The 61,954-nt window shown below is 41.0% G+C and overlaps 2 protein-coding genes and 1 long non-coding RNA gene across 3 annotated transcripts; 2 read left to right on the forward strand and 1 right to left on the reverse strand.

Moving 5' to 3' along the window:
* Nucleotides 1–13,282: 13,282 nt before the first annotated feature.
* On the forward strand, nt 13,283–22,652 carry DCX-EMAP (Doublecortin-domain-containing echinoderm-microtubule-associated protein). Its single transcript, XM_089595823.1, has 13 exons — nt 13,283–13,330; nt 15,792–16,079; nt 16,713–16,829; nt 19,184–19,412; nt 19,483–19,778; nt 19,848–20,012; nt 20,084–20,179; nt 20,277–20,414; nt 20,517–20,777; nt 20,858–21,278; nt 21,363–21,545; nt 21,656–21,751; nt 22,275–22,652. The coding sequence occupies exons 1-13, from the start codon at nt 13,283–13,285 to the stop codon at nt 22,541–22,543; spliced, it is 2,607 nt and encodes an 868-aa protein (XP_089451949.1). The 3' UTR covers nt 22,544–22,652.
* Nucleotides 22,653–23,644: 992 nt separating this feature from the next.
* Nucleotides 23,645–29,881, reverse strand: LOC106641798 (7SK snRNA methylphosphate capping enzyme). The gene is made up of 5 exons (XM_014356322.3): nt 29,605–29,881; nt 27,589–28,930; nt 27,245–27,463; nt 26,864–27,174; nt 23,645–26,776 (listed from the first exon to the last, which is right to left on the reverse strand). The coding sequence occupies exons 2-5, from the start codon at nt 28,927–28,929 to the stop codon at nt 26,263–26,265; spliced, it is 2,385 nt and encodes a 794-aa protein (XP_014211808.2). The 5' UTR covers nt 28,930; nt 29,605–29,881; the 3' UTR covers nt 23,645–26,262.
* A 6,978-nt stretch (nt 29,882–36,859) lies between these two features.
* Nucleotides 36,860–43,440, forward strand: LOC149373707 (uncharacterized). Its single transcript, XR_016293316.1, has 3 exons — nt 36,860–37,023; nt 37,813–38,101; nt 43,319–43,440. It is a non-coding gene; the product is annotated as an uncharacterized LOC149373707 (long non-coding RNA).
* Nucleotides 43,441–61,954: the final 18,514 nt, after the last annotated feature.

A 61,954-nucleotide genomic window follows, 5' to 3' on the forward strand; every position in this document is an offset into this window, starting at 1 on the left:
TTGCGCCCAACCTACCCCCTCCTGCCGCACAACCTTCCCTATGCGGCGATGGCTACTTTGCATAAATGCACACGCGTTCGTATACCTATGTATGTACACGTGTGGTATATAATATGGGGTGCTCCCGCATGCCATAACCTCCGCTTCTGGCGTGCGGCTGGGCCATCGCCATCCGGTTGAATGCACTTTTAATTTCAACCCTCGAACCGATGGTATTGTTGTCGATTACGTTCAGCTGCCGGAAAATGCAATTATTTATTTTTCCAAGTACCAACACAAATTAAGTCGTTAAGTCATTGCAGATCAACACGGACTTTTTCAACGGATTTTCTTTTTTTACATTTTTCTTTTTGTTTCGTCAGAGCTTACATTCTCAATCAAAGTCGATATGTTGTGCACTCGGCGTATGCAAATCGCGCGGTCGTTATCGTGGCGACGTCCATCGCACGGCGTCTTTTTGAAAAATCGATGATGGCTACCGTAACACACGACATTTCTTCAGGAATGATCCTGTGGATTTTGAAACGCGATCGCTTAAATTCCCCGCATATTTATAATTGTGGCACGGCAAATAGTGAAGAATTTGATGTTACGTGGAAAAATGAAAAAATAAAATTTGTAACGAAAATGCAGATTCAAGCCGGGACGGGATATCGGCTCGTTGGAGGCGCTGCTCGACCGGCTTTCCCTGCGGTTGGATCTGCCACGGGGCGCTCGGCACATATTCTCGATGGACGGCGACCGGAAGATCAGCCTCGACGAGCTCGAGGACGGCGCCTCCTATGTCGTCTCCAGCTACAAGACATTCAAGGTACGCCAAATCCTTCGTTTACGCGTACAATTGTAACCACACACATAATATATATATATGGTATAGCTTCGAGCAAAGTCCCGAAAAACCCGTCTGTTGTGTTATGATTGCCGGTCGAGGTGGGTGCGGCACGGCCAAGTGGGTCACTGGGGGATTGTTATCTGAATGATGTGCGCGTATTGTGTGCATTGATTTAGAACCAAGGCCTGCTTTGCTGCATTTTTGCGGGATTTTTTCTGGCTTCCTGTTGTTTATTTATTCGCTCCAAGGTGCGATTCGATCGCCTCTGTGCGGCTCATTAATTCCCCTCGTTGGCCCAACTTTTTTTTCCCCCCTAAATAGCTTTGTATATTTTTTCACCGTTTCCGTATTCCTTGTAAGCTCGACGCTTTTTCAACACATTCGTAATGTTTTTTTTATGTCAAATTTTTAAGTACTTTTGATGTTCAGTAGTACATACCGAAAATGGTCAGACATGGCTGAAAAGGTCAAGTCTACAGTTGGCAATTAATAAAAATATTAGTTTGTTTTTCGAGTCTGAAGGCTCTTTTGATTTCCCGTTGTACGTCCCAAAAGTATAGTCAGACATTGCTGAAAACGCAACATTTTACAAACGTTAGTGTGCCGAATCTGAAAGCACTATCGGTTTTCAGTAGTAGAGTCCGAAAATAGTCAGACATTGCTAAAAACGTGAACCCTATGTATGTTGACAATTAACAAGTACCAGTGTTACGGATGTTTGTTTGTTGCATCTCAAGGTACTTTCCATTTTCAGTAGTAAATCCCAAAAGTAGTCAGACATTGCTGAAAATGTGATATTTGTACGTTGACGATTCATACAAATATTACTAGTGCTCGTTGATCGAGACTGCAGGCACTTTTTATTTCCAGTAGTACACCCTGAAAACAGTCAGACATGACTGAAAATGAATTTATTAACGTTACATTGTGAAATCCAAAAGCACGATAATTTTCAGTAGTAGAGCTCGAAAATAGTCAGACGTGGCTAAACACGTGATCTGTACGTTGATATAATAGTTTTTGTTGCTATCGAGCACTCAAAAACCGAAAAAACTAAGAAATCTTAAGCAGAGAGAAAGAGCGAGCGAGCTCTTGGGGTCAACAAACGAGAATCTCGGCAAACATTTAACAGCCGTATGGAAGCCACAGTGGGCCGTACTCTTATCCAACTTAAATTATCTAATAACCACTGACGTGTGGAAACTTTTCGCCCTGAAATCCCATTAGCGTAACCGATGAGACCCAACTCGCTTACCTATACAAATAAATATACATTCAATATTCTCCAATCCTCTCAAATGTGACTTTGCTTTTAAGAAATTACATTACCTTGTGTCGAGTGATTGATTGGAAAAAAAAAAAAAAAAAAAAAAATTTGAAGGAAGATCGGAAGGAATCGATTATACTTCATACGGGCAGCTCCACTGTGAATCTCCATTTATGAGTCTCACCCTTGGGAGGGCTCGGCCAGCTATACCTACAGTAGACAGTTTGAGTCAACTCACAATGATGATTTATAGACGCGAACACCGTAGATACACTATGCGAAAATAGGGAGCGAAAAACACTTAAAAAAAAAAAGAAATGGAGAAGTATGAGCTACTTTGCCTGACAACAAAAGCTTGGCTGAAAATTGGCCGTGACGTATGAAACGAAAAAAAATAAGCCTTTATGGTGATTGAAAAGAAAGCAAGTAAGTACACACGACAAAAGGGAGGAGGGTAGTAGAGATTATACATTTGCGAGGGAGTTATTTACATACGTAAAAAAAAAAAAAAAAAAAAACAACACAGTCGAGAGCGAAGAAAGTAAGTCAGTGGAAAGAAGGGACCGGATCTTGGGTAGGAAAGGGGAGCCGAGAGTTGCCGCATACGCGTGATACACACACGCGCGCCCGCGCGACCTTATAAGAAGCTCTACCACCAGAGGTATATACGTATATACCATGTGTACACCAAAGAGTGTATGGCCGGCTTGCGTGTATATGGCCCAGATCGTTGGCTGTGTATACATGTATAAAGTGTAAGCACTGACCAGGTCCGTTGGTGCTGGCCGCACGCAATGTACGCGCGCCAAGGAGGGTCTTGGATGAGTGTGCACGTGTTGTGTGTATACCTGTGCTTGTATCAACAGCTATCGTGCAAGAAGTGACGGATCGTAAAATCACGGCGCGAGGAATCGTAAAGTGATGATGTTTTTTTTTTTTCTCTCTTTTTCTATTTCTTCTATCTTTGCTTGCGCCACACGGAGAAAGGGAAATATGGTGTGGACGTGCTGATTGATGCAGTGAGAGTTTAGCATATATTATCACTAGCGTATATTGTGTTTATTTTTTTACGGAAAAAAAAAAAAAAAATCAATGATTATTTGCTATGTCTATGTATTTTGTTCAAAACAACATATCATATAAGCTTTCAAGGCTACGTGAAACACTTATTTTTAATGCAATTCACTTTGCAAGTAAACTCATATTTACTGAGTATCGAGTGAGTAATTTTAACCGTCCCGTGAATTTGCCAAATCAAGCTAGCTTGGGTTATAAACTTTAAAAGTTTTAAATTCAACTGCGAATCAGTTTAATTTTTTTGTTTGAGATTCCTCTTAAGAACTAATTTTCAAAGACATGTATCATGCAGAAAAAAAAAAAAAAGGAACGATGTATCCGTAAAGACGTGGAAACAACTAGCGATTAAATTTCCATTCTTCAAATCAGATATCTCAACCCATCCACAACTCCGGCATTCCTTTTTCATTATCTGAGCAACAAATGTTATCAAAGACGTACACGCAGTCCAGTAGTACACCACTGACCCTTGGCCCCCGGAAACCCTATACCCAGCAATATTCATAACGTTCACACCCTAAACGCACCGCTCGCGGGACGAAGCACGTGGTCGCCCCCGAAGCGGGGGCTTGCAAGCTCTGGACAAGGGGGCGTGGCGCCCCGAGCCCTCTTGCTCCGATTTGCCAAGGGAGCAGAGCTTGCGCGCGCAGCCTCCGCCCTCTTTCGGCGGCTCGGGGGGGGGGAGGGACGAGCCTCGGCGGGTCTCTAACCCCGCACCCTCTCCCGGTGCGAGCGAGTACTTGTGATTCCGGAAGGAGGGCTCGAAGCTTCCTTGGGACGAAGGGGGCGGACGGAAATTTACATTCGAACGGCGACAACTGCTACGACAATTGATGGATCATTTGCTGTATACAACGTTGTTTCCCTATATGAAATTGTCTTTTCGAAGGTACGAATGGTGGATTTTGGAAACACGGGTTTCCAAAGCTTTCCTGGCTTTGCTCGAATCCTGGGAATGATTTATCCTCGAGCACACCCGAGGCGTTCGCCTTCTCGAGCTAAATGTTCAAGAGATTGCTAACTGGGCACATACGTTATACGTGAACAACGAAGAACCTCAATCATCCCAGGAGTACACTGTGGCTACACAACTAACGCTTCTAACGCAAAGTACGACCGCAACGTTATTAAATTACCATAAAAAAAAAAAAAAAAAAAAAAAAAAAAAAAAAAAAAAAAAATAGGAAAAAAAGAAAAGGTACATCCATTCCACTGTGTGCGTGTGTAAATCTCTCTTCTTCTCGACTGGGCGCGGAAACGCTGCTCTCATTATTTCCACGCGCGATATTACCAACACGCAATTGAGGCTGGAATGCATTGCGCGAAAAAAGAACGAGATGGACATCGCGTGCCTCCTTGGCATGATATTAAAGTAAAATGGTTGTACGCATAATTTCGTATTTATCCAGGTGTGTGTGTGTGTGTGTACGTGTACCTTACATATCGAGGGTCAGACAGAGAGAGAAAGGAATGCGGTCGACGGTCCTTATATGCGGCAGGCTTGGCTTGCCCCTTTCCTATATGCAGCTATCCCGATGTACGAGATTTTCTCGTGTTACCTCGAAAAAAGTTGTTTTTCCCTTATTCAACGAGGGGCTGAATTTCTCTTTACCTCGGCGAGGGAAAGTAGGTCGCGTGCCTTGTACGTTTCAACGATACAATTTTTGATTGATCGAGGGACTGGAATTTCCTTCGCTTCCGTGTGCCCTGGGAATCCCGAGATATTCCGCTCTACTTGGTTTTCAGGCCGGTATTAAATGCGTATACCACGTATACGGATTTCGCATCGAGTACCGGCTACCGTATAATTTTGAGTAACGAGGCAGGATTTTTTTAACGAACTGTATAATAAGACGGATATGGTAATGTATACAAACGAACGCGCGCAAAAAAAAAAGTCTCGGTGCGATTCAAACCGAGGAGGAGCCAAATTACGATGACGAGCATTATATTGTATACCTCTGTACTTGTACCGAAATAAAATTAATTACTCAATAAACGACACGATCATACGATTTTGCTACTATGCGATCTTAAATGCACGGATGCGTACTAAGTAACTCGCGCGGGCGTGCAGTAGGGAGTCAAGTATGACCGGACAGTCATTGTTAAACGGAGCGTACGTGTATAAGCATCGAGTGTATGAATCACGGCAGCGTTAAGCTGGGGGATGCAGGACATAGTGTTGGTGGTAGCAGGGGGTGGCGGGGGGTGACTTCCGTGTACCACGAGGGTAGCTTAGGCGAGGAGCCCCCCTTTTGAGCCTTTCCTTGCTGACTTTCTCGCGAGACTCGCTTTGTGTCTAGTGGCGGGGAAGGGAAGGACCGTATCTCATTGACCGCCGGTCAGCGCCGGCTCACCCCTCCTCGAGATCGATACTCCACCCCGGCGATTTCTCTCCCTCTTTTCCCTCCCCCCCCCCGCGTGTTATTCTCCGTCTCGGTTTTCTTACTCGCGCTTCTTTCCTCCGTGCCTTCTTTTATTTTTTTTGTTTTTTTTCCATCGCATCTCTTTGTCCGTGGGCTCTGGATTGTACGTGATTTTTATCTTCCCTGGCATTTCGTCGATAAAACGATAAAAATCAGGCCGTTTCCTTCGCCATCCCAGAGATGTGGAAAATACGAGAGCAGTTAACCGGTTCTCGGGTAATGTTGCTCGGAAGCCGAAAACGATCAATTATCGGGACAGGATGAGGGCGGGAGGGGGGGAGGGCCTCTGCGCGGATTTCTTCGAGCGCCCCTCCTTTGGAGAATCGATCGGTATGCACACGTTGCTTGGGATTTGCTTGGGCGTGCGGACACACGGTCAACTGCAAGAGACATCAAAGTTGCCGCGACAATTTGCTCGTAGAATGCGTCGGTGCGATACATCGACGATGGCTTTTTTTTTTTTTTTTTTTTTTTTTTTTTTTCATCGTCAAACACTTTCAACAAGTACTTAATGAGTTCATTGTTATTCGTGTTTCTGGAAATTATGCTGATACTCGATAGTACTTGTTTACAATACGCGTGACGGAGACGATCACGCGATCACTATCGCATAATCTTGTTGATCGAGATGGTATTTTTTTTTTAATAATAATTACAGCTCTAGTTTACGTAATTCTTACTCTCAAAACAGTGAACAATCATTGCCTAAAGAAGTAAATTGGTTTATAAAATCCGTAGCTGACAAGTTGACGAAACAAGTTTAAGTAGTACGAGTCAGTTTTTGGGAAGGCGAACCTTGATTTTTTCCCCTTCTTGAATCTGATTACCTCCGACCGTTTGTTACTTGGAAAATATGTTGTCCTGAAACATTTACGTCCAATTGTTTTTCATTACAAAGGCTTTAAATCGATTGTATTAATTATGAGAAACTCTAAATGAACGCAGCACATTATACACCTATTATTTTCCACGAACAGTTTTTCTGTCAACCCTAGTAATAATAAGCACCTCAAGCACTGTAATCGAGATGATGGATCGGCAGCTCTTTCTCATCGACATAAAGAACCCAAACTCTGGTCTCTCGTTGTACTGCGCGCCGCTGATGAGTATAGTCATTGGGGTCGAAGAGATTGCACGGCACCACCTAATCATTTTCCCAAGCTACTCGCGCAGATGTTACACGAGCTTAAGGTCCTCGTGGGTGGTAACGATGTCAATTTGCGGGTGAATTATGGCCGAGCATGCACAAACAATTTTCCATTTTTCCCGCCGTCGTTGTTGAGCAGGGTTTTTACGAGCGTGAGCGCTTTTTCCCTCGTACCGTACTCCAGTAAACTTCTTTCGAGACCCCGCCATTTATTTTATTTCGTGTAATTATCGGGAAAACATGGATGGCGCGATTTCTTGGCTCTTTCTTTTCAAAATCACTGGGTAGGTTTACTTTCTTTGAAAAAAAAGTTTGGAAGCTTAAATTGCGTGCACGGCTGTACAGTTGCACTTCCTTTACCGATATTTTTGTTTACGTGCAGTACGAACTGATGGGAAAAAGTTGAAAAATCCTTGAACCAGGTATTGGTGCTTACAAATTTTATAGCTACGAATCAACTTCAGCTGTTATCTTGTATTACACAAACGTATTCTTTTTATTTTTATAGCAAAAGACAGCAAAGTTTAGTACTTGCTGCAAATAAATATAATCATTAGAAATATTTTTTAGTATGTATTGAAAAAACAAACGAGAGAGAATAAAACAATTTATTACACTTTGTGCGTAAACGTCAACGTAGACTCGCACCTTCGACCCTATACCTATACAATTAAAAAACTGACGAAAAAAAAAAATAAAAAATCGTTAAGAAACCGCGTGAAATCTCATACACACTTGTCCCTGTAGTAACGAGTGCTGGTACTCGTAAGTCCAAGACGGTCGCTGTTTGTTTCCCGTGCGTAATTAAGGTCCCTCGGTCTCGACTAATTTCAACCCACACGCGATTGCGTGCGTGATTTACGTGTTTCCCGCTCGCCATTTTTTCCGCCCCTGCTTAGAATAAACACAAGAAAAGACTCCCTTTCGATCTCCACTTGCGCGAAAGTAAGCCACTTTTATCGTAAAACCACGACCATTAGATTGTTTTTTTTTTTTTTTTTTTTTTCCAAACGCGCGTCAATCGACGTGAAAAGTTGGACCACGAGAGAGCACAACATCTCGATACGAAGTAAATCAGAGGGCCGGAGAGCCAAAACGTCCCCTTGCACCACTTCCCAAAGTAGGCCGGCTCCCAGCTCGTACCCACCGCAAGAAATGTCCACACAATTTTCTTTTCTCTCGCAATAAACGCGTCACGCAGGTAAGGAGTGGGGGGGGAAGGGCTGCTAGTGGCAATTACCACGTCGTCGATGCCAGGCGACGATATGCAAATCAGCTCAACTCGTACACGTTCTCCCTCGCAGGTGAGTTTTTTTTTTTTTTTTTTTTTATTATCACAAATGCAGTTCGCGAAAACGTGCGGGGCGGGAGATAGGAGAAGCGAGATACCGTTCGTTGGTAGCCCTTGGTTTTTTGCTCTTTTGTGAAATTTTCCGTTTTCCCGTGATTTATGCGTCAGGCAGTTGGAGCGCTTTTCCCTTTCGTCCAAGCAGCTGGAAACGTGCGAGTATATACATTCATGATTGCATTTGTATGATTTCGAGGGGGTCGTGGATTCTCAGTGGTAATAACGCGATGTGGCCCGATTTTTTTTCTCGTGGATAGTACTATCGATTCGAGACTGCATACATTGGAAATGATTAACCATCTAAAAACAACGAATCACATTATTTATATATTATTTATTACACAACAGAGCACACGGTGAACGCGATGAACTGAGATGTCACGCATCCGGAGCCTGATAAAACGATATGCATCGTAGAAAGAAAGAAAGAGTGACACACTTTCCAAAACGTCGAGTCGGCTTCCGGGGTATTTTTTTTTTTTTTTTCCAAGTCGATGCACCAATTACTCTCTCTCCACTGTATAATCCAGCGAAAGCGATATTTATGCGCCACTGCGGAAGAGGAAAAGAAACACGAATCTCCTCCAACCCTATTTTTCGTATGGAGCGCGTGAGAAAAAAAGTGGAACACTCGCACAGAGCCCTACTTTTCGACCAGTGTATACACACTCCCGAGACAGATTTATCGAGAAGGGGTTGGACGAAAGAAAAAAAAAAAAAAAAAAAAAAAAAAAAAGTAACAACAATAAAGGGGGACGGGCACACTCGAGAAGTATGTATTATGAGTTGTTACACGGTCGAGGTGGTTGTACATGCAGGTGTATAGCGTACACACGTAACCCGAGAGCCTCAATTTTGTCGTCCCTACTTTTTTGTTTCTGGAGCGCACGATCTCGCGGGCTCGCGTGCCGATTTTCCATCACGTGAGCTAACGCGCGCGTGTGTATACACTTACGTTCGATCGGCCACGATAAGAAGAGAAGAAAAGGAAAGGAGAAGAGGAAAAGGAGGTGAAAGGACACTCTCGCTGGGTAACGTATATGTATACGTACCGGCTAGTTTGGGAACCGATTTTTTACTTTCCTCGGACCAAAGGGAACAGATTTCTCGCTTACCAGCGTTACTTTGATACATTTCATGGACAATAGTTTTCTTTAAGCTATTACCCGTGATCCTCCCCATGAGATTGGGTTACATATTTCATTGGTGACCTTGAAGACGAAAAAAAAGAATAATAAATAAATGCAGCATCGATGAGAAATGAGGGACGGCTGTTACATAGAGATAATCTATAGCCTAACAAAGAAGAAGAGTAACGGCACAGGGCGCAAGAGGGTGGGAGAAAGTCAAAGAGAAAGACAGGCAGGCTGAGCAGAAAGGCTCGCCCGCGCGGTGCAACAAGACAGCGAAGGGGGTGTGATCGGGCAGCCAAGCCCCTATTCACCTGCCCCCTACCCTACTCCTTAGCTCAATGGACCTTGACCCTGGATGGGTGTACCGGTGTGTGCGTGGGTTGATTCACGACTGAAACGCGCCCATTTGAGCGTTCGTGTACGCGAGTATGTGGGTGTGTTGTCGTTGTCATACATGCAGCGTCCGCAATACACTCCCCCTTGGTTTAGGGGTCGGCGTGTATTTCAAGGTCAAAGGCTCGACGACAGACAAAGAGCCTCTCTCCTTCTTCGATATGTGCAATTGTTGGGGCTAAAGGGAAAGAGAGTTACGCTCGAGGTATTCCTTTCGATTGTTCGGGCCATGTGGTGCTCTTATTGAACTAGGAGTTATTATTCCTATGGAGGCAATGCTTCATTTGTGCATTTATCGTCCTTTACAGTATTTCGATCAACACTCTCGTGACAAGATGGGGAAGTCCCGTGAAAGAACTTCACGAAACAATCATACTTTTACACTTTTACTTAAACATTATAACGCCACGCACAAGCGCTCTCGTTGCAACGAAGAGCAGGTGACAACTATTAGTGAAATTGGGACAAGTTGCGCAATCGAACAACGATGAGACACCTCGTGCCCTTCGATCGAGACCCTTTTGTAACCTGTGGCTCTGACGTCAAGGCGCACAATAACACACGTCTACCACTCCGCAATGGCACAAATTGTGTTACAACATCGCTTAGGAACCAACGTCGACGATGACGGACAGATGCAGTTACGCAATCCCCCACCACAAAACAGCTTTGACTTTTAAATGACGAGCCATAATTTGGCACTCCGATGCTTCAATGAATCTGTTTGTTATTGAATTTGGACCTTTTTTTTCAGTCGACTGGATCTTTTTCTTTTTTTTTTTTTTCTACCTGCCAAGTAAGTACCCAAGGTTCGCTAATCAACACTAATCGACGACTCGATCGTCCATTATTCTCTCGCGAGTGCACACCCATTTTATTTCATCTGCAGATCGATCGGCGCACCCGCGCCGTGCACGAAAATTCCAGAGGTGCGGTACTTTGAACGACTCCTCGTGCGCTCGATGGAAAGCCTTGAAATTCGCTCCAGGTGCCAGGGAGATCGGTCACTTTGACCGGTATAGCAATGCAGGCGCGTCTAATGGTCCGACGCGTGATTAGGCCACGGGAAATGGATGTGCTCGTTTGGTGGATTTTTGCGCGCACGAGGTTCATTCGATTAGGCAAATTGACTGCGTTATTGGAGTGGCCGATCCCATCGAGCTCTATACCTATGGGTATTATCAGTGCTTGGAGGATTTCGATTTTTCACAGCCAGGATATTAGTCGCAGGTGCACTTTGGGGGATATCAAGATAAACTATCGGCTCGGAGTTATGCGTGTATAAAATGCATTTTCAAAAAAAGCTAAAGAAATTGTCGATTTCGAGATTCAAGTTCCCGAAAATTCGACCTGCACGCATACGCGTGGATATACAATCCGGAGCCCGGAGTCGTTCTAGAACCAAAAATCGAAGTCTCGAGCCGATCTGCAGTGTAGTGACGTGCCAAAGAGAAAGAGAGAGAGAGACAGAGAGAGAGAGAGCGAGGAAGTAGAGTAGGAGAGCTCGATTAGCATGCATAATCGGCTGTTGGTGCTCTATAAACCATCACCCTCCACACATGCATCTCACGAGTGTATTATGTACTACTCACTCGTGTCGCAACTCAAGAGGACACTGAGTGTGTGTATCTGATGCCAACGTGTACGAGCGTGTGCGTATTGGTGTTTTATGAGTTTATTGTGGTATATTGGCCGTGTTGGGTGTCGTTGCGATACTACGGCGTAAATAACAGCTGAGCTTCTTTATCATTCGTCCAAAGAAACAATTTTAGTTTCATCGAGACGCAAAACTCGGTGACGTCATTAGGCTGTGTCATATGTTTTTAAACGATAGTTAATAACAATAGTGCACTCGAGGAGGTGTGTGTGAATCATCAGTAATTATCGGTAAGTAGAGTAAGTCAAACTTTGGTCAGACGCAGTTGTTAATGCTCGAAATCACCATTTTGATGATCAGCTTGGCAAAAAATTAATCATAGAAAGTAAGAGATCTTTTGCACTGGTGGTGTGGTTCAATAATTTTTAGGATATCGATAACTCATACAAATTATTTAATTGGGAGAATTTTACCATCTCACTCTTGATACGAATACGAGGCAAAAAATCGATTTCCCGATCGCACGGCATTCATTAGTATAGCAAATTGACGAAAAAAAGGAGAAAAAAAACCTAGTGTCGGCCCAGCAAAAATCGCGCAAAGAACCCAATATCCTTACCCCAAGCGAGAGAAAAATCTTTCCTCTTAAGCGCAAAGAATCGGCATCGTACGTGTCCGGGCCCCGTGGGGGTGAAAGCTCGTGGCCCCTTTTTTCCGGATCTGTAGAGAGGGTGGATGTGGAAGGGGGGGTCAGGTTGATTAGCTGACCAGCTAACGGACACACGGGCTCCCACTTTCTCCGCCCATCATTCGCGCGACCCCCTTTTGCCGTTGAGGCACCCCACCTCCCGCAAGCCAGACGCGCGACGCTGACTAGCGCGATGCTCGACTTTGGTCAGCAGTCGATCGAGGACCACCGCAGCGTCATAACGCGAATTTTTACCCTCTTACTTGCTCGCTTTTTTGGACGGCTGGCTCGTCCTACTCCTTTTTCCACCTGATTTTTCGGGATTTTTCGATACCCGAGCGACAACCCGTGTTTTTCGTTCGTTTGCACACCAAAGGTGCGGCTGGCCGTACCGATTTTTCTCCGATTCGTGTGCAAAATAACAACCGCACAATAAACTGTTCTCGATAAATCGTAAAAATAACACACCCGATGAACGGCAACAAGCCGATCGATCGGCCAATCGAAAAAAAAATCGGCAAGTGAAATCGAAGCAGCAGTGCAATCCGGAGAATGAGCAGCGCCGATGTTGCCGAGATAAGCTTCGAGCCACGGCACCCTGACGCTTAGCATCGGAGTACGAGTACACACCAACTCGCGCGATATAAAACGATCGAGCGATCACGATACAATCGTAGATGCGAGGAAGCAAAGGAGGAAATTTCGCATTAGCGCTCGGGAGGACCTTGCCTCGGCGATGTTAGCACCTTAGCCCCGGAAGGAAATAGCTTGTCGGGAGAGCGGACTGGATAAGGTATGGTCCATTTGTTTTCTCATTAAAAACAGCTTCCCGACAGTAGACCTGTCGAGCCGATTTTTTCGGAACCGCTCGCTCCATCTCGAAAGAGGTACTACAGTTAGTTCGTTCTGCTGTAACTAGCTAAGTGAAAAGCCCGAGCATCGCGATCCCTCGAGCACGAAAAAAGCCCGGCCGGAGGAGCGCGGCACGGTAGCGAGCAAGCTCCAACCATTGAGTCGCCGGCGGGCTCGTCCAGCCGCTCGGACTCAGGTCCCGAGGCCTCGCTCGATCTCCCGGGGCGGTTTCTGCGACGCCGATCGTCCTCCTCGTCGTTCCTGACGAGCCACCCGCTCCGAAGGCGGCCCCTGAGACGTCGCAGCTCTGGCCTGCCGACGATACGGAGCTACTCGCCGGACGACAACGACGACGAAGAGGAGGAGGAGGATTCCGAGGACGACGAAGACCAAGAGGCGGTGCCGGTGCCTACGAGGCTGTACTACGGTGCCGATCGCAGTGACGACGACGCCGACGAAGAGGACGAAGACGAGGATTACGACGACGGAGAGACGGCACGCGAGGCCTTCGTCGTGTTGATGAGCGACTCCTTCGAGGTCATATCCTTGCCCGCCGACATGATGCAGGTACATACGGCGCTGCGGCAGCCTACCGATCTCCTTTTTCTTTGTTTCCTCGACGCCCTTCTGATGGATGACTCGTGCGGATGCGACTTTTCACTTGATTCGCAGCACTTCCGGGAACTGCACTTTGCACACTTTTGTTTGGGAAACAAAAAAGCTTCACGGCCTCGTGTTTATCGTGAGCTATCTGTATTGGCTGGAGAAATGTTTAAAAATTGTGTATGCATCCATTATTCATCGAGCCTAAGGCGATGGATCGATCGTAAAGGGAGAGGAAGCAAAAAAAAAAATTCTAATTCCGCTTCCGCATTGGGTAAATAAGTCTCTGGGGCAGAGACTGGTGTAAGCCGTGCACGAAGGGGGTAAAGTAGAGCGAAGGAAGGGGGAGAACCCCGTAGCTGCAATCTAGGCTAGACTCTGCATCCGAAATCACCTCGGCACTTTGCTGTTACACGTACACTTGGGTAACTTACACACTCACACGGAAGAGATCATCGACGCACTCGACCTCGAAGCCCCGAGTCGTCGCTCTCCCTTTTTCTCTCTCTCTCTCTCTCTCTCTCTCTGCTATGTCTTTTTTCTTCTCTATGTAGACCAGATATGCAGGGTCCTTGAAGAAAATTGTTACTTTCTCGAATTTGCATGCCAATGGGCCTCCGTGTGTTATGATTGGCCGAGTTTTGCGCTCTTGCCTTGGATTATTACCGTACGCTTTGCCACAGAAGTAGGTTCCTAATCATACGCTCCGTACAGTCGAGGGCTGTCATTACTACGCGCAGTTGTGTGTATAACGCTTAGAGTAACGCTGGTTCATACGTACTGCTAATTGGCGGGCAAATCCCCTTTTTTTTATACAGATAGGGGTGCGTTTCGGGTTGTTACTGTGTTTTATGAATTATCTCGTAAAGCTGAAAAAAAAAAAAAAAAAAAAAAAACTCATTAACCCCTCGATTTTTCACCAAACAATTATTGTGGTGACGAAATTTCATTTGTTTATTCGGTGATTCAAGCGAACATGTTTTTTCTTTTCAAGTTTCAAGCCAGAAAGTGACGATTAAATCGGTAATCTCTTCAGATTCGTGAAACGCAATGTTAAGTATGTCGCACGAATTTTTTTCCTTCGTCAAGTAGAACAAACCGATTATGGTCAGACACACGATTTGAGTTTCTGTTAGCCAATAGTTCAGTATTATTGTAGCCCTCACTACCTATATATCTATATGTATATATATATGAGCGCGCGGTGGCTCAGTCAACCAGGTCGTGGATTGGGACGCGGGAGACCGTGGTTCGATTCCCGGCCAGTGCGACTTTTTCGGGCAAGTACCTCTGTGTATTTTCACGTGTGCTTTTTCACCACGCAATGCTCCTCGAGGAGGGCTTAGGCGACCTCCTCGCAGCAAAATTGCCTAATTTCCCCCTACCCCCCTCCCAGTAATGTGAGGCCTCCCATCCCTCTTTCCCTTTCTTCTCCCAAGTGCTAAGTGCCCTGTGTAGTGCCCTTTACAGGAGCCGGACGTAATGCACTATAATATAAATATATATATATATATATGTATGATACATAACGTAATATACTAATTATCCAAAACACTTTCCTCCCACCAAGTAGAACAAGCCGAGTATGATCAGACATACGATCTTACTTTCTATAAGCCAACTAGTAGACAAATAATATTGTAACTATTACTACCTATACGTGATAAATAACGTGAAATTTCATCCAACAACTCTTTCCTCTTACCAAGTAGAGCAAGTCAATTATGGTCAGCCATACGATCTAAGTTCCTGTTAGCCATTTAATAGTCCAGTGTTATTGTAACTAATACTACCTATATGCACGATAAATAATGTAAAATATTATTATCCAACACACTTTCCTCCCATTAAGTAGAACAAGTCGATTACGATCAGACATGCGATCTTAATTTCTATAAGCCAACTAATAGGCCAATACTATCGTATTTATTATTACCTATACGTGATAAATAACGTGAAATTTCATCCAACAACTCTTTCCTCTTACCAAGTAGAACAAGTCGATTATGGCCAGACACACAATCTAAGTTTCTGTTAGCCAATTAATATACCATGCAGTGGTATTGTACATACATGATAAATAACGTAAAATCTACTCTACAAGTTATTTTCCGCGTTAAGTAGAACAAGCCAATTATTGTCAGACCTACGATCGAAAACTGTGTAGCCCAATAGGCTTATTGTGTCATAACTATTACTGGATGTAACAAAAAAATCTAGACTAAAAAACCAACCAACAACGATTTTACATTCCAATAACTCATTTTATCCCCACAAAGTAGAACAAATCAATTATAGCCACACCGTAAATTTAAACAAGCCTCCTTTATATATTAATGGACTCATAAATGTATAAATAATTCGACGTTCTCGTTTGTTTTTGTTTTCATTCGTTTGACGAACCAACGCATCCCGTTTCCACCAGCCGGCGAGTTACGGCAAGAAGAGCAATACGTGGTACGTGTCGACAGCAGCGGGGGGCGGTGGAAGCCGGGGCGGAGGCGGCGCGATGCCCGGGATCGGCGGGGGTGGCGGCGGGGCCGGGGGTGTCGGTGGTGGTGGCCTGGGGGGGTGGCAGAGCCGCAGCACCCCGGCCGTCGCCAGCCTCAGCAGGAAGGCTTCCATCACCGACGAGGCACCGCCACCCGGTGGCGGTAAGCCCTCTTCCGGCCGCGTTATTCGCATTGTCAACAACCTCGACCACACCGTGCAGGTAAACCATGTACACATGTGTGTATATTTTGGCGTGTGTGTATGGGAAGTACGTTTGTTGGCCTTTTTTGTGCCATTTAGGGAGCATTTTTTCTTTTAGTATTACTGGTGCTGGGAATTGCCAAGAGTTTTTAGATTTGCGTGTTTTTGCTGATGTAATTGGCCCTTTAACGCTCTCGCGTTGGCTTTATCGTCGACACTACTGTTCTTTTGCAGTTGGCGCTTTTTTCTTATTTTCTTGAGTTTCAGAATTTTTTGGGCTATTACGTTGAGTATAAAAAATAATTTTTTTTTTCCAAACGATAATTTTATGAAAAAGCTAATACGATATAAAAATTTTCCTTGCCGTGATTGCATTATTTTTTTTATAATTTATCATGCTAGCTTATAAAACGTTTTACAACTACTTTTGCCAATTTGCATATTTAGCGATGCGATGCGATCGTTTTTCATTATTTTTAATTGCACAGCCGTGCCCTTTAGCGATAAATAATCTCACGTCTGTATAGCTATAGGATCATTGAGAAAAATTATTTTCGTACTTGCACGCGCGTCCATTCGATTTTCATGCATACCCACTTATAATGAAACTTTTTCTTAAAAAAAAAAAAAAAAAAAAAAAAAAAAAATGCAGTGTCGAGTGCTGTTGAATTTACGCACGTCACAGCCATTCGAGGAAGTCCTCGAAGACTTGGGCCAGGTGCTTAAGATGAACGGAGCCAAGAGGATGTTTACAGTGTCAGGACAGGAGGTGAGAGACATCATATAACATTATTTTTTTTCAATTCCCAAGCATTTTCGTACTCTTAGAGTGGCCATTAGAATTTCAAATTACTCTTATGGATCGTTTGAAAATTTATGCGTGTACGTGTAATACCAGCCTTCCGCAAACACTTGCTTACAAAGGAATATGTTTTTCATTTTTTTTTTTTTTTTTTTTCCTTTTACCTCACTCTTACGTTTATCATGAATTTTAATTGTGTGCCAAGTAATCCTGTACCTACACGTACGTACACCAACACACGTTGTCTTGACGTTTCTTTTCAGCTATACGCAATAAAGTGCTCAGGGCTATTGTTTTGCATACTGCGGTGCACGAAACCACTGCGCTACTATTGACTTTGCGAGCGACGTAGTATCCCGTACCGAGAATCTGTCGATTCCTTTCTTTTTTCAACATTCAATTTTTCATTTCCTCTCATACAGTAAAAAAAAAAAAAAATTGTAGTTTACAACAAATAGATTTAAAAAAAAAAAAGGATTTATGACGTGATGAAACGAGTTGAAATATTTTAAAGATGAACAAAACGACCTATATTTCAGAGCCGCAGTTAATTTTTCTAAATTTAATACTCAGCAAAAAACGTATACGTGCACATGCGCGGGCCTTGAAAATAATTCGTACGTGATGAAAAATATATAATACCCGCGGGTAATAACGAATTCCCCGAGTGTCCTTCGCGAATAATTTGAACGCTTTATTATCCCTCGTTAGACGATCAAAGTAATATCCATTAATACCTCCCCTCGCGAACAAGGAAAAAAAAAAAAAAAAAGCATCACCCACCATGTACGCACTTTCCAAACGACAGCGAATCACGGCAGAACAGTAAATATCCCGCAAGTGCAAGTCGGAGGTCGGGAGGCGACTAACCCCGCGTTGCAATTAGCGGTGCTTTCGTTATTTTATATTCCAAGCTATCGGAAAAGGTCGCGCGTGTCGGGGATTTATCGCGGCTTTTGAATTACGGCCCATCGCGCGGCGTGTAAGTAATGGGCCACTTTTCCCTACTCTCGCGCTACACCATTCAGACAACGAGGTGTTGTTCCGAGGAAGGAAGGAGAGCAACGTGTCTGATTATGCGGTGATAATAATAATAATAATAATAATAATCATTTCTGCCGGGGCTCTCGAGTGGGGATGATCGCACCTCGCGGAGGTTCTCTACCTTTCGGACAAAAAAGCTCTCGCTGCCGAGCAAAAAAAAAAGACGCAACGCAAAGCCCCGTTTGGCCGTGCTTGTATCCGCCTAATATTTTTTTCCCCGCGACTCGTGAGGGTCGCGAGGGAGTCGGGAAAGAAAAATAAGCCCGTATTTTAATTTCAAAAGAAAGTGTTATATACGTGTACGTACGCCCGTACACGTGGTGTATATACATATGTACATGTAGAATCTCGGTGTTGGCAATCAAAATAATCAATCTCCGCGAAAATCAGCATAAATACAGGAAGAGGCCCTTTCGACGACTCACAGCCTTCGAGCACGTGCTGCGCCGTGCACCCGCTATATATACCGTTACAACCCTCCGTATACTCGTTTCGCATCGGTATATCACGCGATATCGCGCGAATTTTCGCACTCTGCCCGCATACATATATGTACATATATATACGGGCTTATATGGATGTACATGACAACACCGCTGTACACGTTACCGATCAGTGACGTAAAAGTGACGCGGACGTTTTTTCCCGACCTCGTTAACTCCTCTCTTATACCCATACGAGAGGGTATACATTCGTCACCTGTAACCCGCCGTAGAGAAAGTTTGGGAGTGGATTTTCTATCGGCGCCGCGATATTTTTTTTCAGGTCACGACCGCATATGAATTTCAAATTGATGCCGATCGATCTATATACATGCACGGGCACTTTCGCGCGGTGAACGGTGTTGGCGTCCAACTCCCGCTTTCGAGGGTTTGCCCTTCGTTTTTTTTTTTTTTTTTTTTTTTTTTTTTTCAACGGTACAGCTGTACGTACGTACGACCGAACGACTAGTCTTTGTTTGTTTTTTGTTGGGTCTCTGTGCAGCTGCGCGTCATCGCTGCACGTGTACTTACCTAAGGGTTTTTCATCCGATCGAATGACGTTTTCACTGTAATGTCGGTACCATCAAAACGTCAGCTAATCGAAAAAAAAAAAAAAAAAATTAAAGGGATTGTAAGGCAGGAAGCTTGGAGTTACGTAACCGAGTTGCAATATTCGATTTTTCTCGTGAACGGCAGACTGGTCAATAACGACAAGGGGGTATTGATGGGTAAACTGTACCGTAGTTTTAATATAAAGAAAAAAACCACATTAACTCGGGCAAACTTGGAAAACAGGTGCGTAGCTTCTCGCAGCTGCGCAACGAGTTCGCCGACGTGGACACGTTCTACCTGGGCACGGGTACCGGTGGCATAGCCACGGCCATCGGCTCGCCAGCGCGCAGGTCGCGCTCCCGAGGCCCGGCCGCGGTGGTCGAGGAAGTCCCGGGCCGTCAGCGAAGGGCTCGCAGCAAAAGTCGACCCCGTGCCCTCTACGCCCCCGAGTCCGAAGTAGTACGAGTCAACGGTTAGTCGAACGAGTACCTTTTTTTTTTTTTTTTGTATATTATGTTTTCCCACCAACTGTTGGCGGACAGATTACAGCGTGGTCGAGGTGTTGCGCGAGGAACCGGCCCGCGTGACCATCCGCGGCCTGAGACGCTCGTTCTACCCACCGTCGCACCTACCGCCTGTCGACAACTCGCCCCCGGAAAAGAAGCTCACCCTCGAGTGGGTCTACGGCTACCGGGGCACCGACACGAGGCGCAACCTCTGGGTGCTGCCCAGCGGCGAGCTGCTCTACTACGTTGCGGCCGTCGCGGTGCTCTACGACCGCGAGGAGAACTCACAGCGACACTACGTCGGACACACCGAGGACATCACCTGTATGGAGGTGAGTGGTTTTTTTTTTTTTTTTTTTTTTTCCCTCATCGATTTGGCTAAACCGACCCCACCTTTCAAGGTCCACCCGAGCAGGGAACTAGTTGCCTCGGGCCAGAGGGCGGGTAGGCACAGAAAGGCCCAGCCGCACGTGAGGATATGGTCGACCGAGACCCTCCTCACGCTCTACGTCTTCGGCATGACCGAGTTCCAGATGGGCGTCTCCGCCCTGGCCTTCTCCCAACTGGTAAATAAATATAAACCTGGGGGGGGGGGGAAACCGAGTCCTTTAAATACTCTCATTCCTTCCCTCGACAGAACGGGGGTAGCTACGTGCTCGTCGTCGACTCGGGCAGAGAAGCCATCCTGTCGGTCTGGCAGTGGCAGTGGGGCCACCTCCTCGGCAAAGTCGCTGTAAGACACTCGTGCAATTAATCCCTACGGCTTAGCGTAGACTAGCGTTTATCATGCGGAAAGCATATTTGTTGAAAATAAGTTGTTCTTACGCCAGACCCTGCAAGAGGACCTCACCGGGGCGGCCTTCCACCCGTTGGACGACAACCTCCTGATAACGCACGGCAAGGGCCACCTGACCTTCTGGAACCGGAGGAAGGACGGCTTTTTCGAGAGGACGGACATCATCAAGCCCGTACGTGTTTTCTTTTTCTCTCTATACTTATCGATCATCAATTGGATGGAGAGAGAGAGAAAAAAAAAAAAAAAAAAAAAAAACCAATGTTCCTCCCACCAGCCGTCAAGGACGCACGTGACGAGCATCCAGTTCGAGCAAGACGGGGACGTGGTGACGGCAGACAGCGACGGCTTCATAACCGTGTACTCGGTGGACGCTGACGGCGCGTACTTCATAAGGATGGAGTTCGAGGCGCACAACAAGGGCATCAGCTCGCTCGTGATGCTCTCCGAGGGCACGCTGCTGTCCGGAGGGGAGAAGGACCGGAAGATCGCCGCGTGGGACTCGCTGCAAAACTACAAGCGCATTACCGACACCAAGGTAAAATACTTGTTAGTGGAATGAAAAAAAAAAAAAAAAAAAAAGGAGCGAATCGTTAACCGCGATAAACGAACGTGTAGCTGCCAGAGTCGGCGGGTGGGGTGCGGAGTATCTACCCGCAGCGGCCGGGGCGCAACGACGGCAACATCTACGTGGGGACGACGCGCAACAACATACTCGAGGGCTCGCTGCAGCGGCGCTTCAACCAGGTGGTGTTTGGACACGGGCGGCAGCTATGGGGCTTGGCCGTGCACCCGGACGACGAGGTCTTCGCCACGGCCGGCCACGACAAGAACATTGCCCTGTGGAGGCGGCACAAGCTACTCTGGACGACCCAAGTGGGCTTCGAGTGCATATGCATCGCCTTTCATCCGTTCGGCGTGGCGTTGGCCGCTGGTTCCTCGGAGGGACACTTGCTCGTCCTCGCGGCCGACACCGGAGCCGCCGTGGCGACGCTCAGAGTCTGCGGCTCGCCGCTCTCCTGCATCGGCTACAATCCGAGTGAGTTTGTTTTTTTTTTTGCCTCGTGTTTTTCATTGGTTTTGCGCGATTCATACAATGCCAACGTTGTGCACGCACCATCAGCTGGAGAAATGGTGGCGATGGGCTCGCAGAACGGCAGTGTTTACCTGTTCCGGGTGTCGAGGGACGGGTTCTCGTACAAGAAGAGCAACAAGATACGGGGCACCCAGCCGTTGGCCCAGATAGACTGGAGCTCGGACAGCCGCTTCCTGCAGACGGTCACTCAGGACTACGATCTTGTTTTCTGTGAGTCTTTTACAGCTTTTTGTTTCTCTCTCTCTCTCTCTCTCTCTCTCTCTCTCTCTCTCTCTCGTTCGCTCGTTCATCTCCATGTGTTTCTTTTGTTCATGACACAGGGGACGTGAAAGCTCTGTCCTCCGAAAAGAGCCCGCTCATAATGAAGGACGTCAAATGGTACACGCACAACTGTACCGTGGGATACTTGGTGTCTGGTAAGTGACACACACACACATATATGTATATATATACCTGGCAATGGTAAATAACACACGAAAGACATTTTTCTTTTTAACCATCATCTCGGTTATTTATTAACAAATCTTTATTACATCTTCGTGGCGCGTGTATACACTATGTACAACGGTATCACCATCATCACCATAACTGTAATATTATTATTGTTGTCGTGTGCATGTACAAATTTCTTGATCGCACTGGACGCACCCGGACTGTATTATGCAGCAGGAATAAAAAAAATTCTGATCCAGAGCCTCGCCACAGTCCCAATGCGTGTACATAATCACTGTTTTTTTTGTTTTTTTTTTTTTATTTCTACAAAAATAAGCACCAAAATCGTACAACGCGCTTTTTCCTTATGTAAAAATAACTCAATCGATCGCTACAAGTTCATTCGAATCGCACTTTGCACCTAAAGCAAAAGAACCCCCCCCCCCTTGCCTAGCCATTCCTCTGCAACAATGACAAAAAAAAATAATAATAATAATTAACGCCCAGGTATGTGGAACAACCGTTACTACCCGCTGACCACTGTGGTGACGACCTCGAGCCGCTCGGCGGCCCACGACATGCTCGTGAGCGGCGACGCCGAGGGCTACCTGCGGCTATTCCGTTACCCGTGCACCAGCGCCAAGGCCGAGTACGTCGAGGAGAAGGTTTACAGTTCGCTCGTCGCTTGTGCCCGTTTCCTCTACAACGACCAAAACGTCGTCACCGTAGGCGGCACCGACGCGGCCCTCATGCTCTGGGAACTCGTCGACGAATAGTTGGACGCCAGCCCGCCCGCTTCGCCCGTTTACATACGCGCGCAGTAGCGCCTACACGCGGTAAACGTTTTTTCGCGCCCTCCGACATAACTCCCTCTTTAGATTTGTTTTTTTTCCCCTTTATAAAGACATGATAGATGATTCAGTGCCGCGCGCACCCGCGTTTCGTTCACTTTGGGTACCTACAGCAGATGCTTTTGGTGGACAGTTCGCGAAGATGACACGACTTTCGACAAGTGGGTTGGGTTGGTTTTCAAAAGAAATCGATTGCTATTATTATGATTCGAACCGAGTCTTGAGAATAATAATGCCATAGGACGTATATTTTTTTAATAACAAGGGCAGCTTTACTTCATTTGCGTCTACGTCAATATAATTGCTTCGATTTCCAAGTGACAGCTTTCCTTCTTTTCTTTTAGCAGAGAGTTGTTATTATTATATACATCTATTGACCTTTTTACCACTGTATTATACACTTATTAATGACAAATTACATCATCATCATCATCATAATCATTGTTAAGTATGATGTGAAGATGACAAAAAACAATAATAGTCATTTTTGGAACATAATTTGATTAAAATAATCCAATCAGTAGTTTTTGAGATTTATCTGAGTAAATATGACATAGAGAAGCACTGAATCTGTCTATACGCGACGTGACGAAATGCTCCACTACTTTTTGCAGTTAAATTTTATGTCACGACGGTAAAATCTGACGTCGTGAGGACATATTGTTCGAACGTAAAATTCGATCCGAAAAAAAGCGTTTGCTGCGCGCAATATTTACTCGCAGAGGAATAATTAATCCCCGATTTTCCACTTAAAAAAGATGATACTCCTGCCATCCTTTGAACGTCTGCCAGACAGGTATAATTATATATTGTTGTAGAAAATGTTTAAGAAAAAAAAAAAAGAAGAAAGAAAATCTCCGAACGACATCGCGCCGATGCGAGAAAAGAGGTATTAAACAATGTGTTGTTTATCCGTCACACACAAAATTTTGCCGAAACGAAAAAAAAAAAAAATGGCAATAACCAAAATTTATTTGTAAGCGACTCTGATTGCATAGAGAGCGCAAATTGAAAAAAAAAAAAAAAAAAAAAAAAAAACCACCCATTTTATTTGTAAAACCGCACTCGCTGTTGTTCGGAAGTTTCGAGATGCGAAAGGCACAAGGTCACCCTGATGTTTTCAATGGATCAAGCGACTTGGCAATTGTTAAGTGTAACTTTGTACGAGGCAATACTCACGCCTCGATGATATTTGTCTTTTAAAAACATGCTTTTTTTCAAGCATCTAACGTAACAAAAGTACTCTGAAAGAATGTGATTTTAAAAAATATCAAAGTAACTTGGCAATCTTATATCGACTTGAATTTTTGCTAAATTTATAACGTAAGATTTATTTATGGAAATTATGCAGCTAATAATCAAAAGGGTTGGATTACGCGATGATTCAAACATGTAAATGGTTTGAAGAGAATTTTTTTAAACATTGTAATTTAGCACTTGGAGAAATACATGTATCTTCGAGTATTTATTATCAAGTGTAATTATAAGGCACTAATTCTCATTGAAAAGTAAATGCATTGCTCAAATAAATAATTTTTATGACGGAAGATTTTGAGGAATATTTTATTGTGACGATTTTTGCACTGAATTGAGTGTCTTACAACAATAAAAAGAAGAAATTGTTTTATAAAAATCTGAAAATAAAAATTTTGATGAACTTACGGTAAACTGCATAAAAATTTATTAATCAACTGGTATATATATATACATAAATAATCAACTTAAAATTTTCTGAAAATCACAAGTTTAGAAGTTAAAACTCACAAGCTCAACTCATACAATAATTAAATAAAAATAAATTAATTACATCTTAAAAATAATGTTCATTGGATTTTGACAATTTTTTTAACAAATTCAAATATTTAAGAAATTTGTTTACTGGGATTTAAATGTTATTGTAAAAAGAGTGCCCCAATTTGAGTACTATTTTAGGTTTCTCAACAAAAATTAAATAAAAAGCAATATAATACGAATAAAATGAAATAACAGTTATAAGTGGTAATGATATAAATCGACTCTATTATTGTTTCGTGATAGGTTTATAATTAACAAAAAACAAAAAAAACTTGATCATTATTTTTCACGCATACTATAAATAATATCAATAAATTCGATGCAATTACCGAAAAAAAGAAATAAAGCTGATATATCATTATATGTCTGTGTTATATAATATCACGTATGATGTTATTCATTCTATTTTGTAATTATACATATATAAATAAGAATTAAACACCAGTAAGGTAGTATTACGAATTGTTGCAACTATTGTGAATATATTTACAACGAAGTAGTTAATATACAACTGCTTGAAACATGCCTGACGAGAAGTATGGGACTTAGGATTATTAGTACTATACCAATTGTGCACGTGTATACATACCCCTTTTTATAATACCGCAATAAAAAAAAGGTCTTTTTCAAAAGACATTAGGGTGACTTTGCCTCTTGAGAAATAATTGAAAAAAAATAAAATAAAACAAAATATCATATTTGAAACGCAAGGTGCTGGCGCCTTGCTTTATTAGGATGTAAGCATATTAATACTAGCCTTGGAAAAAAAAAATTAGGATAAGACTCTCGCTAGTCGAAATAGACTACCAGCAGTACAACAATTTCGCTCGCGCTCTTCATCACTCATATTTTTAAAATGATAAAGAACAGGAATGAGTTTGGAAAAATATACGTTGATTGCATCTTCATTTTTTTTATGTATTACATATTATTTTCATCGAGATTGTCGTTACAGTTTATTAAATTTTATGTATTACGTATTGCTTGAATAAAATAATCAAATTAATTAAAACAATACTTAAAAGTATGTAATACATTGTGAAACATATAATACATATAAAAGAAAACTCATTCCTGTTCTTTTCCCAATGCACATATTCTTCAGTTGTAGAAGTGTAATAAGCTGTTGCAGGTCAACACAAGTAACTCGTAGGAAAAGAAAAAAAAACACCGTCACATTGACGCATAAGTTTTCTCACACATACATACGAAACTCAACGATGCACCTCAATGATGCACCTCATAAAATTATGATAAGAAAAATAATATCAAGAGATAAGGATTAGAGAGTAAGTAGCTGTCAGCCAGACTTTGTTCACAAGGAATGTTTTAATTCTTGCAAATAAAGAACATACCATGGATACGATCAAGTTTAATGTTAATAACAAAAATGTAGTAAAAAAAGCCCATTTCCTAAATCGAATTACTCCTTGTTTCGTTGTAAAATTAATTTTCATTTCCTTTTTATACACAACAGTAATCAAGATACTTTTTTTTTCCTCTGACAACTTTAGATATGCAAAAAAAAAAAAAAAAAAAAAATAAAGGACAAGAGAAAGCTCGCCTGGAGGTACAACGGTCATTTCCGAGATCGAGACCTCCCGGATTGACGCGCACATCGCCGTGTGAATCTAAAATTACTATCAAAGTGGGCTTAAGCTAACGATCTTTATTAAATTACCACGCTCTAATTCTATCGTTTGTTTTATACAAGTGAGAAATTTCATTTATTTTTCGATCAAGAAATAAGAAAAAGTTATTTTTTATTTGCATGCACAGTTGTTGGAAGAATCATGCTCATATTTGTCTCCATTATATGTAAGTATGTATGTGTATGTATTGGTTTGCATTCAAGTGTTGTCCACCTGATTTTGCGTCTGCTGGCCGCTGTTGCTCTCTTCCAAGACGATCTTCTGTTGCTGGACGTCAACTTTTACCTCTGGCCTCTGCTGTTCATCATCCTGAAATATGGTGTTTTTCTCCATATTTAGTTGCTGATTGTCGATCGGCACGCAATCTTTTGGCGAAGTCTGCCTCGAATCAATGTCCATTTTAGGTGTTGTGTTTGCATCACTAACAGTAACCACCAAAGGCTGACTGTTTATCTGACTATCCTCGGTCGTCTCAGGCTCTTCAGGGATGAGTTGCAATTGGTTCTCTTCAGACGTTTTGGTATCTTCGTCGTGGTCCATCTTCACATCGAGGTAGCACATCTTTTCGGGAAGGTTGCTGTTGTCATTTGTGTGCACTGGTGTATGGTCATAACATGGCGTCCCACTAGGTGCGTAAACGTTAGCGAAGTGGTCGTACTGCGAAAAGGACTCTGCACTTCGTTGGCTCGTTTCTGACATGCTGCCTATATCTCTGTTGTTTTACAAATTGAAACAATGACTCATTTGTTGATAAAACATAGATTCACGAGAAATTTCGAGAATTGAAACTCATTTATACCTGGGCTCGGTAGGAAAGAGATCTCTGTCATAGTTCATGAGCTCGTAGTCCCGTTGTTCGGAATTCTGTCTGCGTCTCTCACGAGCCTCTTCTAAAGTCTTTGGCTCATCACTGGGCAACGTCGTTGCCGTTACCGGTGGACTCTCAACGTCGGCCTTCCTAAATATCAGAATTGACCTCTGAAAACCTTTGGATACGTGAACTGGTACTGTAATCGTCTCATACGAACGGAAGCCTACTTCTGTCAACAGGTAGGACGAGAACTTGGGCGGGTAGAATTCAATGTTTTGGTAGTTTTTGAATATTTTTTCCTGAAAATAATAATAATAAAAAATTAATGTGTGATACCTGGGATGAAAGAATTTGCATTCGTTGACTTACGGTTAATTTTTTTTTCTTCTTGTATCCAGACCAATTTTGTGGTTCTAAGATTAAGACACCGCCAGGCTTAAGTTGTGCATACATTCTTTTGAAGCTTTGTTGCAGTCCAGCATCGCCAAAATTCAGTTGAATCCACTTTGTAGTTGATAAGCAGAGAATAGTATCAAACTGAGGCTGCTCGGAAGTCAGAAGGGCATCGTCTTCTAATACGTAATTTCCCTGCAAAATTTAAGATAAAATTATCATTACGTGATTATTTTAATAAATTTTTGACTTACAATTCAACACGATGATTTTACATTTAATAAATATTTACTTGTTCTTGTAAGAATATACATTATTACCTGGACAAATGTGACATTATACGGAAAGCCCTTATACTCATGTTTTGTAAAGCCAGGTATATCGATGGGTCCATAATTTATGACCATTGATATCGGAAAAACATTAGGGTCAGCCTCCTTTACGGTTCCATCTTCAGCGACTGCTGGTGACTGCGACTGATAACAATTTATGTAATGCTTGACGTTCTTTCTTGCGATATTTATTAACTTCTTGTCGATATCGATGCCAGTCACGCTTTGAGCCGCCAAGTCACGAGCCACTGACAGTGTGATGTGACCTATATTACAACCAATATCTAAAACATTTTTACCTTCAAAAAGTTCTTTTCTTTGACCAAATATAGTCAAGCGCGGATCTACCTCGTGGTGAGGATTTCTGTAGCCATAATAGCGATTGTAGTTGCCGTATTGAAACCTTGTGTTTTTGTCATCAAACCTTGGCATTGGCTCATTTACTTTCTTCTTTTTCTTGTCTTGATTAGGCCTGTGCTGAAGTCTGGATTTCCATGCTCCAGGTTGTGGGATCACAGGACTTACAATTTTGTCTTTGGAATCCAACTTTCTTAGTCTCTTATCTTTCGGCTCGTCCAAACACTTGAGCTTCGGTTTAATTTTTTCTTTTTGAGGTGGAAGCTGAGGTTGAGTATCTGCATTTGACTGTTGTTGCTCCTGTACTAACTGTTGCTCTTTAATGGGAGATTTAACTGAAAGTGGCTGCTCTGTGCAAGCTTCTTCTACAACTATTTCTGCAACTAAGCTTGCACCATCTATTGCTTGTGGTTCATTGTCTTTCATTTCTACTGAAGCATTTTTATCAACACCATCATTGTTTAATGATTTTTTCTTCTTCCTATTTTTGTGCTTTTTCTTATTATTCTTCTTGATCGGAGACAAAAGCTGCTTCTCATATTCTGCATCATCATTGCAATTTGTGAGATTCAATGGATCATATATGTTTGGAGGAATAATTACTTCTATTGCTTCTTTTCTATGCTTTGGAGTCGGTAGGGGACTTGATTTTGGCGTAACAGCATTTAAAGCCCTGTTCACCTCTTCGTCTTGCATGCTATTCAAATTTAGTGGATCACAAATATTGCCACCCAACAGAAACTTTGTGGGTGGAATAATGCCGTCTTTCTTCCAGCGCTTTTTGGGTGGACAGAATTTACCATTGTTGGTAAAACTCTGTAATCGCTTGCGACCGTTAAACTTGAAGTGCCTATTTTCTTCATGCTTGTTGTGCTTTTTGTGTGGTACATTAGGCACCTTCCTCGCGTTTTCCTTTTTGTTGGTCATTCCCACTCCCACTTTTATTGGATGGTCTACCGTGACTGAAGACATACTAAACACAAGCAGAACAAAAAAACTTTCGTTAATTGTTGAGAACACGTTAGACAAATTACATGATTATTTACTTTTTTGGTGCAATGCAAACAAAATTGGATATAACAGCAAAAATGACTATTAAAACACTGCATACTTGAGTTCAAGTCCAAGTCCCAATCAGTGCCTTGTCATGTGCATAAATTAATTCAAAAAGCTATGAATCAGTAAGCATGCGATGAAAAATGATAAATGAAACGTTGGCTCAATCAATTCCGTGTAAAACCAATGAATTGGCAAGAAACAAAAAAAAAGTACACTACTTAGTTTTTACAGCTTAAGAAGTAGCAGAATAAATAATCTTACAAATGCATAACAAGTAAAAATGCACCCAAGATAAGTATAAACAAAAAAAAAAAAAAAAAAAAAAAAAAAAGACAAATACACTGTATAAAAGCGGAAAAACTTGCGACAAACGTAAAAAAACGTTTCCTTATCACATTAATATATTTTCCATTCCAATATTCCTAATTTCAAATACCGCGCCTCGGCGCATGCGCACTCACGCCATCTCCATAAGCGCACACACACACGCCCAACAAACAAGCACCCAGAACTCGCCCCTTAATTCGGATTAACGAAAATGAGCCAAGACTCAGCTTTTCCGAGCCCAGCCTTATCTAGGACACTCACCTCGCTGTCCTGACCTCCTTCGTCGTGAGCCGCGAGTTGTCTCGATGGTGCTCCAATATCCAGGACTCCAAGCCCGCCTGGGCCCCGTAGCGATTGTTACGCCGCGGATTGGATGAATAAGATGACGACGACGACGACGACGCTCTATGAAAAACCGCGATAGAGAAGAGAGCCGCGACCCTTTCCTCTTCTCTTCGGCACTGTTCTATCTGGTTCTATGTATATACACAAACGCTGTCGTGCCCGATGCAGCTGGTACGTGCGCTCGGCTCGAGTGTTGCCGAGGTACTTGATGCACCTTCTACAACGACAGAAAATTATTGGCGTATATAGCTGGTGTTGCAGAGAGAGCTGGCTGTACTGCGCCGCTATATTCATGGAAAATATGGGACATGGGACGGTGTGCCAGACAAGGATGGAGTTTGCTACATAATAATTACGTGGGGTATCAAAGAGGAGGCGAAATAACAAGTATCGCTTGTTGGCAAATGGGAGTTTGCTTTTTGTTGGTTCGAGTATACTTAGTTAGCAGCAGAGTCGGATAAATTCGATAATTTCAGAGGTTGATTTTGTTATTTGTCAATATAATATGCCTTGACAGGTTCGTTGTGATTTTCTTACGTTTATTAAGTACAATCAATTTTCAAAGGTGCAGTCCCTGAAAGATCTTATGGGTATTTTTCTTCTAGTATATACACCGCATCTGAAAACAAAAACCAGTGAATTTAATTTAAATTTTCAAAATGCATGGAACAAATTGAAATGACGTAACTTTTATATAAATGTACCCATAAGCAACTTTTTTTTTGAAAAAGTATACTTAAAAACCTAAGCAAGTTACAGAAGCTCATCTTTTAGTTTGGAAACGCATCAACAAACAATTAGCCTAGAAACTGCAAGTTTTTAATTAGCTTCCATAGGTATTATAATCAATAAATTATTGCTGTAAAATCCGTAGAAATCACTATTTTTTAAATCTTATATCTAAGTATATCTATTCATAGGTTCAGGATTTCAATGGTTTAAAAAAACGTGGTTACCAAACAAATCCATTGTTAAATATATTTTTCATTTGTAAAAATTTAAATGGCTCTATGTAAACAAAACTTTCTACTTTCCCAATTCTGTGGAAATAAGAGCTTACTCGCACATTAGTTATTCTACGTGCGTTATAAAAATTGTGAATGTTTATTTTTCTTATACTGTTATAAGTATGTTACTTTGGGTAGTGACTAAACAATTGAAAAATCAACCTCCTTAATCAATAAATTTTTGTACAGCTTAAAAATCCATGAATAATAACATTGAGATTGTATTATATGATATTATTAAAATTTCATTTCTTGAATCACTTAACAAACATTCAAAGTTCGTAAGATAGCGATGTGCATAAATATACTTAATTCTAGTTTATCCTCATACACATTCGCTCCACTATTCCCTTATTCATATCGAAAAACAAATTTTTTACATCTCTCGTAAAATTATTTTTTCAATATGTGCTTTCAAGTAGGTAAAGATGTATACGAGGGTAATAAGTACTCTGTATCGTAGTAAGTCAAGAATAAAAAAAAAAAAAAAAGAAAAAAATTACATTGTCCTCGGGGCACAGAAGTATATAACACCACACAGATAATAGTTATAAATCTTATAATGCGCACATACGATCAAATATGTAATAAATCACAAGTGTTTATATAGCGCACTCATGCATGCAAATAAAATGAAAAGGAGAAAAAGAGAAAAAATATTTTGTCCCTCCACCTTTGCTCGCCTTCCCCCTATCACTTTTACATCTCGACTATTAAATTAATAGACGATGATGAAAAAAAAAAAAAAAAAAAAAAAATCATACGTTTTGAGTTTTTCTTGTATGTATACATTTGAAAAAGTAAGATATCCGTACATTACCTACATGATTTACTATACTGTTGACGCGAGAAGGGAGATTGTGTTATTACATGACACAAAAATACTCAAATGATTTATCATTGCGTCGGTGCTTACGCGAATAAACTTAAATAAATAATAAATGGCTTCTTTTATGTGTGTCAGGTTGTCCCTTCGATCGAAGCTTCGGCGATGCTTGGACACACGGAGTAGGACTTGATTTTATTTTCCTGGATTTAAAGTCAAGTAGATTATTTATCATGACAATGCTCAGGGTGGCCATCTAACCCAAAAATGGATGTTTATGGCACTCGAGACGAGTCAGTCAACGACAGCAGTCCCAGTGGACTTTAACACTAAAAAGTTTCAAATAAATCATCAAGCAGACTTTCATCCTGTAGTATTAATTTTGCTTTATTCCTTTGAATGTATTTTAACACGTGTTTTTGTTTCGTAAATTCTATTAAAAATGCAACGTATTACGACACGTTAACAATAACATATGTGGCAAACGTGTTTTTCATATTTCAATTCTTCAACTATTTCGTTTTTAATTACAGAAATTGATTGGTGCAGATAAATGCGGACCTAATAGGTATACGTGTACTTATATTTTATTGATTCGTGAAAAACAATGATCACGATGCGGGAGAATCGACTGTTGTGTGTCGAGAGAGATAATGAACCCGGACTGTTTTTGGGGAAATCTATAGCACAAATCACGATAAGATGGAGATATTTAATTTAATGTAACTAAAAGATAACGTTAGTGTGTTATTGTATTCAATAAGAAACTTTGATTTTGACATTGTCAACATCCAGACTCATTTTATTCAGGATTAGATTTTTGTTTGATAAAATTAAATATAAGTTGTCTGTTCCGCAACATAAACAGTATTTAATTTATTATTTTAATTTCCCACGAGATAATAAAAAATTGGATATGGTTTAATTTAGTAAATACTGAAATTTTTACCACAGAATTATATAGTTTGATACAAAATAATTTTATTGCATAAATATACATTTTTGTAAAAAAATTTAAGTGGCAATTTTAGGTCAGAGAAGAGTCTTCCTTCGGAAGACTGAGGACAGTAACATATCTGCAACACTGAAGGTTATAGTTTATAATATATTATACTAAAAGTCCATTCATTCCTTTTTAAGGCGTTGGTCGAATCAAAGAACCAGCTCCATGGGGCCCTGTAACGCATTTTTTGAGATAACCGAGACAAAGTAACCCATCACAGCATCTTACAGTGTGGCACTGAAACATCAAACGTTCGATTATTTTTTTAGAGTAGAATTTATCGGTATCGAGTAAAGTTAAATAATATTGTACCGTGAAGATATAACGTTTTGCCAAACGTAAATCTTTTATTTATACTAAAACATTTTTATCTGATATAGATTTATTACTTACGAACTGTCCCACTAAGCTGCACTGTTGAGCGAATCCTACAGCCAGTAATGCCATAAGAATAAAGAAAATGTATCCCTTCATATTTTCACGGCTTTTGCCAATCTGTTGAGTCAATAAATTTACACTTCTTTACTTATTTACCAAAGATGTATTGCTAATAGGCTACTTAGAGCGCTGGTTGGAATTATTCTAAATTTCTTGAATATCTAACCGTTAAAAAAATATTTTTGTACATAATATTGTACGTCTAAATTTTGTAAATATTGTCTCATTTATATAAAAGAAACTAAAATTCATGTATGACGTTACGCTGACATGCTTCTATGAAATTCCATTGTTACACGCTTGTGATTATTATGAACTGTAGCAACAAAACAATAAGATAAGAAAAATTTTTAAAACTAAATAAATGATGGATTATACTTGAAAAGTTACGGTAGCTGATGAAAAAATCAAGAAGCACATTTGAAACAAACATAAGTGTATTGATACAGAAAGATTTTTAAACCAATATATTTATTTAATTACGTCAAACGTATGTGAACAACTGTACATTGATAAAATAATTTTTTCATTACTTAAGAAAATTGCTCGTAAACTTACCACTGTATACCGGTACAAAATTTTATATAATACGACGCCTGCAGTGCTTACTTTGCAGATACGTAAAAAAATAATAATTACCACCGAAGAATATTGGCTTTTATACCTTGATTTTATTGATACATCTATAGAGTCTTATCATTGCATAACTCAAAGATTAAATGATAATCATTTTGATTTTCCATTGGTACTATTATATTTAAACGAGTACGATAATTTTTAAGATAGCATATTGTCTGATGCCTTGAAAAAAATGTAACGCTGTTATCTCTACGTTACAGATATGACATTAACTTTCAAAATTTACTAAGCACTGTGGATGTAAACAATTTTATTTTATTCCTTCAATCGAGAGAGTACGAAAAATCATAATACACACTACGAGAGCATGTGAACAAGCCTCCTCATTTTGTACGACTTTTATTCAAAATTTAAAATCTATAAGTACGTGATATTTTTGTCAAGAGACAGCATAAATTACATTACACTCAATATTACATGTACTAAAATTGAATATTTTCTGTCAAATATACGGTTAGCGTGTATTTATTAGCGAGGAGGTAAAATCTATGTAGAGTATCGAGGATCGGGGTCCTTTTTTCCAAGCGGACGTTGGTCTTTTCCCGGGATTCTAAGTCCCATGGCAACCGTGCACTTGGCCAGATAGCTTGGACACTCTAAATATCGACAGCAGTCTGAATACCCACCGCACTGTAACGTTAATTAAATATATTTAAAAATTAAAAAAATTTTTTTTTTTTGTAATAATTGGTAACATATTTATTACTTACACGTTGTCCTACATCGGCACACTCCGTATCTTGCTTCTGGCTGTGTACTCCGATTAACAAAATTGCAAAAACAAATAAACTGAATTTAGACATTTTTTATTAATTTTTCACTAATATATTCTCATTCAAACGGTAAATAATCGATGGAACGGGTCGAGTGTTGCTCAAAAACAATATTTTGAACAGAAAGCCGTGTTTTGTTTTCTCAGTGACTGAAATTGCAATAAAGAGTTACGTTGATGCTGTCACGGGTTTATATCGTTTTGTTCCTCATTTGAAAAAAAGAAAGAGGGGCAGGCGGTTTCGCTTGCGTAAACAATGCAGTAAAATAATTAGTGATGTTCCTTGGGCTGTTTTAGCGCGCATCGTCAAACTTGGGGAACTAGTTCCAGGATACTCATAGTATTCAAATTGGATGAAGGAAAACCAAAACAAAATTTGTATTGTAGACGTTTTCTATATATTTATGTTTCTCTCTTCAATAAAAATTATACAGCGGCTTCAAAAAAACTGGTGTTATAATTTATTTACGTAACGTATTTTCATGCGTTTCATCAGATTAACGCTTGAACACCCATTTAATTTAAATAAATCGTTATTGTTCTACAAAAATGTGCTATATTGAATGTAAAAAAGCAAATTTGTTGTATTTATTATTAAAAAATTTTCAATTTTTATTATTTTCATCATAGAATAAAAAAACATCAAAGTGTACATCCAAAAAATTTCTTAAATTTGTTCGATAAATATTGAATATATATGGACCTTACATTTTGCCGGAAAGTAAGTATACGGACCTCTTCCGCCGTCTTGAAGGTGCCTTAATGTGGTGTTACCAGGTAACTTTCCGGGCAGTTTCCATTTGCTGGAAGCACTACGGACCGTATACGTACCATAAAGTACCCGTACATGGCCCAGAAGCATGAAAAAATATGCTAGTCAAAAGATTAGTTACAACAAATTAGCACACCAGACCCTCAAAAGCGCTCAAAGTAGGAAAATAATGTAGTAAGGGATGACATAATGGAAATAAATATACTAATTTAAAAAAATAATAGATGTATCATATAAAAAAATGTAATTATTATGTAAAAATTATTCATCGATTTGGTCATTTTTTTTTCTACATGAACAACTACGCGTTTTCGCACTTTCAAAGGAAAGTTTTAAGCTGCAAAAGACTAATTGAGTTGGAAAAAAATAGCTAAGGTATTGTCATCTCCTCAAAAATATGTTATTGAAAGGCTTTTATCGTATTACAATCGTTGAACGTGTAAAAAAAATAAATATATAATTGCACCTATACGGCCTGTGTTATTTTTCCCCCAAGTAACTATGTATACCGCGAGAGTCACGTGACCTTTTGGAATCCCAATACATCGATAAACATTAGCAACATACACACAACGCGACGTGTTTATACTTTATACTTTTTCGGAGAAATTTAACCTTTACCTATACGTATTAAATCATGATTAAGGGCCATGTACGGTCAGTTCATGGGCGCTATATAGTCGTTAGACTATAAGTTTCGCACATACTGACCGGAAAGGTAAGTACCTGGTAACACGACCCATACGGCCCGTGAAGATTCTTTCCGGTAAACATAAACGGGCCGTATACTAACTTCCGGCGTACGGAATCTTTTTCCGATCGGGAAGTAGTGCTTGACAATTCGTACAGTTTTTTAAGCTGTTTTTGTCAAGATTCTCTTCACGATCCCCATCGTCTCAAATATTCTCGTGCGGGAAACTTTGAGGTTGTTATTCTTACACTTCGATAAAAATATTATTGTGCCGAATGTCATTCTTGTTTATGATTTGATACGATAAGGTTATCGATATTAATACACTCGATCTCGAGATTTTTAGAGTTTTTCAAGCACATTTATGCTTGTGATTTTTTTTTTTTTTTTTATTTACTAACTTTTAATGAAACAGAAAAAAAAAAAAAAAAAAAAGAAATACTAAAGTATAGGGTATTTATGTACCAAAAAAATTTAGCATGACTATACTTTAATACATTTTTTACTTAGCGAATAACAAAGAAAAGGTGTTGAAACATATAATATTGAGTGAAAGAATGTAAAATAGTTACAATTATAATAAAAATAAAACCACTTAACCACCTGTACTGGGTGTGTAAATCTATATATATGTATATATTTTTTTTAAATTGATTCGCTGTAGATAAGTCAGATTCCTTCAATAACAGGTGAGGTTAATTTGCAGTGTGTTTTACCGTAAAAGCCAGTTTAAGATTCCCGTGCGCGCCAACAGAGGCCGTTTGACCAGACAAAACCTGTCACATCTCAAAACAAAAAAATGTATTAAACCATCGCCACAGTTTTAAATATTTAAAGTACGAGCAATCGTAAACATTTTAATTAGGATAGGAGTTTGAGCTGATTTAAGACACGACGCGTTTTTCCTTACGCGCAGCCGACACTGCGCAAAAACGGAAGCCGGTTCCTCTCTCTCTCTCTCTCTAACTCTTTGTAAAGCGCGCGCACTCCCGTGTCGTAATTTTCTTTTGCAAGGGAGCTCCCGCTCGGAGCGAAGCCGCTTCAATTCCTTCTTTCGTTTTTCTTCGCGCTCGCGGCAGGCATCATCGTGTGGAAGCTAGGATCCACCCAGCAATAGCCGTGGACGACATATTCTTCATACGCATGGATTAGGACTTTTCTGGAGGTTTTCCTGTCTCGACAATTAAGTGAGTAAAGTAAATTATTTCTTATCTTTTTATTCGGCATGCTCGGGTTGATTTATATTTTGGTTCATCGATGTTTCGGCGGGATTCTTCCGGCTTCCTAACCTCGCTTTTCCCGAGCGGCGCGACCACGCTCGTGTGGTATTTCTTTCGTGACTTGCCGAAATTCCTGCTGTTTTATTTTTTCGTTATACTGCAAAAAATCACGAATTTGTTTATTGTCAGCAATTGAACCTCGTTTATCCAGCAATACCTGATCAATATGTTTGTTCGGCATTGACAATTAATGTTTCGTAACGGTTTTTCCGTTTCTTTGCTTTACATCGTTGAATCATCACTATTTCAAAGTTTATTAAACATTACTGGTTTTTTGTTATTAATCATATTAATATTATACTTAAATTCAGCGCGTGTCGGTATGAAATCGAGTGTCGGAGATCAAACACGTGAGTACAATTTGCGAGATTTTTTTTAATTACATATTTCTTTAACTTTCTGCAATTAATTTACTTGCATACGTATTTATCGATCGTATATGTTATATCTATGTCTTTTGATACTTTCTAAAGTACTCCTCATAACTTTGAATTACTTTCGAAAACACGTGCACGTGGAAATTGAGCCGAAAGAAAATTGAGAAATCAGTAATTCATTTACATATTGCTGGCACCACCATTTTCTCAGTCAATATGTGAGGTCATTTTGTAAAAACATTAGTTTTTTATTTTAATCTTGCATCCACACCTTAATAAATAGTCTACCATTAAAATATTCACTAATAATATATTTCAGTTTTCAACGAGAAAATTGAGACATCGATGTGCCAGCAACGTTCTCTTCGATCCTTCACGGGTCGAGATTGATAAAACCTAACCAGAACGTTACACTTGTAAATCGTTATGCTAATGCCGAGTTCGACAGGGTCAGCGGGTCGTCGTCGTTGATGCCGCTGGCGCTTGTGACGTAAGCGGATGCGGTGACCCCCACGCTATGCTCGATATGCTGACTAACGACGACGAGGAGGAGGAGGAGAAAATGGTGGAGACGATCGCATGCTCCATATTTCTTCAACATAGTGCTGGTAAGATGCCTCGATTTTTTGTTCCATTTGATTGTGCCTGATGTATTTGTTCACACATTTTTTTTCAATTTTATTGCACTCTATTTAAATAATGGATTTTTTTGAGCAACACGTGGTACTGTGTTCTTGAGTGATATAAAATGCTTTTTAAATTTGAAAGAACTTGCACTAAGCAGAAACACATTTCCGTTAGCTTATATAATTAATTTTTTTTTTAATTAAGTACACCAAGACAAATTACAATCATTCAGTTTTTGAAGTCACTAAGCCAAACTAAATTCCCCATCTTGCTTACAAAATTATCGTCGATAGACCATATAGAATGAATCCTATAAATCAATAATTTGTTAAAATACGTCAATGGTTATTCTTGTTTTTTTTTTTAACTATACAAAATCGTCCTTGAAGATACGTATCTGATGGCATCTTTTTTTGCTTTTATAACATTGAAATAATGAACCTTGAATGTACATACTTATTTCTAAACGTATTATAAACGTATCGAATAATCATTAGCATCGAGTGTATTATTGATTATGATTGTTATGAAAATAAGTGCATAGATTCATAGACTAGAAGAGAGAAAAACAGTTACTGTATTGTAATAGCCCATAAAGAGTAGTTTATGTTGATTGCAAACAATCAAGTTGTAATTATCGCTTATAAACTTCTTACTAGTATTAAAACATTGCGATTGTCATGTAACAATTCCACACTCATCTTATAGGTCACAAGTTGAATTTTTCTAGTCCTACAGTACACGGTATCTGTATGCACTATTAAATAAACATTACGACCTTGCACAGCATCAGCAGCCGTGCATCAAATAATTTAATTTATTTTAATTTAATTTTCCTTCTGCTTCACAAGAATGAAATAAGATCCAGGAGAATGAATGAAAGAGTGCACGTCTACGGGTGCAAGCGTCGTTGATCCGTGAAGCTTGTTTAGTTTCAGGGAGTATAGATTTTTTTTCCCCCTTACTCTCCGCTAAATGATAAGCCGAGGGGTTATCGCTGATACTAACTTATATACGACCATCGTACTCTTCCCTTCAGCTCGCTTCGTGAATACCGACTTTTCGCGCGTGAATATAACTACAACGCTGATGGATTTTTTTTCCAACTTATCTTTTCTCGAATCCCTTACTTTTTTGTATAGTCATGATAATATCTGTTGCAAGCCTTCAAGAAACTGCACTGATTGCAACTTGTTTTGATGCTCTCCTCACTTACATACGCGTGCACGCAATCATCGAGTTCATTAGGAAATTGTTGTGCTTGAATAACTTTGAACTGACCATTTTTGCTAAGGATAAAATAAGTCACACTCAACAGAATTTCTCAATTCGATAACTGCCTATCGTTGGAGCTGTATCCCTGTTCTCATCATGGTAACTCTCAAACAACATTAAAAATAAGAGTACTTTCTTGAGAATTCCAATAAGTCTCAGTGAAAATATTCAACCGTGTAAAATAGATCAACCGTAACTTTCAAAGGTCCATAAAATCCGTCTCGCAGGACTACCGAAACAGTAGACACGGGTTTTTCTTATCTGCGGACTCTACTCTATAAGAATGTTAAATGAGAGGGGACTTTGGCAGGGGGATAATTCATAAGTTCGAGGGGAAAAACGACCGAGTAATGGTTAGGGATCCTGTCAGTTAAATTCAAATTCATTGTGAAGGGAATACTGTATAAGCAAATTCGAAAAGACAATTTCCATTGTGTACTTTCCCAAGCGGCTTTGACTGTGAAATTCAAGGTCACGTTGTCCGAAGACACCTTTAAGGGTATTATTGATTTATGTACGGTTGTTAAGTAGCTGTTGGTTTGGTTTTATTTTCCTTTTCTGTCGCCCCACTCGTCCTTCGCAGTAACGGATTTTCAATCGAAAACATCACAATGCTATTTTTACAAGCGTGACTCGTGAAAACCATACGGTGGTAAACAACATTCTAGAGGTACGCCGCGAGAACTACTTGAGCGTTGATTGCTTTGTCGCACGAACTTTACATATTTCGAAACCATGAGTACATCCATCCAAACAATTGATTCGTATTTAATTTTTTTTCTTTTTTCTTTTTTTTTTCAAAGCAATAATTTAACTACCAGTGCACACGAGAAAAACAAATATCATCCGTTCATAGTTCATATAGTTTTTTTATTCATAGCCTACGTCTTTCTACTTTATAAGGGACGGACGTCTCGAACGAAGCATTAAAAAAAGTCAAGCATGAATTTCCATTAATTACTGGTCGTCCTCTTTCGAACGATAATAATGTCCCGCTGCTTCTTTCGACTCGTCTAAAGCTTCTCTCCCCCCACGACGCTGCTGACCCAAAACTTTTCCCAGGACTCTACAACAATCGGACATTGAGAATATGGAAATTATGTGTGTCGGGTTAGTCGATGCATTTCTTCGGTCAAAGTCTTGGGGGTCGACCGGTAAAGACTGTATTTTTAAATGAGAAAGAAAGAAAGGGGCCTTTTGCATTATTTCTACACTTCAACGGCAGTTAGCTAAATTATGATAATTTTTGTAGAGGTATACTCGCTGGTGTAATAAACACGTGTGTACCTGCGCCATTGTCGTGACTTTTCGTTTCTGGCTCAATTTTTGCATACGTTCCTCGTATTTGTATAATTTTTAGATGTACCAGCACTGCTGCCTATACATTCATGTCGGCTTGGTTCAACGGTATAATTGGACTCTTGTGGAAATGCATTAGAAAGCAGAGAAGCAGCGTTTAGGGGAAAGAAAAAAAAGGAAGCGTTTGGTATTCAGGTCCGCTTGTATAATTAAACCCATTTGAGCGATACAATAACGCCGCTCCGCAGGAACGACTCGATCGATGAGTATAAATATTCATTGCGAAAACTTGCGCGTTGTTTTTTACGACAGATTGCCCGGAGTATCGTGAATTTTTTTTTTCCCCTCAATGTTGAACGAAATTGCGTCGACCTTCCGATATTCACAACAATTCGGCGTCTCTCACATACTGTGACAGCGTGCGCTCTCGCTTTTTTGTCTGTGGTTTCCTTGCACGACTCACTATTTTTTCTCTCATCCCCAAGATACTTGGACAACGTTTACTTATCAACCGCAGACGCGAAAAACTCGCGATGATTTTCAACACCATCCAACTTGGTTTTGTTCTACATTTTCCTCTCTCTCTCTCTCTCATCATCGATACGAGCCGCTTCGTTATTCCGCTGTACCGAGCGTATTTTCTTTTACGAGTGAACTGGAGCGTCGACGATCGAGGGAATCGAGAACGCGCTCCGAAGCCTGTGTCGATCGTTTCGCAACGCGTCTGCGACAGATTTGCCGTAAACTCGAAATGGATAAAAAACGGAGAGACCGAAAAAGAAGGGAAAAAAATCCTTGAACCGCAGAAAATAAAAGAGCGGAAAAAAATAGAGCAAGATTGACAGAGAGCCGAAGGGTCGCAGAGGTCGAGGCACCACTCGCTCTTCGATAAGATTAGAATGCGCGAAACGGCTGGAGCTGCTGAGTATTACGTAAAGACGCGCGAACGGCTTTGATGATATTGAGAGAAACGGCCGAATAAATTTTGTTTCCAAACCGCCCCGGGGGAGCGCGAGGGAACGAAAAAACAAACGAAACTCACTCGCGATAGCGAAAATCGCGTATTTATAGGCACGGATAAACTCGACGAAGAAAAAGACGTGCCATTTTTAACGGAGTGGGCGTCGCTGCCTTGTTGTTGCTTCCAAAGATGATGATAATGACGATGTTCGTTTGTCTTCGCTCGGGTGGAATTTTTAATGACACACGAGTGATGCGCTTTCGTAATCGACGATGGTTCCGCAGTTTTGCAACACAGAGTGTTTTTTAATTAATCTTATCGAATCGGTAAAGACGGAACTGAAAATATTCGCTAAAAACTTTGGATTGCAAGAGAACGCTAACAAGTTAATGGTGCGAGCGGGTATTTTTCCGCCTCGTTTTCCTCGTGTACTCGATTTATCATTTGGCCGGTTATCGAATTTTTTTTTTTTTTATAATTGCGCAACAGCCAGTAGTAGAATTTGCATGAAAAACAAATGTGATGAATAATGGCAACTGTGCAAGAATCGAGAAGAGGAAAAAAAAGACAGTCATTGCGGCGCGTATCGCGCGAACAATCGCTCCCCGATGTGATGAGGTTTCCCTTAATGTATCGATTTTGTAATAGGCCCGTCGTGGTGCTGCAATGGCTAGCTATATTCTTGTCATTGCTCCTGACTGTGGTAGAACGGGAACTCGTATACCTGAACCCAAACCCACTCGTACAGTGATTTGCTCTACTGATAATACCAAATGTACATGCTCGAACTGTCCTTTGGACAAGGAATATATTATCAGTTCCAATAATTTGAGCGAAAAAACATGGGAATACAGAGTTGTGTAAATTTTTTATTCGTTGGTGGTCAATATTTAAGTAGTGTCCATTATTTGCAGACATAATTGCGAGACAGGCAAATAAAGTACAAATATCCTGGTGGATACATGCGTAGGTGTATACACACAGTTTATATCAAATTATTGACATGTCAATACAAATTTGTTTGACGATACAAGGGTTATTTATTACTCTGTGTGCTGTGAATCGTTACCAAGTTTTTTTGCCACCGAATGGGTAAGCATACGTCATTAAAGTGAAAATAATTGCTTGATATTGTAATAATTTGCTAACAGTACTTACTGATATTTTACCAGATTTGAGATAATCCGTTTTTGTTTCGTATTTCAATTGTTAGGTAATAAAATATTGCGTTGTCATTCAAATTTGTAAAAAAAAAAAAAAACATTACGATAAAATTTAAAAGTATCGCAGAACTTCACGCGCAATAAACTTTGAATTAAAACAATTGATTGTTCAAAATAATTGACTTGATTTCTTCGATTGAAATTTAATCTGGACAAGGCCAAATCCAATTGGATCGATTAATAATGACTACTTGTTGTGTTTGTATAAATATGGCATAAAATAACTCTTTGATAATTTCATCAATCATGTGAACATATATATCTCTACTTTTTGTTTGTCGAGACAATGTCTAATATTTCATTACCAATGACCTAAAATTAAAAATAATTTGTGTAATGTTAAGTAGATAGTAAAATAAACGATCCATATGTAACAAATAATATTATTTGTCAGAAAAATGAGTGTAATTTTTAGCTGATGTTGTGATTTCTTTTTTCAGAATTTTACAAGAATACGGCATGACACCACCTAACAGAAAGATTGATCAGATGAAAAAGCAACAGTCCCAGGTACGATGGAGATACAAAGTACACAAAATTTCATTTTCAAATAGACATTATTATATTTTTTTATCAGAAATTCTTTGTACTTCTTAAGTTTTAGCGTGAATTTTGAACCATTCCATTTGCACCCAAACGTTTCAATCGTTGAATGGGTGAAGTCGAACATCCCATTGCATCTTGTAAAGAAATTTTTACAAGATCAAAAAACTTAGCATTTTTTGCGTTCACTAAACCATAATCTATCTTTGCAAAAATTAACTTTTGGATCAATGTTATTTTAAACCAATCGAATTCTAATAACAAAATAATAAAACCAAAAGAAATTCCGTTGGTATCGTAAAGTGCATGGCACAGAAACCCAGAGGTCCTGTGCTCGACTCGAGGTTCTCACAGCTCCAAGTAAAAGGGTCCCGCATATAAATTCCAAGCTGTAATACAATTCCATTCGTACAGATGGTACCCTCGCGAGTCCTTGGCCCCTTCGGAGCCCATAAATTTGTCATTCCTTCTTCCATCTAGCTCACCCAATTCCCCGATTTCCCCAAAAGAGAGACAAGAAGAGCCGCATACCCAACTCCCTTTCTCCTCCTCGACTCACTCTCCAACCAAACTGCCGCACTTCATTATCATCTTCGTCCTCATCGTGCTTCGCTCCTATCCTCGAGCTTCTTTATGCCCCTCCATTTGGCTTGTACGTGTACAACGACAAGAAGAAGAACAAGAAGCATAAAGAGGGAAGGTCGACGACGCCGCTATAGCTCACTAGTCGTCATCGTCGTTATAGCCGAGCTGGTGGGGCGTAAGACTCGAAGAGGAGGAGACAACGAGGTGATGGTGCTGGTGAACGGTATAGGTGGGGATAAAGAACCAGCCAGCAGCGACGTGAAAACGAGCGGCAGCCGATCTTTCTAGTTCGTCGTCATCTTTCGAGTCGCGCAGACGCGTCCTCTCTGCCAAGTCCGGGTGCCACGCGATTTTATTTTCTTCGATCACCTTCGTTTCTTCCTCAAGAGAATCACATTAGTATTCGATTGATTCTTTTCGCGAGTGGTGTTTGCTGCATTTTTAATTTTACTAATTCGGTACTGCAACATCGGGTAGTGTATGTGTGTAGAGTACCATCATACATCTCCATTTTTTTTTTTTTTTTTAATTTGGTATTTCATTATCTTGGCCCGAGACGTAGTAAAAGGCGTTATCGCATGATAGAAAGTCGGTATATTTGACATCAATTTTTCTTGTATCGTCAGTTCCTCCCTCACCATCCACCAAGTGTTAATCGTAATGTAAAATCGTTTTCGAAACGATCGCCACGTGCTTCCAAAAAGTGACCTGTTACACCGTAACGATCGATGTAAATTTTCGTAGCTCGTCGTCGGGAGGGGGCTTGTTGCCAAGTCATCGTGTTCACGCGCACGCATTCCAAAGATAAGACCGTACAGCGTAGTCATTGTACACGTCCAAAGTAAATCTATCAACTCGCACTCGACTCGCTCGCGAAATATTCCGCTCCTCCGTTCTCGAGGGGGAAAGAAAAGGGTTTCTCGACGATCGGTCAATTTTCGATAAAACCCGATCGAGGCGTAATTAATCGCAAACGGCCGCGTATATACCCACACAGTCGCGCGGTCGCGCGCGCGCACATCACGAAAATCAAGAGCCGGGGATCCGGCTGGAAAGACGTCTTCTCTCCCCTCTCGGTCTCTATTCGGTCGCACGACGACGCCGCTGTCGGGTGTAAATTCCGCGCGCCAGAGTCCGAATCGGTATCTCTTTCTCTCTCTCCTCCTCGTCTGTCCGCTCTCTCTCTCTTGGTATAGTACAGTAGTGGTGACGGTGTGCGCGCGTAGTAGCGGCGTCTGCAGCCTAGCTCGATCACTAGCTACAACCGGCAGCAGTCGTACGCCGGTCAGTAGCACAAGTGCCGCGCTCTCACGAGGTCCTCTTCTCGATTTCTGTTCGCCAGTCCCGAAGTACTTGTAGTACAATCGTCGCCACCTTGGAAGCTATTCTCAATCACCAGCCCATAGCCAGAAGGATCAGGAGGTACCTCTGCTGATGACGAGTTAAGTGGTACGATTGATAGTTTTACGAGTTTAACCAATCAAGATACGACTCCGATGTATCTCCTGTAGTGAGTATAATTAATATTTACACATATCGATTTTTAGCCGGGATTTGTTTCACATTATGTATATGAGAGGTTTCTAGACGTAAGTACCTGGTATTTAACTATATAGGCAGTTTCCGCAACATCAAGTTGAAACCAATAATCTTGCGTCCGCGAATATGAAGGAAAAAAATAAAAAAAAAGGGAGAGAAACAATAGTTCGGGAGGGTCGGCTACAGGTTCTGCATTCCCAAGTGTTTAACATAGTGCATGGCAAATAGGCTGCTCCGTAGGCCAAATAAAAGAACCGAGAGACCAAATAAACCTAAAAGGGAGACTTAACCAGCGGTACTCGGGGAGAAGGAAGAAAACGAGAATCGTGTGCGTGTGTGCGAAGCTATCGAGACTTCCTCCTTCTCTCATCCTCGTTTCTCCGGACAAGTTCAGCCGGCTCGTCGTTTCGCTCTCGCCTATAAATAGAAGGGACAAGCTGCTTTTTTATTCTTCCTCTTCTTCTCCATTGGCTCTCTTTCTCCATGCGGCACCGCAAGGCTTTCTCCCCGCGCGAGCCAACCCACCGCTGCCTCTATTCGACTCGATCTTTCTTTTCTCCTCCTTGCATCTGTTGCGCGATGCCTGCGAAAAATATTTCTACCCGGGTACGGACGAGCGGCAAAAAGAATGCGCTATTTTTTTTTCTTTTTCCTCCCTTAAACGCCCTTACGTAAAACACGTCGTCTCTGTCCAACTGTTCGTTTCCGATGCTCAATTTTTCTCACCTTGATGTAGAAAATCGACAACCATTATCGCTCCGCAATGGTTAACGATGACTCATTCAATTCCCGAATTTTCGGAGCACATTTCCGGCTTTCCCTCCCCCCGCTCCGTTGTCGAACCTTATCTTTCGGTAGCCCTGGAAATTTGAAAAAGTACCGATACCGATTCTAGAAAGCTGGTTTGTCAATTAGTTTAAATAACATGGAAACAAATGTGTGGTGTGGTTAGTTTTGTACTTTAAATGTTTAGACCACGAGCTAAACCCGAATCAACCGGAGAAGGGAATTTAAACGATTCAGTGGAGAGTACCAATCGTCCTCGCCCTCTCGATCCAACCAATTAGAGAAGACCTAGGCGATTTGCCCGGCGTAACGGATCGTCTCGTCGGCGAAGCCCTCCTCCTCCTCCACGTAGCATGTATATTCACGCGTATTCGCACCGCAAGAGAAAAAAAGAACGGCCGCTTTCGTAAGGTCGCTGCCGCCTCGTCGCGCCATATTTGGCTCGCCGGGACGCGTGCGGCCAACTTCTCTCGCGCTCTTCTTGCGGGTTCTCTCCTTCGCGACGCCAATACCCTCCCAGCTCTTTTATTTTCTTTTTCTCCTTTTCGGCGTGTGTCCGCGGGTTTCTTCGCCTTTTACCTCGATTCGTGATTTGTTCACGGCTAATTATTCGCGCGGCTTACACCTGTTTCGCAATTTGTTTACAACCCGCGCGACCCTTTTTTTCTAACGTTACGAGAGATCGGTAAAAAAAACCCGCACGAGAACGATCCTCCTTGATTTTATGTACAAACAACAAAAAAAAAAAAGCTCATCTTGAATCTATTTTTAAATCGTAATGCGTATGGTTTACTCGCGAGAAAAATTGCATATTAATTGATGGAAAACTGAGAAAACTTTTTTCACGCCTCACATCGACGCACACACGGGCGTTACTTTACGTTTGTGGCAGTGAGCGGACGAGATGATGCTCTTTTTGCCTCTTGTCCCTCCTCCTCTTATCCACCTCTGCACCATTGCTACGAGATGCTGACCTTACGTGCTATAAGAGGGTATTTGCACAGTCATCTCATGCGCGCGAAGCTTCGAGAGACTTCGGAATGGCAAATTAATGTTATCGGCAACTCTATCTACATGCGTTTACCTGCTGGTTTGCGGTTCTAGCTTAATTTGTTTGAAAAATCCTCGAGTACACACAACCTCCGATGAACCTGCAATCGTTATTTTCTTCATTATGCTTATGGCTTGCTGAAGACAAAAAAAAAAACTCGGAGCTCGTCCATTTTTCTAGCCTTCCAGCAAGGACGTATTGCGGGATGGCTATTAAAAAACCATCGCGGGAGCTCCTCTGGTAAAAAAAAAATTTGCATACAGAGGCGGAGCGCGATAATGACATTCTCCCGCCTATTTCGCGCGTGTAGCGCCTTCGCGCTTTTAAAGTTTATTACGTGGGCGCGGAACGCACGCGTTAAATGACGAAGGAAGCACACAATCGCGTGCGCGTGTCTCGCCCCTCGACTCGATCTTTTAGTGGGTGTGTAACGATATCGACTTTGTCGTTGCGACGTTTCTTTAATCTATTTTATCAATTTTCAAAGTTCGATAGAACGTTTGGTGGAGCAATTCGATATCGCCGCTAATGACAAAAATGTTATCGCTGCACGTGCTTTTCTGTACGAATCGCTGGCCAGTGGCTCATGTTCTTGCCAAAATTTAATGGTACTATGTGTGGTAAACGGAAAAGAAAACTACGGGCTAGTGGTGCTTTTAACGAGTGGGCCAATTTTTGAAAATCTGTTACTTGAAATTTAGTTGAAGGGTCCTCGCTGATTTCATCTGTGTAATCCACAAATCGTTTTACGCAGCTTTTTGCATTTCATAAGTCTCGACATCTCTCTTTTGCACATCAATGTGCGTAGGAGAAACATTTTGCATACATAAAACAGGTTATAAAAATTCTTTAGCACCGGCGAGTATTGTTTTCTGTAGTTGCACGCTTGTGTTGCAAGAAATTTTCGAAATTCGTGGTTCAAACGATATCAAAGAAGGTTATTTTCGTACAACCGCCACGCGTATGTACTATCGGAATCGTTACTTCCCGTGTAATTAACACGACCATTAAGATAACATTTCTGTCTAATGAATCGAGTATCGCATCATTAACCTTTCTGCTTCGAAACAAAGAATTGGAAAAATATTAATTATTTCAGTAGACGAAAAAAAAGAACACGTGGTAGGTATACTTGCGATTCGCGAAGCCATCTGTAGACAAATTGCGTCACTGAATTAAAAGTTGAAACACTTCTTGAATTAATCTCGGATTGATCGCATTTTTTTTCCTTCGCGTTCAGCAGAGCCAAAGGTCTCGTTCGCAATAGGACTGACTTCTATTTTGGATACACGACATTTCTTGCCGTCCGTCTTGAAAAAAGTCGAACGCGTCATTTGCGAAACTCCGTCTGGGACAAGGTATACAAGTCGGCCTCGGGAGCTGATGCTTCGCGACAGATACGCGATTTATTTTTTTCGCCAATGTGTTTTGTCATTTCAAGTGCTTCTATGGGGTTCGATAAATTTGAGGTTTTTTTTTTTTTTTTTTTTTTTTTCATTTGTGTACCTTACCCGCGAATCACGTGTTATTTTCATGTACTTATCGATCAAAAACACATCATCCCGAGACAAGTTGTGAATAACTTAACTTCGGGCGTCACACGCATCGCGTTTCGATCATTCCCACTTCCTTCCTCCCCGTTTCGTGGAACGAATTTTTCTTGGCACACTCACGCGTAACACAAGTGCAAGTCTCTTTTACTGTTTCTTTTTTTGTATTCCCAACTGCACCGGAAGAGCGCTCGCAAAAAAATCAACCAACATCCACAGCAGCCCCAACACAATGAGACAGTGTAAAAATAGACGACATTGTTTCGCGGTAATCGAATGTCTCGGTCCTTTCTACGTTTTTGTAAGGTATTCTTCTTTTTTTTTCCTACCTCGTTTTGGCTTTGATTATTTTCTCGTCTAGACCGACATTGTATCCTATCCCGGCACTTCCTTTTCATTCACTGCTCGTCAAAGGGAATAATCATGAATATTCACTAATAAATTATTTAAGGATAACAAAAATAGTACATTATAAGAAGCATCTATTTAATATTCTTGTTGTCATTCAGTTGAGAAGCGTGAAAGAAAAGAAAATTAAATCTCCTCGAAACATACACCTTTAAAGATACCGCGGCGGTGTCTTCATTACACAGACATCGACGAGCGCGCGCGCGATGCCAACGGCCTTCCACTTATCTCTCAAGGTGCAATTGGATCCGATTAAACTTAAGAATCCGTCCGGGACAATCGACATGCCTGCTACTTCTTCTCATTTCCTTCTCTCGCTCTTTCTCTCTTGTTGATCATCGTTTCAGATTATCTCGCATTGGTACAGACCACCATTGGAACAGCGACGAAATTAATTGGCAAGTGGAGGGTAAGTTGTCTTTTTTTTTTTTTCGCCAACTGCAAATAAGAAAAAAATTGTCGACGTCAAAGTGTCTCAAAGGTGTACTGTTGCTGCTACGGATTTATCAAGAAGACGAAGAGGTTGTGCAACGTACGGAGTATCTGTTCACATCTTACCGGGCAGCATTAGATTATATTTGATTTTTCTAATACTGTCAGGTAAAGATGTCGTCAGAGTTCCGAGATCGGCGTGGGAAGCGTTTCATTAAGCTCTTTTACAATACTTTTTCTTGCATCTGCCAGGTAGATTGATGGAATTTTTCGTCCATCGTCTCCTGTGCGATTGGCAAATGTGCTGACAATTCGTTGAAAACGAAAAATGTACATATTTTTTCTTTTCTCCGTGACTCGTCAAGTTATTGCCAATGTATTGTAATCGCCAAGATTTTGTAAAACAATATTATTATTATTATACTTGTCACATGCGTATTGCAAAAATTATGTGCGAACAACATACTTGTACTTGAAAACTTTCTAATTGTATAAACTAGATGCGATGTGTTGGAAAATTGTTAATTGGAAGAAGAAAAAAAACATCACCTGTACCAAAACATGTATTGTACTAAATATGTATATAGTCCCAAACAACATTTCTTAAACCTACCTAACACAAATAACTTATTTAATTCGCGTATCTCAGCAATTGTGACACACACGGCTTTCTAGTGTTACGTACAAGTCAATACAAAAATTGATAAAAATTGTACGACTCGGTCCTCATTGTTCACGGGAGGCAACGCAACGCGCTTTGATTACATAAAATAACGTGGGTACACGTTATTACAACACAATTGATGTGGTTAAGTTTAGTATTCACGTGTGTGCGTTGGATAGGTGAAATAACGATAACTTGAAGAAAAAGGTTCGCGAGATAGTAACGGGCACACACCGGCTTCGGAAGAGTCAACAGTTGTGGTATCTGATAAGTTGTCGCCCGTCGCAGATAAGCTACTCGTCGAAATGATGATGACTTCTTGTTCGAATTTCGGGCGCTACTGCCAACGTTCTTTGGCCTCGTTACGAAATTCGGTTTCGAGCAGAGAAAGCGGGAAAGAAAAAAAAAACCAAACGTGATCGATCGTCCGAGCGCGTCGCCTTTTTAATTACCAGAACAGCGATTACGATCGTGTCTCGCTTCTGATACGAGTTTGGTGATAAGCATATAGGAGGCGGAGAGTGGAAATATTCAGGGGAAAAAAAGAATAGTAATTGACTTGCACGACCGACCGTACACTAAGTAAATTGACTTGTCGAGCGAAAAGAGAACGGCATGAAAAATTCAATCCCGCTTTACTATGTACACGCATATAGGGTCGTACGTCAGTCATTTCCCAATTCCCGGGTGATGTAGCGTCTGCCGTGTACACCGAGCTTTCCCCAAGTCCAGCCTCTGCGCGTTGGAAAAAAAAAATCGCACACGCGCTCGCTCGCTCGCTCGTAAATCAAAGGCGCAATCGCTCGAGAAGACGCTCGCTGCTCTAGAAGCGCGTGACACGCGGAAGCCTCGCGCAAGAGGCGCTCCCCGAACTTTGCGAGATCACGGGCTCTTTTGCAACGCGCCGCGTACAGTGAGGTATATATATATGTGTGTGTGTGTGTGTACTTTGTACGGTGGGCGACGCTTTTCTCTTCCCATGTATAGGTATGAAGATATACTTGCCCTTCCGCGCTGAGTAAGAGTAGGTCCCAACTTCGCGTCGCGGGCTCCCGCGCGTTTGTTGTATATATTCTGATTTACGAGCGTCGACTCGCTTCTCGTGCGACGGTGCGACTGGACGGCTTGCTAAATATAAAACCGCGCCTCCGCGCGTGTGCGTTACAGAGAAAGAAAACTGCCTATACACGTGCTTGCCTATACCGTCTGCGGTAGAGGAAAGGATGGAATGCGAAATAAGGTTGAAAAGGGACATTGGGTGCATTTTGTTTGGATGTAAGTATTGTACGCACGTGCCACGGCGCTTTGGTTGTTCCTTGGGCCCTCGACAACCCGGTGGTGTAAGTCATTGCCACGGGATGGGAGACCGAATTTTATTGTTTATTACTTAAGATGCACCCTTTTTTTTCTCATCAAAATAAATCAGTATGGCCCTCCCTCGAGGTTTGGGTCTTGTTACGTTCAATTTGGCTTTCGACGGGGCAACCGGTCAGTTCCGCGAAATCGTTAGCAGTACAGGGTACGTAACTTTGAGAAAGAGCGAGTCTGTGGCTCGTCTATTCATAGACGCGCCATTTCACTGTATTATTGTAACAACAGAGATGATGATAATAACAGCAACAGAGCGGATAATCTCTTATTCCCTTGAACGCGCCTTTCCGCGGAAGTTTGTCTGACCATCATCGCTCGCGTTGTTTATTTATAAATGATCAAGCTTAGCCATTTGTTTGCGAAATAATGCAATCCAACAATCAAAACATTACGTGTCTTACGTCATTACATCGGAATTTAACCGGAGATGTAGCAAGTTTGGATTTTTCGTTAAACCTGACTCCAGATCGTCCATGTGTATGACAAATTCCTTACCTGATTTTCCCGCGAGTGAATCGAAAAACGGCGCAAAAGTTGCTCAACAACTTAAAACTTTTTATCCTCGATTATGGAGCTTCGACATCAGTGGTTCGCGCGTCGTTGATAAACAAAATTCTACCAAAAAGCAATGATTAAATTATCAACGAGTGTATATTTTAATTGCAAAATACAGACATTAAACAAAAAGATATTAACTATCACGTTCCAACCGCATTAGATAACACATTTCGTCCTTGGCCATCAAGCATCCTGTACAAAAGAGGAAGCAAATCGTAGAAATGGTCAAAAAGGCAAACAAGAAAAGCCGCAACCCGTGGCCACATAATAATCACACCAGTGGGTGTACCTGTTGTCTACTAAAAGTACCATCACCCATACACAATGCACGAGAGTGTATAGCGCGTGAACGATCTCCATCGCCGCCCTCTAGTGCATTCAGCCTGTGAATTAAGCCTCCCTGTGTATGTAGCCGTTAGTTAATTGGCACCTTGCGTCTGTAATATCCTCTCTTCTTCCGTATATACATTATGCGTTCTTCGCCGGCTTATATCTTTTAACTTTGGCTTTCATTGTGAATCACGCCCTCGAACGTATGCACGTATGTGAATTTGTATACGTGTTGTACTCATGTATGGGACGTATACGTGAAAGAGGCCAAAACACTCGTTGCGGATGTGCATTTACGAAACTCGGAAGTTTTTCATCGCTTCTACGTCGATGAGTTGGCGCTTGTCGAGAGACAAAGAAAATTTATCGTATTTCTTTTATCTGTTTACTTTAATCGATCGTCCTTTGTCCGAACGAAGTTGGCTCGAGTGACCTTTTTCGCCGTCCGACTTCTTTGTTGCGTCGTGCGGAGCAATTTACTTGTTTTTTTTTTTCACTCCCACTGCAGCGGTGACGATGAGCTGGCTGACGCTAAGAGTGAACTGTTTGTTCTCCGAATCCTTACAGAAACAATGTTTTTTTTTTTTTTTTTTTTTTTTTTCCAACAAAAAACGGCACTGTTTAGCAAAAGAAATTTATCTTATAACCAAAAAGTACAAATAAACGTAGGTTGCAGTTTTAACTGCATTAGATGTGCCATTTAATTGACACTCAAAACTTCAGTTTATTTTATTTTTTATTCAGACCCACAAAGTAGTGTAAGTACACCCTATACAACCCGGTAATAACAGTATTTACTCGCCTCGCTTCGCGTCATTACTCTCACTGCTCGTCATTATTTTTTATTGTTCGTTCGCACATTCTCTGTTTCTTCTTTCCTTCCCTTCTTTATGTTACCTTTTCATCAGTAATGATTACGTAGGTATACGTACACTGTTTTTGCAGTTGATTGAGATTAAAAAGTTTGTATTACCAATAAAGTGATGTCTTTACAACATAATATTACACACGTGTACGAGGTGAATATTATTCTTCAGGATCGAAACATTTATTGTAAACAAGTGCTAATGTAGTCAATTATACTTTGATGTAATTAAATATTGTTTTTCAAATTATGACGGCAACTTGTTGATCCTCTTCATAAGTTTTATCAAAGTAAAGATGAAAATTATACCACAATTGAAAACAAAGAAAAAAAGCAGCTCGAAATCGACGTATCTTTCCCATTTGTCTCTCTACATTAGTCACAAAAGATGTTTGGCTCATCCTAAGGAATCATAGTAAAGACGAATATATATTAATATGTATAAGACCATTCCGACTCATAACTGCACTCTGTGTGTGTAGATGTACTTTTGCATATAGGTTTACTCTGGAAAATAAATGCAACCGCTGTATTTGCAAAATTCTCCATAGATACGGTGTCTGGACCTTGATACTGACGCACACTTGGGCTGCAAATACATCCCATCTTACACTAATGTTACCCCGTCAAGGGACATGTGGACTACCCGAAGAAGGAGGGGAGGAGAGCAGATCCTGTGCGGCAAGAGAAAGCCGAGGGTCCCTGGGCCCCGAAAAAAGGAAGGAGAAATGGGACCCGAGGGGCTCGATCCCGAAGAGGAAGGACATGAAGACGGCCTAGGGGAGCACATGTTATTCACATGAAGCAGCAATAAGTTACAACAGCCACAGTAGTACTAGTAGTATTTGTGATTATAGCTACTTTTAAAGCCTTAAACTTCTGATTTACAATTGTTGTCGAGGCTTCGGAATACGTACTATGTTATTTTCCAGTAACCTTTGACTTTTTTTAACAATCGTAATTGTACAAAATGTTAAAACGAAATTCACAATACGAGATGTCAAAAACAAATGATAAACCACGTGAATCGATGTACCTACGTTTGAATATATTTCAGAAAATTAATGAATAAAAAAAAAACTCGCACCCCCAAATTTTCAGCCAGCCAACTCTTTCTCTCTATTTCAGCCAAGGTATTTAAGTATAAATATTACTACCTACTTTATACGTATTCAAAGTATATCTTCCACGAAAGTATACTTGTTCCCCCAAAAGACATTCAAATGGTTGACGAGACTTGCAGTGATTTTCACATTAAAAAAGCATGCAACTGCTACCAGCCACGAACTATCTTTCTCTGTCTCCCTTGAAAAGGTATACCAACCACTTACATGTGTGTATATACATATATAATCTCTGCTAAGTACCCTTGTAAGAGTTTCTTCAATTAATGGGATGCAAATGTGCGTACATCAATATGTGCTCATGTATATTCATAAGAGCTCGAACTCGAAAATCCGAATACTCGTGTAGCTTTCGATTCAACGGTTTTCATGCATATGCGTACGCAATACGACTTTATCTGCATACACACAGGGACTCATCGAGCGACCGCTTTCGTAGCGGTACGTAACGTTGGTTTGATTTTTTTTATACTCGATATATTTTGCTTCCTCATTTAATTAGTCGTATATCTGTGTATACAGTACATATACACGTACATTCGAAAAATACGGGATTTCATCAAAGTATGATTTATTTAACGCGATATGCTCGGGACTAGGTTAATTACTATTTATGCAAATATCGTATGAACTTTGAAATGATGTTTTTTGCGAATGGCCTTGAATCCTCCATATTCGAGTGTGTATCGCGTATTTATACAAATTTTGAATAAATTTACTCTTTCGAATGATTATTAATTTATACACCTGAAAAGTAAGATATTTTTACGATTTCAGTTGTAAGTCTGTAAACATTAATGATATTCATCTTACTGTACGCGATTGGAGCAACTTGAAATTTGCGAATCTACAATTCGCCGGCTAATGTACACGAATGTTTTTCCCAAAGTGTGTCATACATTACGCAAATACTTTTTTGATATCATTTAATAATATTACTTTAACAACCACTCCTTCCCTCTTCTTCTCAAAGTCTATAGACTCGCTGGTTCTCTATACCCGCTCGACCGAGCCAAATTCCACGTTCCCGTTCACTCGGGCCGTTTTTTGACTCATTTCCGTGAAACACAACCCAAAAATCGTGATTCGAGTGCATCAAAAATGTCCCAATTTGGCGGCCACAGTAACAGGACGCTTTTTAGCGCGAAATCATTTCTTTCCTTGTGGGGTCGACGACCCTCGGGTATCGAACGGCGAGGCTCGATCTCCTTCGCTGCCAAGCCCCGGGGCGACTCGAGTCTCCTCCTCCAGCGCCTCCCCGAAAGCAGAGACTCGCTCGAATCGAGGATACCTGCACCGTACGTGTGTGCATACATCAGAGTCCCAAAAACCGGCTCCGGAGACTTTTTCCTTTTTTTTTTTTTTTTTTTTTTTTCCTCTGCTCATCTTCTTCGCTGCCGTTGGATCTTCATTCGATTCCTCATCTCGCGACCATCATATGGTGGGTTCACGTGTGTATCGACAACTATCGGCGTCTACGTGGATACACCTACTTCCATGAGTTTTTGAAATCAACTTTTTTTTTTTTTCATGAAAATTATGAACATGTACGTTTTTTTTCTTTATTAACTGATACCAAATCTTTGAAAGTCACCATTGGTGGATTATTGTCGATACCTCATCCACTGGGAAAGGCAGGAAAGATCAGCGAGGAGAGACTCAATTAGGGGTGGGATGGCGTCTATTAATTGAGTAGCAGTGGACACACGCCTGTATAGGGAGGAAATAGTCTCTTCTTTCTTGTCTAACTTCTGTACCGATGGAATCGAGTTCGGCAACCCTTGCGGTGCTCGTGGGGGTTGACGCGTCGCTCTAATGCTTCTCGATCACACCACGTGGCGTGACTTGGACTTTTTTTCCTTTCTCCCTTTGACGACCCCCTGAAACCACAAGCTGTTGTGGCCAAACTTCACAATGACGTTGATACATGTAAAAAAAGGAACGATGTTCGATTTCGACAGCAAAGGCTATGGGTCAGCAGCAAAACAGCAGAGAGAAAGCAAAGTGTTGCTTTTGCAAGTGTACGTGTATCTACTTAATTTGATTAAAACAAACCGTATGATTGTCCTTTTATTTCTTTTTTTTAGCAGCCTATGTATTGTCTCGTGTTACGGAACGATAGTTATTATTTTTATCAGAGGGGTATTGATTTGTCGCAGGGCTGATTTTCCTTGAGTTGTTTTACTTTATCGACTAAAATGTTTCATCCCGTACAGATTTACAAAAGCAGAACAATTTAGACTTTTTCGAACTCTTGTTACCACAGTTACCTGACATAGCTTCAAAAACTATTAGATATCTAACAGTTTGCACGGCAAACGAACACGTGTTTAGGAAGACCGAGAAACATCAATCCAAACGTTTTTTCCTTCTCCAACACGAACTAATAATAAAAATGGACGATTGACATAATTTGCTTAAGTAGGCGTGATGTAATGTATATGATTAGCCTCGCTTTATGTGTATAAGCAAAAATGCTGGTTGGGGCCACGCTCATTTGCTCAAATAAACAAATTCTCGAGGCTATACATACATGCGTGCCTTCACCTTTTCTTAACGCGTGATAAAAAATAGGTCATCCAAAGACTGCAAACATAAGCAACAGTTGGCTCGCGAAACGCGAAGCAACAAGATGCGCTACCGTATATACCACGATAAAGATGCTGATGGTGTTTGCCCCTTCGTATGTACAAAAGCACAACGCCTAGATGTTGAGGCAGCCGGCTGCCAAATCACGAAGAAATCCATCAATATTTATACGTTATAAAAAAAAACCGGTCCTTTTCAGGGCCTCAACAATATCAAACGAGATTACTTAATCCTTAATGAATAATGAGCGATCAAGTGCAAAATAAAAATAAAAAATCAATCAAATTGTTTCCTTTTTGAAAACGGTCAACAGAAATTTTTTTAAGTAAAACTGTTAAGTAGCTCTGCAATTGTATCAGATCAGATGTCAATTTCTCGTTTACTAGTCAAAATACTTGAATGTCAAAAAAATTAATAACCAACAGAACTGGATTATACAAAGTAGACAATGAAACGGACGTTTTTATGTACAAGCTTGTTTTTCCCGTATTCTGACAAAATGCGAGCAAGTACATCCCTTGCAAAATACTCAGTAGACAGTTTATCTTTCACATAAAGCTGTAAATATACATTATACTTTTACTAATGCTGTCTTGCACAGAATCGAATGGATGGACAATTATCCCTTTTGAGTGCATCAGCCTCTCGAATGCCTATGCGCAACCTTTTTTTCCATTTAGTACACATGTCATGTTTCTCGCAAACGAAAGAGCTGCTCTTGTCTCCTTTTGTCTCGCCTAATTGAGCTCCAAAGGACGAAAGCTATCTATTGAGTACACGTGGGCGCAGAGACGTCGTTAATTTGTCTTTCACCCGTTAAAATAAAAAAATGATTCAGCCACAAAGAATCACGTGAAATTACCCTTCCTCTGAAAAATTTCCAGAACAAAAGTACGGGAAAATAACGCATCGGCTCGGGGCTTTTCAAAAACGAATGTGGCGCGGTATTTGTCGGGCCCAAAACTGTTGCACCTATTCCTGCGTGGATTGTAAACCCCATACCTGCACATGCGGACTACCCGAAGAAGGAGGGGAGGAGAGCAGATCCTGTGCGGCAAGAGAAAGCCGAGGGTCCCTGGGCCCCGAAAAAAGGAAGGAGAAATGGGACCCGAGGGGCTCGATCCCGAAGAGGAAGGACATGAAGACGGCCTAGGGGAGCACATAGTGCGTGTAGTATGTTCAGAGATGAAGTAAAAGTAGGTATGTATAAGTTGTGGCAATGACAGGGGAGGCCTCTGGGACCGTTTTTGTATCTACTAGGACGACGGGACGGCAACGAGCGGGAGGACATGTGCAGGCCACATGCCTCGCACCTCGGCCCCTCCCTCTTTTCGTCCTTTTGCAGCATCTCGTGTACGCTGGAAGAAGAGGATGAGAGAAAGAGAGGGACGATTGTCGCCTCGGATTTTTCATCGCATGCATGGCTACGTGCACGCACGTGTAGGTATAATATATGCTTACGAGCTCGCTTGTGTTGGATGCTTCGGCAACTTGGTAATACCTATAGTGGTACACACATCGTGGGAAACTCTCAAGTTGGGCACGCACGAGGACTTTTTCGAGCCCATGTGCAAAGGGTACCTTCACGTATTATATGTATATAGCACACGGTACCCGTACCTCCAGCTCTCGTTTTGTTCCGCAGGACGCTCTTTGTGTAGTTTTCGAGCTCGCATTATTTCAACTCATTTTTTGTTTTTTTTTTTTTTGTTCTTCCTTTCTGTTTTAGACGCAGCGTTTATTAGGTATACACCTGAGAGATGTTGCTACGTCGAGGGTCTTTGGTTTTGAATATCCAATGTTAGGCCCGATGTGGCCGTTCAGTCCGTTGGAATTGTAACGATATGCAAGTAAGTACGCGTGTAATGTATGCGCGTGAGCGAGGAAACAATGAAAAACTCGAAGAAGTCGTTTGGTGAATCATCACGGTTTTCGAGCGAATTTTGTATAGCTCCGATCATTTTTCTTTGTTCCTAGTTAATAAACGCCGAAAGATCTATCTTCACTGTACAGAACAAAGGCATGCGAGTCAGTGTCAGCTTGCCATTGTTTGAATTATCAATGTTAAAAATCTTGAAAAAAAAAAAAAAAAAAAAAAAAAAACTCAAAAGTGTCATTGACACGCATCATAGCTGTAAAACCCCTATATACCCTCGGGGATACGAGGAAACGGATGATACATGGCATGTATAGCCCTGAAGCCGAACCTTATTCGTCATCGCGATTCATAACTTTATCCATAAACATATAGGTATGTACACGGGAGTAAATATTGGTCGCGCGGTTTGTTTACTGCACCGTGTAACCGAAAACCTCGACGAACGCGTTAGGTATCGCAAGGCGAATACATGAGCCATCTCTCGACACACGAGCCGCTACTTTGAATTTTTCTCCTTTTTTCCTCGTGCGGGCTCGCGATCTTATAGTTTGTTGAGCGCGTGTGTGTGGGTATACATGCGTACACCCCAGAAATAGAATACACGCGGGGAGAGGACGGTTTTGCGGAGAGTCTCGATTGCCTCGCCCGTTACTTTTGTACGTATACCCACGTTACACGTTAGAATCCATACAAAAATAATCGCGAGGCAGAGGCATAACTTGGATTATTTACGCGGCACATCTTGCAGATGTTCGAGATTCATAGTTTGCGAGGTACAGTCATTGTCTTGAACAAAAACGCCCCAACAGAAACGAGTTCCAGTTTGATATTTGATTGAGTATACGGCAAATAGTGAACAAATGTAAAAAATCGTGTCTATATGTAAATTTACTTCGCGTAAGTATATACCTTTCTCTGGGATCGCAATAAATGGACACGCTGTCGAACTAGCCGGTACTAACCGAAAAGCAATGACTATACTCGAATGCCACGTTTCCTCCATGCAATCGTTTTTTTTGTAGAGCGTCGCGTATACGTAAAATTTATATGACACGCGTTTGTTGTGCACATCGATTCGGACACACGCGTGAGCGTAGGCGCGCGGGGTATACGGAACCGTTCAAAATATTATTGTCTCTTCGGTCGAACTTTTGCGTGCGCGTTGTTCGAGGGAACCGAAAGTTTGATTGTGACCCTCGCCTGTATGTTGAAACATCAACATGTTTATACATTCACTTTACTCTTTGGGCGAGAGTTGTCGAAAAAAAAAAAACGATAATCTTCCGCGAGAAATGTCTTTAGTCAAGTAATAAGTATTTTTCTCTTTTGCATCTCAGTAAACAAGAAAATCGAACGGAAGGTCGATGCGTTTGTAAGCAAAAGTTGCGCGGTTTGTCAAGTATACGCGCGAATGATTCATCCATACAATCGCGATTTTAGCCTCATCATTGTACCGGCCTACCTTCTTGGATAAATATACTGTATTCACACCTATTTAATATCAACTTAGGTAACCGATCCATTAATTGGACAGACATGTGATAAAAATTAGGTTACTGCTAGTCGAGTCGGTGAACACATATCATCCGCAGGTTTAGATGATACATTTTGTAAATTTTACTTAATCGTGTCCAACCGATTATTTTGATTATTTGTTGTTGTTAATAGTGATCGCGCGTGCCGAGTCGGTGCCGATCGAGCGAAAGTACACAGCACCGCTCGATTGGCCTTGATTGGGATGACGCGCTGTATATATATACGAACGCATCGAGCTCCTCGCGTCACCGATCGGTGCTACAAGTATACATCCACCCGAGTGGTAAATTTTCTTATGAGTAAAAAAATATAAGTTAATTAAAAATAACATTTTATTAAATTAATGTTTTTTTTGGATCGACTAAATTTGTTAAAAGAAAATATTTAACGGAATGGGGGTAAAGAAATTTTCTTTGATTCAAAGAATTGGGTCGCTCAGTGTATATTACCAGTTTGCACATCTGCGTGCTCGAGCTCGATCATTATCCTCCTTCCCGGCTGGCCTGGAGTAACCCTTTTTTTTTCTCTCCTGTTTTAGCGTTAAAAATCTGCTTTTATACGTATATAAGTACATACAGTTACTGGATGTTGCGCAAAGTGTGCATGATTACTCCTCCCGATGATAGATATGCTTCTATACACTGCTTATCTCGGCGTTTTTGTTGGTTAATAGTAGTGGTAATGGTGATCGACACCGCTTCTTCTGTGTGAATTTTTTTTTTTTTTCCTTTTCTTCACTCGACTCGATATGATAGGGTTGCAGTTTTGTAAGAGCTTCGCTTTGTGGGTATGAAAATGTATCTCAATCAGTTAACAAAGTCGCCAACATCCAAGACCTCTTTTGGATTACAGTTTCCTTTTTTACGAAATACAAGTGTCTAATTGGGGGATTAAATTTAGCATTGATTTTAAGTACTTGGTTGACAAATTGTTCGACTGTATGAGCACCTGTGTATTTTTCAGTTGCTTATACTTTGTTGCATCTTTTTTTTTTTAATAAAAAAAATATCCATGGTACGGTTGAATCTATATTGGCCAAAATGGACAAAAAAAAAGCTGGACTAGTATCAACTACATGTACATAAAACGCAGTTACTGGGACCAAAATAACGTCTTGTTTGTCCTCTCGAAGAAGCCTTTAAACTAATCTAATGGAGGACTATTTTGGGGATAATTAAATTCAAGCGTTGGAAAAAGAAGTTTCATCGGACCTCGTTCGTGAAAAACATTTTTCATAACAAAATTAATCTAGATACGCTTGGGTTC

The sequence above is a fragment of the Copidosoma floridanum genome, unplaced genomic scaffold, assembly GCF_036245765.1.
Source record: "Copidosoma floridanum isolate Cflo_tuat_1 unplaced genomic scaffold, Cflo_Japanese_pri ptg000029l, whole genome shotgun sequence".
NCBI classification, from domain to species: Eukaryota; Metazoa; Arthropoda; class Insecta; order Hymenoptera; family Encyrtidae; genus Copidosoma; species Copidosoma floridanum.

Coding starts and splice junctions, on each gene's coding strand:
- DCX-EMAP (XM_089595823.1), top strand. CDS start 13,283: ATGAGCGACTCCTTCGAGGTCATATCCTTGCCCGCCGACATGATGCAG. Junction 19,779..19,847: donor AGGACATCACCTGTATGGAG/GTGAGTGGTTTT, acceptor CCACCTTTCAAG/GTCCACCCGAGCAGGGAACT. Junction 20,013..20,083: donor CCCTGGCCTTCTCCCAACTG/GTAAATAAATAT, acceptor TTCCCTCGACAG/AACGGGGGTAGCTACGTGCT.
- LOC106641798 (XM_014356322.3), bottom strand. CDS start 28,929: ATGTCTTCAGTCACGGTAGACCATCCAATAAAAGTGGGAGTGGGAATG. Junction 27,464..27,588: donor ATAATGTCACATTTGTCCAG/GTAATAATGTAT, acceptor TAAATTTTGCAG/GGAAATTACGTATTAGAAGA. Junction 26,777..26,863: donor CTCTTTCCTACCGAGCCCAG/GTATAAATGAGT, acceptor GTAAAACAACAG/AGATATAGGCAGCATGTCAG.